This window comes from Hippocampus zosterae, chromosome 13, assembly GCF_025434085.1.
Source record: "Hippocampus zosterae strain Florida chromosome 13, ASM2543408v3, whole genome shotgun sequence".
NCBI classification, from domain to species: domain Eukaryota; kingdom Metazoa; phylum Chordata; class Actinopteri; order Syngnathiformes; family Syngnathidae; genus Hippocampus; species Hippocampus zosterae.
The window spans coordinates 2,187,066-2,256,629 of NC_067463.1; the positions used below are offsets into that span (position 1 = coordinate 2,187,066).

Genomic DNA, 69,564 nt, shown 5'->3' on the forward strand with positions numbered 1-69,564 from the left:
AGGCTGCCATACCTGTCGGCATACCTGATGATAATGGGGGATTAATAGTGATGGGTCCAGCGACACCGATGCGTTGATGCATGCGCCGGGCTCACAGAGCAAACCACGTGTCGGTGCATGTGCCACTTCATTACATCATGTGATTGACACATGAACTGCACCGGCGCAGTTTTAGACTGCATCGGCTGCGTTGACACAGTGCAGGCTGCTAATTGACACATCGGATGCGCTGACACAGTCCAGGCTGCTAATTGACACATCGGCTGCGTTGACACGGTCCAGGCTGCTAATTGACACGTGAACTGCACCGGTGCAGTTTAGACTGCATCTGCTGCTTGGCACAGTCCATGCTGCGGCACTTAGTCCAGGGGGCGTTGGCGCAGCAAAAGCCCGCACAGTGTATCCTAAGGAAGTGCGTCTGGTGACACGATGCCGATTGCCGAAACAAGCTAGACCCCACCCTCGCTCGAATAAAAATATATGTTTGGGCAATACGGAAAACACACTGATTATCAGAAAAAATGTGTCCGTCTGTCTTCTAGCGTAATGCCGGCTGTCATATAATAGGCTATTATTATATGAGAAGTGTTTTATGAACGTTTGTACTGTACGTCATACTCCAGTTGATTGAGAGGTCCTGCCTCTATGGGGGAGTTCCAGAAAGTGACTGCGAGTGAGCACACCGCATGTTTGATGATTCTGCCACGTTGCTATTAAAAGTCACATAAAACGTAAACCTTCTCTGCTGACCATCATTACATCGACTAGGCTAGTTTAGCTGTTGTCGTAGTTCAAAGCTTAATATGTGGCATGGGTTGGGTCGGCGCCGCAAGTACGTGCTCGCGCGCACAGCTGAGAGCAGCAGAATATCGACTGCTGAGTGCTGAGACACGCTTCACTCGAGTGACGTTGCTACAGTACGTGCATATTATGGAACAGCTTCCGGACAAATACAAATTGTCCGCCGCATAGAGCCATTTTGATCTCCTTTTGGAGAATAAGGTATTCATTAAAATCTCCTTGTCTCACCAAGTGCCTCTCGGATTTTTTACATGTCTTATTCCATTGTGTGTGTGTCTTCTCCACAACAGAGGAAATAGCATGCATTAAATGCAACAGACTGAAATTTAAAACACTGGAGCATCTCATTTTTCTAAATCAAAAATTGTTAAGACAAAGCCAACAAGCATCCTCATTCACATGATTTCACATTATTGAAACACATTGAATGATACAATATGAATGCATGGATGTGAATGATATTGTCAAGGGTCAATGTCATCTTTATTGTCAAATCTGCTTTATGTATGACATGCAGCATAGATGAAATTTCTTCCTCTCAATCCTCAGTGCATACATGCATGTAAACATGCTGTGCATTAAACACACGCAGCTAAGAAAGGATAGCAGCTACACTATATAAAAAAATACATGTAATCTGAACAGTATAGACAATATAAACAGCATAAACAACAACATAAACAATGGCGCTTGTGGCTACACTGAGCTTTTAACTCATTCAGTACCAGTCATTGGGTAGAGTGAGGTAGTGCATCGTATACACGTCATCATCAAATCAGTTTGTTCAGTCTGTCAAGTGGGTTGGCTGCAGGGATTTTGAAGGTCCAGCAGGTGGCAGTGGTCAGCGACACAGTATCGCTACAGTATCAACACAGTGCGTCATCGTGTCAACACACCTCATTGACCCATGACTAGGGATTAGAGCCTTGAAACCCTTGTGTAAGGATCGCAATGGACACGAAGGAAAGCAATAAATTCCATCCAAGGAAACCCATATTGAAGGACTAACTCCGGCGCTTAAAGAGGGGCGGGGCTGCCACTGACGGGCGACAGTGAGTGCAAGGTGTAAAGAGCGGCATCACAGTTAGTTTCAATCACGGTTTGTTGCGTTCACGATCGGCAGTTTAAATAGTGCGTAAAGCCTCTCTGTAACAGTGATGTCTTTTATTTAGTTATTTTTGCACAGTCGTCACGTTTGTGCGGTCGCACTTGAATGTTTGTTTGAACCAAGTGATTTGCGTTACAGCTGGAGTCAATAATGTCGGCACTTCACTTCCGGGTTTGGCCGTTGGGATTTGGAGTCCTTTTGCTCAATTCCAGTTATGTTTGCTGAATGCTTTCTCATGTTTGGAATAATGAATATTGATAATATTGGTCACTCTAAAATTGTCCCTAGGTGTGGGTGTGGGCGTGCATGGTTGTTCGTCTCTGTGTGCCCTGTGATTGGCTGGCAACCTGTTCGGGGTGTCCCCTGCCTACTGCCCGAAGACAGCTGGGATAGGCACCAGCAACCCCCGCGACCCGAGTGAGGATAAAGCGGTTCGGAAGATGAATGAAAATGAATGAATGAATATTGATAATACATAGTTTAAAATCATGGTTGATTTAATTATTTATTATTATTATTGTGAAGTTGAAGATATTAATTAATGTAGTATTAGTGGTAGTGGTAATAATGGGTAATAATAGGATCAGCCATCTCGTTACCTCTGGTTATGAAAACTTTTGCACCAAACACCATAGAAGAGTATTGGGGCAGGCGGAGGGTGAAGGTTGCTCAATATATTTGAGACTTTTGCCTCGCCGTAGTTTTATTCCCGGAAATGCTGCGAGGGCGGGTGGCGCACCGGGCGGCGCCGTTCCGTTATTCGCCATACTTACACAGTAGCGCACAACGAACGCACTTATTAAGGCACCTGGAAGCGCCTCTGATTTGGAAAAAAAGGTTTGTCTGCTCTCTTTCTATTCAGGGGGAACAGTTGTCTCGTAGGGGTTTCTAAGCCACTCATGTCTCCTCACCCACTAGCAGGTTATAACTTGCCAAGTGCAGCGTTAGCCTGCTGGCTTTGGTTAGCTTGGTTGAATTGTTCAGCCCACATTAGCAATTAGCCTCTTGTCCCTGTCATCAACCCCACCCTATCGGAAATCGACGGCGCAAAGTAAAAAGTTAAGATCATTTAGTCAAACTATTTCACCGCTAATGCAACAGCAAGGTATAACCCAAACTTGATACTTCTTTTAGTGCAGTTATCGTCGTCCTGATGTGCTATTATTCATTATGCGTTAGTGCGAGAAGGTTCTGCTCCACCGTTGCAAAACATTGCGGTGTTGGAATATAAATATATATATTGATGTGTGGTTCTTTTTGCACACATCATATTAAAATCTCACCGTTTCAGTGTCACATTCCCCAGTCATCTATCAGCGAATCATCCATTTCTTTAAGGAGAATTGCGATTCCGGTTTTTTTTTGTGTTTTTTTGGCCTGAAGTTACATAATGCATTCACACCGGGTTTGATGCCAACACCATATAGACTTAATATTGTTACAACCTTCATGTTAATAATTGGGAAATGTTGTAGCCGCAGTGTGATTTAGGCATCAGCGTGTCATTGACTTGTGCTCTGACACGCTTTGGAGTGCACACTTTGGTCGTTAGTCGTGTTTTCTCTTTGTAATTTGCAGACATTCCTCCGATGACTACTAGTTTGGGCAGGTCAGAGGAGGTATGGGGAAGGAGTATTTCTTATCCACTAATGGGAGTAAACCCGAGATAATTCTCATAAGTTATACACGGCGGTTTATCATTGAAATGTGTTAGGCGGGAAAATACACCTACACACACACAAAGTACATTGTGTTAAACATTTAAAAAACCACAATGCAATTATTTGACTATCATGTTTAACTTGTATTTAATTCAATGCACTACAAATTCAAGATATTTATGTTTACAATTATTAACTTAATTACTTTTTACCAAATGATCATTCATTTAGAATTTTATGACTGCAACACGTTCCAATAAAGCTGGGACAGGTGGTGAAAAGGACAAAGAGATTTTAGAAAGGCTCATCAAACACCGTTTGGAACATTCCATAGGTGAACAGGCTAACTGAGTATGTCAGTTAATACAGTTTGGTGCTACATCTATCAGTGCAACTTAAAACTCGGTACAATGCAAAGCAGCCGCTGTTTCTCCACCGCACCCAGAAACGCCACCTGCTTGAGCCCAAGCTCGTCTAAGATGAACTGATGCAAAGGACAAAAGGGTTTCTGGATGTTGTGTTCTCCAGGCCAAAGAGGAAAAGTACCATCCGGGCTGTTATGGGAACAAAGTTCAAAAGCCAGCATCTTTGATGGTGTGTGGCTGTGCCAATGTCATGGGTAACTTCCACATATGTGAAGGCACCATGTATGCTGAAAGGTACAGAACTGTTTTGAGATACATACGCTGCCATCCCAGCAACATCTTTTTCATGGCTTATTTCATTGAGACGATGCCAAACCACATTTTGCACATGTTACAACGGTGTGGCTTTGTTGTAAAAGAGTGTGGGTGCTAGACTGGCGGGTACTAGACCTGTGCATATGAATTGGTTGGGTTCGGTGCCTCTACCAAGGTTAAGAACCACTGCAACGAGTGTGGTTTACTACCTTGCTCAAGGATGTGCAGGAACCAGATGTGCGTTTCTTTGGCAGCCACTCCTTTCTGTCTTCTTCGTCTGTCAACGTAAATAATTATTAAATAGGAACGCAGTGCTATATATTAACAGTCGGAGTCTATTACTTCTTAAACAAAATGTCATTTTCATTAGGGCTTTCATCAAAATAATCTTCTTTAGTCGGAACAAAACTCCAGACGCTACATCAGAACTGGAGCAGCATGCCTCACAAACATACCTCTTAAAATGTAACAACTAACCTTTTTTTTTTTATAAATAAATGATGCAAAAAAATCCCAAAATACACACTACGATGAAGACAGTGCAGCTTAAGCGACACGAGAGAATGACTATCAATAAATAAAGGTTATCCCTCATGCAGTAATGATGCATATCTTTGCGATAAAATGTGGTCACTTTTCATTGTACCGCTTATAGAACACAAATGTGTAGCCCATTGTACCGCTTATAGAACACAAATGTGTAGCCCCTTATATGTATGTATGTATGCATCCATCTATACACACACACATATATATTTGTCCAATGCAAATCTGTGCAGTTGGCTAATTGTTAACCCCTCTTCATGACTCTCACACAGGGGTGATGTAATTTCAGAGAAGTGAGGTGATGTGATGTCACGTAACAGTCCACAGTTAGGTCAGCAGCATCAGGAGCAGCTTAAGGACGGGCGCTGCTGCCATTTTTTTGCGCTTAGAGTCAGACTGTTGCACGCAGTTCCTCAGCCTTCCTCTTCTTTATCGTTGTGGATTTCTTTTTCTCCAGGCAGCTGCAACCTCCTTCCTAGTATGCCAATGTCCATCTTGAGCATGGGTCCAACATTTGTTGTTGTTTTGTTTTCACCCTTTTTTCTTTATCAGTGTACTGTATATAATTTTTGTTCTCACCAGACATGGCTGAGGATGACGTTACTCCAGAGCAGCTCGCAGCCATCGCCGCAGAAAATGAGGAGCCAGAGATTGTGAACTACAAGGCACCTGCGCAAAAAACGGTGCAGGAGATCCATGAGATGGATAAGGATGACGAGAGCTTACGTAAATACAAGGAAGCCCTACTCGGCACTGGAGTGTCTGAAGCTGGTAATGCAGCTGCTTTCTTTCTGTTGTTGTTTTCTTTCCCAAAAGCATTCTAAAGGAGAGCAATGCGTCTCATTTGGCAGTTAGGCAAGTATATGGTCCAACAGTCGAGGTGCCAAGTGGAGGTGATTTAAGTCATTAGTTGCAAGTTGGAGTTGTAACTCTTGACTCAGCGAATAAGTGGAATTTAATCGTGTCCTTCCAGGCAGCATACAAAATCATATTTTTGACATTCTGTATTTGAATTCTGAACATGAGCTATCGGGGCAATGCCTCTTTGCTGGTCACAACAAGTATGCCCTTTGCCAGAGAAGCTTAATCGAGCTCACGAACTTCAATAGCATGCACAAACAACAGTTTAGTGCACTGCAATTCATTCATGTTCTATTTAGGACATTCTGAGACAAACGATGGGCTCAACAGATGACAAGAATTAGTTTTTTTAAAACGTTTTAATCTGACATTTACAATGATACTTGTACAGACTGGAGCAATGTAAAAAGTAAAGTACTCAACTATATGTTTTCTTATACGCATGGATGAGATTTTTCTGCTTTTTTCCAGTCAAAATTGACATTTTTTATTGTTCCAAATCCGTAAAAAAATCGGCGGGGTCCGGACTTGTCTTCGGTAGATTCGGGGCTCGTAATGTTTACAAGTAATGTTTACAAGTAACGTTTACAAGCATCCATTTTGAATCCTGTTTTTTATCGCGAAGCATTAGTTTGGCGTTATTTCCTATATGGGCTAAAACCAATGTCTTACTTGTTGTGATTGGTCGCTAATATCAGCAAATGCAAATCACAACCAATCCGTGTTCGCCTTCTAATCCCCTTTCTCGCGGATGCCGAACGTTATCGAGACTCGCGACGAAGCTAAAGTGCTTCAGATAGATGTGGATCTGAAAACACGTTTCGATGGGACTGGTTGGATAGAAAGCTGACGGTGTCCCCAGTAGGAAACGGTAAAGAGGAACCATTGTGCTTGTGTCGGATTTCGTGAAAAAGCTCGATGTCGCCAGCAAAGCTCTGTGTACAGTGTGTAACTATACGGATCGAGAGGACCGAAAGAGTCACGCAACCTCGGTGGAACACCGAAAACAGACATTTCTACTGAAAAGTAATTACTCGATCTCAAGCGCTTTTCGACAGACTGGAGCATGTGTAAAAACAAGAGGAAGTAGCTAAAAAGAGTGGAAAAGACGGAGAGGACCAATAAGCTTTTAGCGCTTGCTAAAAAGCTTAAAAGCAAGAAAAAATAAAGTATTCTACATCATTCATTCATTCATTCATCTTCCGACCCGCTTGATCCTCACTAGGGTCGCGGGGGGTGCTGGAGCCTGTCCCAGCTGTCTACGGGCAGTAGGCGGGGGACACCCTGAATCGGATGCCAGCCAATCGCAGGGCACACAGAAACGAACAACCACTCACACTCACACCTAGGGACAATTTAGAGTGTTCAATCAGCCTGCCATGCATGTTTTTGGAATGTGGGAGGAAACCGGAGCACCCGGAGAAAACCCACGCAGGCCCGGGGAGAACATGCAAACTCCACACAGGGAGGCCGGAGCTGGAATCGAACCCGGTACCTCTGCACTGTGAAGCCGACGTGGTAACCACAGGACTACCGGGCCGCTATATTCTACATCATGAAACTATATATTATTGGATATACTGTAAATAGACATCCACTTTATATAATAAAATACATTCAAAATCCATACATAGTAAACAGTGTATGAGGTAAGAATCAACAGCTTTTCATCACTTTTAAACAACACTTTGTGAATACAAGTAATGAACAAATCTTAAATATGGCAGGTAATGTTTCCTTTTTTAGTTTTGATTTTGAGCAGCAAATTTGAGGAAGTTGCATGTTGGTGCTCATCTTCAGCATGTTTCGTGCCACCTTTGTAAGTGGCCTCGCCCCTTCCGCTTTTTCCATCACTAGACACTCTCATCCCTGAATACGTTTGTATAAAGTGATAAAGACAGACGACTCGGTAATACTTTTAGTATATTGTTGTCAAGTGTGCATTATTTATTATTGAAAGGTTGAATTATGCGAATGGTTGTTCGTCTCTGTGTGCCCTGCGATTGGCTGGCAACCGATTCAGGGTGTCCCCCGCCTACTGCCCGGAGACGGCTGGGATGGGCTCCAGCACCCCCCGCGACCCTAGTGAGGATCAAGCGGTTAGGAAGATGAATGAATGAATGAATGAATAATAGCATGTTGTCTATACTTTGTAGTTTACACAAAAACATTGTACACATAACTGACACGATAAGCAAATGCATCTCCATAACATTAAATGTGGGTTGTGAAGACTTTTTTTTTTTGCGCAGGTCATTTAGAATGCATAATTCATGTGTAATGTCAGAAATGCAGGAGCTCATGCTTGTTCTGTTCTTGTCAGACCCCAACGTTCCCAATGTCCAGGTTACCCAAATGGCTCTGATTTGTGAAAGCGCCCCAGGTGCTCTGGTGCTGGACTTGCAAGGTGAGTCCCAGGAGGATGGTTTATGTGGCAGAATTGCCCTACTTTCTTACATGTATGTTAGCAAGACAAGGAGGAGTAAAATGCTTACTTGGCAATAATATACAGGTCGGTAGCACACCATTGCCTGTTTGGACTATTGAAACTGCCGAGCATTTTACATTGTGTAAATGCAATTATAATCCAAACAGCATTGCGAAGGCCCTTTCACACTGCACTTAGCTTAGCATATTGCGCCACTAAAGCTTCACCTGAATTAAAACATTTTCACTGTGCAGGCAGTGCACAGTGATGACATCTTGGCACATCCCAGTAGGATCATGATGGGGAAAAAATAATAATCACAATTATTTTTGATTGAGATTGAAATCATGATTATTAAAACAATTATTCATTGATTTTAGAACTTTTATTTAAGTAACTACTCAACTACCGTATTTTCCGCACGAAAAGGCGCACCTGAAAGCCTTGCATTTTCTTAAAAGCTCACAGCGCGCCTTAAAATCTGATGCGCTTTGGTGTATGATCATCATTACGGTAATATGTCAACCCCAAAATGGCTCCTTGCTGGAGACATGCTTACAACGCAGAGTTCAAATGTAAGGCGATCGGTTTTACAGTTGAACACGGAAATATAGCGGCGGCAAGAAAGTTCAACGTTAATGAGTCGATGTTATAACTTCAACGAGCAGAGCGGTAGACACAGGTTGAGCGTGTGAGGCAGATCGTGTGCAGCGTTCGTCGTTTGACAGTTGGAATAATCGCAAATGAGCTGGGCATGAACCAGGATAACGTTTGGAAGATTGTCACTGAAGATTTGGCCCTGCGAAAAGTCTGTTCAAAGATGGTGACCAAACTCCTGCACGACGACCACAAGGATCGGCGCATGCAATTCTGTCACGATGTCCTCGAGCGTCTTGAAAGTGAACCGGACTTGCTGAGGAGAGTCATCACAGGTGATGAGTCATGGATCTTCCGGCATGAGTCGGACAGCAATCGCCAGAACATTCACCCGATGCCGCCAAGGCTGAAGAAAGCAAAAGAGTCCAAAGTCAAAGTCTTGCTGATCGCATTCTTTGATGTGCGGGGCGTTGTTCATTGGGAGCTCTTTTCACAGCGCCAGACGTTCAACCAGCACGTCGACAGAAATCCTGCAACGTTTGTTGAGTTCAGTGCGCGAGAAGAGGCGAGAGTTGTGGCAGGACAATTCCTGGCTGCTACACCACGACAACACGCCTGCTCACAACACCCTGAGCGTCTGACAGTTCCTGGCTGAGAAGAACGTCGCCGTGCTGGAGCCGCCTCCCTACTCCCCTGACTTGGCTCCATGTGATTTTTTTTTCCTTTTTCCTAAACTGAAGAAAGTCATCAAAGGGTCTTGTTTTGAAGACGTGGAAAACGTCAAGTTGGCTGTGACGATGGCACTACTGAGGCTCCCAGAAGAATCTTTTCAGGATTGCGTGATGGCCTGGCAAAGATGGCTGGGAAAGTGCTCTCGACTTCAGGGGGATTACTTTAAATAGAACAGTTGTCATTTGTCGTTTGCATTTGATTCCTGACACGCCTTTATTACCGATTCGTCTTACTGTTTATTGTGTATGTTAAATCGCTCCATGTACAGCACTTTGTATGCAGCGATGGCTGTTTGAAAGTGCTCTATAAATACTGTTGACTTGACTTGACGCCTCATGGATGTTTTGTATTAATAATAAAACTTGCTAAAATAATGCTTTCGATTATATATTTTTTATTTTTACACTTCTTTTCCCGCTGTTGTGATTTTCTTGATGACGGCGATAACGTTGGTCACGATACCTGATATGGTGTATGTTGATACCTGTTTTATTTTGATTTCCACCAGGAGACTTGGAATCCTTCAAGAATGAGGCCTTTGTTCTAAAGGAAGGAGTTGAATACAAAATAAAGATCAGCTTTAAGGTGAGAGCGGCTCTTCTTCCAGCTGTGTATTTACTTACACACTCCACATTATGGCCACAAATGTGCATACCTCAGACCATCTCTGTTGACACTAGAGATTTAAACAAACAGTTGTCGTTTTGTACATATCTATTTATTTTCCTCCCTTTTTGGGGTTTTATTTATTTATTTTTACTCTGACAATTTGTTGTGGACACAATCTCATACAACCCGAGTATCTTATTTTATATAATAACAGTGACCTTGTTAGCGAACTGGTTCTCGGCCACACACACACAAAACTAAACTTACCTCAGTTGTGTTCAGTCTTAATTTAAAGCATTTTCTTCACACTGAGGTGTCTACGGCTCTCCTGAAGCCGAGTCATGACTGGTTGTTACCTGAGCCATGACGAAATGTGATGTCCTATTCGGTCAACAGCAAGTGGACAAATGCGGATTTTACTGCTTCGGTCACATTCCAACAAGCGCAATGTTAATCAGAATCCCGTGTTTAGATTAGTGGATCTACATAGATGATATTTTGAAAAAAATGTTGGGTTTGATTTGCCCATTAAGCTGTCAGATCAGTTAAACAACTTGAAAAAGCAGGACAAAGTGAAATTTCATAACTCACTTTTTGTTGAAAAAAAAAAACAATTAAACTAAAGCATGGTGGGGGGCTCTGACTATGTTGACCGAGCCATTGACACATCATATGAGTGCCCCAATAATATGCTTCAATTGTGCGGAAACAATCTTGCTCAGGAATGCATCGACACTCCTTTCCTCCCCGATCTAGTTGTATTGGCAAGGTGATGATTGGACAGCGCTCACGGACTGCTCGTAGAAGAGCAACGTTCGTGTGACCGTGATTTCACGGCATGTGTGCTCGCCTTGCATTATTTTTTGGGGGTCTTTTGGGTTTTTCTCCCGTCTCTGTTAAGCCCGTGCCAAATCAACTTTTCGATTTCTTTAAATGAGAATATGAAAATATAAAGTGAAAGTATCACAAATGCAGCTTAGAAGGAATGATTGATGTTGTCGCTTTGGCAAGCACACAGCCCCCATCCTGACCTGTGTTATCCTTTTGTTGGGCCAAATAAGTGTAAATGCAATGGTTTAAAAAATGTTGTCTTTGTCTGTTGTCAGTTGAGTAGAGAAAGCGTATGGGAAGCAACCACTGATTCCTGTGGTAACATGAGTACATTGTGTACCTTGAAAGAAATCTTTTTCCTGCAGCGTTTTCCAGCGTCCTTCTAAATTTTAAGATGTTTGTGAGAAGCCAATGCTATATTTGATGTCTTCAAAACAACAAATAACACCTACTTACTCAACTGAAGCACAATGTTATTTTTCTTGCCTCCTCAGGTAAACAGGGAGATTGTTTCAGGTCTGAAATATGTGCAGCAGACATCCAGGAAAGGAATGAAAAGTGAGTGAAGATTTTTTTTCAATACTGTTTTTAGCCAACAGAAATGTGCCAGCAGAAGGCACCCACCCAAACAGGGCATAAACCAGTACATAGTCTAGCCTGGTCCCAAATCCAGATAAATGCAAAGGGGAACCGGCTTTAAATTTTGCCGGACAATTCTGAGCAGCCATTCCAAAGAATTTCATACTGGAGCGTCCGCAGCCCCGGTTAATCTACATGCCGTCAGTGGAAGTCCAGCTGCTGTTGGTCGTAGATGGAGGAGAGGTGGAGAGTGAGTCCATGGATGCAAAGAGAAGAGGGAAGCACGCTGCCCAGACCTGAACAGTGGGACTATGACAGCAAAGGCTAGGGAGATGGTTGCCACGATGATTAGGAAATTAGATGGAGAGGCAGTAAGTCTAAAGGTAAGGGACACGTATCAACTTGTTTTACCTTGATGGAGATGGGAAGAGAAATTGAGTAAGGGTTATCTCAAAGCAAGAGTTGGTTAAGAATGTCCTGGAGGTGTAAAGAGGGTCACATCGAGTGATGAGGATAAAACTTGAAATTTTTTTAAAGTTTTATATAAGTCGTGGTTCTGCTCCACAGGGAGGATGTGAAATAGAAAATAAACTGTAGAGGCTCTCAGTGTTAGTGGTTCACCTCATCCCCATCCTCAGCTTTGGCTGCTGTGAGTGCTTAACCTTCGTAGTGCACCGCTTGCGATAAATGTAAAATGATGTCTTTGAATCAAAGGCAAAGGCATTCAGAAAAACACGAGAGAGATGAAATTTATGGAGGGGTTCTAAAATGGCCTAAATTTCATGACAATAACCTGCTCTGCCAAAACATTCAGAATTTTTTCGAAATTCGAGAAAGCAGCTACGATTTAAGAGGTACCAACTTATTCAAAAAACTCAAATCAAGAACAAACATCAAGCAAAGAAGTGTATCTATCAAAGGTGTTAATCTGTGGAATAATTTCAAAACGGACCTGAAAATGAGTAAATCGCTTGCTGATTTCAAAAACAAATTCAAAAAAATAGTACAAACAACCTACATCAATCCGAGTTAAAATGATAAATTCTAAACATTCAATATAATGATAAATCAGAACTAAGTTGATAAATAGAGAAAGGTATTGAAATTGAAATATCCATTATGAATACAAGAGAAAATTGACACAAAAGTGCCAGGGTGTGGATGTATATAATCCCGATACAAACCAAAAGTTGTAAAAATATCACTGTTAAGGGTAAAGTATGAGCCTTAATGGAGACTTATTTCTTCTTACTTTTTTTTCTTTTCTGATTGATATAAAAATGATTTATTAGATATAAACGCATAACGGGGTAGGACTAGATACGTTTTTTACTTCTTCCTACTCCCTTGAACATAACTGTGTTAAATGAATACTTATTTCTTTTTTACTATTTTATCTACCTTATTTTCTGTCAAATTATTACTGTATATGTTTTATGTTCAAACAAACCACTACATGTGTAAATGGTTGAAAATTTCATTTTACAAATCTTGTTTAATCTTAAAATACATTACTATATTTTTCAATACCAATTACTCGTTAAAGTTTTGTGCCTTTCTACAATCAGTGGGATCAGTTGCAATGCATGTATGTGAATGATAAAAATGCACATTTGTCTAAGGAAATCTTAAGTCGCTTCATTAAATGTTTTGGAAAAGATATGCTCATTAAATGTCAACATTTTTCCAATTTCCTTGTGCTTCTTTAGACCAAAACAAAGGAAAGACATATTTTGGTTATTTATAGCAGATTTAATGGTCCAGCCCACTTGACATCTCCAGAGGTCGTATGTGACCCACATGTGAAATGAGTTTGACTCCACTGGCTTAAATCCAGAAGAGGCTGAAACATCGCGCGACTACAGATGTGGTTGTTTGGACCGCAGGCGGGTGACATCTTGTGCAGACTGTCATCTGAAAGAGATTACTCACTGTAAGTTGTAGGGGAGAATGTCAAACAGTACACAGCTGTGTGTAGTATAACTTTGAGGGCGAGGAAGATAAGACAAAGACAGAGCAGAGAGCCGCTAAGAATAAGTGGAAAAATGAGGCAAGGAACAGCCAATGCCAGAACATAGTTGGAGGGGAAAAAGACCAAAATGGAAGCACATAATGACAGAGGTGGCTGTGGACTTTTTGACAGGTTGTTCAGTCGACTTCTAGAGGATGAAAAGATGCCTGAGGAATGAAGGAAAAGTGATCTTTGCCTATTTTTAGGAGATAGGGGCCATTATGGGAACGCTCGAGGTGATGAGCCACCCAATGTTGTGGGAAAGAGTAGGGGAAGCTCAACTTTAGACGCAAATGAGTAATTGTGAGCAACGGTATGGTTTCATTCTTCGGACATGATGGATTATTTGCCTTCCGGGTGTTGATGTAGAGGTAAAGGGAAGGTCAAACGGTTCTGCATTGTCTTTGTTGAGCAGGGATGGGTAACTTTGATGACGGTCTGGGTGAATATGCATTTTCCCAAAATAAACAATGGCATTACGGAAGAGCTCTTCAGATGTTCTTTGTTGTGCATTGTACATTCATTCATCTTCCAAACCGCTTCATCCTCACTAGGGTCGCGAGGGGTGCTGGAGCCCATCCCAGCTGTCTTCGGGCGGTAGGCGGGGGACACCCTGAATCGGTTGCCAGCCAATTGCAGGGCACACAGACACAAACAACCATCCACGCCCACACTCACACCCAGGGACAATTTAGAGTGATCAATCAGCCTGCCATGCATGTTTTTGGAATGTGGGAGGAAACCGGAGTACCCGAAGAAAACCCACGCAGGCCCGGGGAGAACATGCAAACTCCACACAGGGAGGCCACAGCTGGAATTGAACCTGGTACCTCACTGTGAAGTCAACGTGCTAACCACTGGACTACCGGGCCGCCTCCATTGTACACTGTTATTTTTATTTTATTTTTTCCTTGTAATGCCCACCGCTCTGTGTCCACAGTTGACAAGTCGGACTACATGGTGGGCAGCTACGGGCCGCGCCCGGCTGCATATGACTTTGTGACCACGGTGGAGGAGGCCCCCAAAGGCTTACTGGCCCGCGGCAACTACGTCATCAAATCCAAGTTTACCGATGACGACAAGTACGACCACCTGAGCTGGGAGTGGAACCTCAACATCAAGAAAGACTGGAAAGACTAAACCGAGCCTTTGAGTGTGCGGCAAGTGAAAGATGTCTACCTGCTGTCTGTCGTGAGACACCTGCCGCCCTGCCACCCAATCCTGTAGTCTCCTTCCACCATATGGGCCTTCCTGTTTTTTTTTTTTTTTAACCGATGTACATTTCATGTTGTTATGCCATGTCTGTTTACGCCTCCTTTCGTTTGTCTTAACACCCTGACATTCATTTGACTTCTCCTAGCATCGGTGGCAGCACTATTCCCTCGCCCCCGGTCCATCCAATCACATCACCTCATTAAGCTTGGATTGGTGGAACATCACTGCCCCTTTGCAACCCCGCCACCCGCTTCACTCCCCTCTCTTGCTTTTGTTGGTTGCCGCTTCAACAGAATGGTGTCTTCCTCTCAGAATGAAGTACATGGTTAAAGCAAGTATACAATCAACTTGAGTTTGCCTTTCGATCTAGTTGTATCACTGGTTGTGTACCTGTGTGACTGTATCAACTTCACCGATAATCATCCGTCTCCCCACATCCATTATTCCTTTACTGCTTGCTGTCTTTTGATAAAATGACCAATACCTGCCTTCATTCAGAGCTGCTGCGCATGTCGTCCTGCACTCCCTTTTCAAATGGGAGCGTGGCCCCAGAACCGATTGGTCATCAAAACCTGCCTTATGATTGGTTAAAGCAAGACTAGTCTCACCCTGTGCGCAGTTTTGCTGCCAGCTAGCCTGAAAGTCAAGGGCTCACTTCGCTATCAACTAACACCCACCTGTAGCCCTGTTGATGTGGAGATTGTTTCGATGGGTTACTTGTCGGCTGTGCACATGGCCAACGCTCCCCAAAATGTCCCCTTTCTTATATATTTGCAGGGTAATGAATGTTAAGAATTGGAGAAAAACAAGAAAAAGCCTGAAGCCTTATTACAAATGATTGTGTCCAAATAAAAACGGTCACAAATGTTTTGTCTTATTTGCTTTGGTGGTGTTCCTCTTTTGCCTTCATACACGTGCCCTCCTGCAACACCCCCCGAGCTGATTCCGATTGGATCATGCTTGCAGTCAGCGGGCCGCCGCTGGGCGACATTGATGGCGTCAGGATCGGCCGCGAGCCTGTTATTATTTTTTTTTAATGCATTGACAACAGTCACATAACCCTAAAAGCAGTAGGATTTCAATTAAACACTGAAACAAGTGACCGGTAACAAACCCTAAATGAACTTGGTGCTGGTCCAGCGCAGATGGATGTAATTGAGCCTTTGTTGTTCTAATGGACGCTACCGTATGTATTCCTGCGCCATACATTCCTTCACATTGTATAGTTTCTATGAAATCACTGGCATGCCGGTGGGGTTGTACATGATATCATTTGTGATTGTTCTTGGTCAATAAAGATTTTGCTCAACTTGGGCTCTGAATTGTGGTGGTTTGACTTGGAACAATTGCGCACAACTATTGTGGAACTCCACTTTGTTGTGCGGCTGATTCTAATGTAAAGTAAGACTTTTGACCATGTAACATTTTTTGGCTACTTTTTCCCAAAAGCAAATATGTACAGCAAATTACATAATGAGTCAGAATGTTATGCTTAATATTAATCTGTTATGACAAAATAGAATATTTGAAAGGCACAGCAACACAATAGTTGACATCCAATACGCTTCTTTCAAAGGCAGTACAGTAAACAGCGAACAATCCGGCCTTGTCGACTGAAAAGTAGAAATTCATTCTTGGGTCAATGGTATACTTTGCTTCCAAGATGCTGCATTCAGAAACCTCCAGTTCGAAAAGAGCAACATGAAATGCCAATAATGCCTGTATGTACACAATTTACACATCTGTACACGCACACAGAAATAAACATTACACATTTGGTCCGCCTTTGCAGCAGTCTTAAAAAAAAAAAAATCCAGATTTACCCTAACAAACAACAGGCAATACAACATTCATTCATTTGTTCAATTTGGGCCGGATTTGGCACATTTTTGTTTTCCTATTAACCAAGCGCAGTTTCTTTTTTTCCTTTCCACCGCCGGAGGTCAAAAGTATGAAAGAGCATGGCTTTTAGTCTCTTAAAGGTTTGTACAAACAAAAACAAAAAAGGGAGAGAAGCCCTGTAAAATATTCCAGTTAAAAACAACTATAAAACGGAATCTAGAAGAGGATGTGAACAGGAGCGACATGCAGCCCTGCCCCCCCACTCACAGAAGGTGCACTTCAGCTTTGTCGTCATACAGTAAATATGCAATAGCCCTGAAATTCTGTTCAGTTAAACTTTGCTGTGCATAATTGTAACTATGCTCTGTCCTATTAATACGTTAAGTTCCTCCTTTTTTTTCACTTTTCATCTGGACAGTTTACTGATGACTCGAATGAGGGCAGCATTCTCATCCTTGAGCCTCTGGTTGTCTGCTTTCAGGTCTCCCAGAACCTTTGGAAAAGAACAAGAAGCTGCTGTCAAATCTTAAGAAGAATTACATAACACACAAAACAAACAACAAAAAAACAGAAAAAACGTGGACTGGTGGCCATAGTAAACTTGATTTCCACCCCAAACGGATGTGGAAGCTCATCTCCTGAGTGAACACAACCAGGAGGATTGCGTCTGCCAAACGAATTAAAATGCTGCATTGTTTATTTTGTGCATTGTCAGAGGAGCACATGCAGTGCAGGGAGTAGGAAGAAGTAAAAAACGTATCTAGTCCTACCCCGTTATGTGTTTATATCAGAAAAGAAAAAAGTAAGAGGAAAAAAGTCTCCATTAAGGCTCATACTTTACCCTTAACGGTGATATTTTTACAACTTTTGGGTTGTATCGAGATTATATACATAACATAACACACATACCACACCCTGGCACTCTTGTGTCAATTTTCTCTTGTATTAATAATGGATATTTCAATACCTTTCTCCATTTATCAACTTAGTTCTGATTTATCATTATATTTAATGTTTAGAATTTATAATTTTAACTGATTGATGTAGGTTGTTTGTACTATTTTTTTAAATTTGTTTTTTAACTCAACAAGCGATTTACTAATTTTCAGGTCCATTTCGAAATTATTCCACAGATTAACACGTTTGATAGATACACTTCTTTGCTTGATGTTTGTTCTTGTTTTGAGTTTTTTGAATAAGTTGGTACCTCTTAAATCACAGCTGCTTTCTTAAATTTCAAAAAAATTCTGAATGTTTTGGCAGAGCAGGTTATTGTCAAGTCAAGTCAAGAGTATTCATAGAGCACTTTCAAACAGCCATCACTGCATACAAAGTGCTGTACATGGAGCAATTTAACATGCACAATAAACAGTAAGACAAATCTATATATATATTGCGCGTCGTGCCGCACGCGGTCTGTCCTTCCGTCTGTCCCTTTTCAAAACGTACCTACTTCACCGCGCCGCTGCGCGCCGCCACTGCGCCGCCACTGCGCGCCGCCACTGCGCCACTCAGGCAGTGGCTCACTACGATCGCGCGGGCATCTTAGCGAAAAAATTTTGTCTACCCACAAGCATTGCAATGAAATTGTTAGTTATTTAGTAGAGCTAAACATCTCCTTATTTTCGCGATAAGCAATGAAGATGAACAAAAAGTTGAACCAAGCAACAACACTTTTGTGGGCCGAAGGCCCACCTTACCAGCCTTCCGCAGGAACTACCTGATGAGCCGCCCGAAGGGCGGCGAACCACCACCTTACCAGCCTTCCGCAGGAACTAGCTGATGAGCCGCCCGGAGGGCGGCGAACCAGCTAGTCGATAATAAAGGCGGTAGAAAGCACCAAACAGTAAAATCAAGAACAAATCTAAATCATGCTGAGTCGAATGCCAAAGAATACAAGTGAGTTTTGAGGAGGGCTTTGAAGATGGGCAGCGAGGAGGCTTGCCGAATGTTCAGTGGGATGTCATTCCAGAGAGAGGGACCAGCAACAGAAAAGGCTCGATCCCCTCTGAGCCTCAGTTTAGTTCTTGGTACTTCTAACAAAGTCTAGTCCACAGACCTGAGGCGCCGGGCAGGTGTGTAGGGGCGGATGAGCTCAGAGAGGTAAGGTGGCGCGAGATTATTCAGAGATTTGAAAACAAAGAGGAGGATCTTGAAAATAACTCTAAAATGAATGGGGAGCCAGTGAAGGGATGCCAGAGTAGGAGTTATGTGCTCCCTCTTACGAATACCAGTCAAGAGGCGAGCAGCGGCATTCTGGACCAGCTGACTCCAAAGTAAAGGGCATTGCAGTAATCGAGCCGGGATGTGACAAAGGCATGAATGACTGTCTCAAAGTGTTCATGTGAGAGGAGAGGTTTTATTTTGGCCAGCTGTCTAAGGTGAAAGAAGCTGGATTTAACAACGGCACTAATTTGCAGATCGAGTTTGAAATCACTGTCCATTTTAAGGCCCAAGTTTGAGACCGTTCATTTCAGATAAGGACCAGGGGGCCCAGGTCTACAGGATGGAACGTACAAGGGCCACTGGGACCAAACAATATCACCTCTGTCTTCTTTTCGTTGAATTTCAAGAAATTTTGTGCCATCCAGGTTTTGATTTCTTCCAGACAGGGTAGGAGTGGCCTTAATGAGAAGGTGTCTTTCTTGGTCAGTGGGACATAGATCTGGCAGTCATCTGCATAGCAGTGGAAGGGAATACCATGTTTCCTTAAGATGGAACCCAATGGGAGCAGATACAGCAAGAACAGCAGAGGCCCCAGAATTGAGCCCTGTGGAACACCACATGACAGGGGAGCAATGCGTGACTCAGAGCAACCAAGGCTGACACAAAAGGTCCTGTCAGCTAGATAGGACCTAAACCACTCAAGAGCACTGCCGCCAATTCCCACCAAGTGCTGCAAACGAGTCAGCAGAATACTGTGATCCACTGTATCAAATGCTGCAGTTAAGTCCAATAAAACCAGACACACATGGTCTCCAGAGTCATTTTCCAGGAGGATGTCATTAGAAACGCGTAACAGGGCTAATCCCGTGCTATGCATCGTCTTGAAACCTGACTGGAAGACCTGCAAGATGTTATGTTCATCCAAGAAAAGTTTCAACTGCATGTGCACCACTTTTTCCAGAATTTTGGAAATGAAAGGCAGTTTGGAAATGGGCCTAAAACTTGACAGCACATCTGGATCAAGACCAGGTTTCTTGATCAAGGGTTGGACCACACCATGTTTAAACTGTTGGGGAACTACATCAGAAGAAAGGCTGCTGTTGATGATATCCATGACCGATGTGCCAACACTCGGGAGAACCTCCTGAAAAAAGTGTGGGGGAAGAGAGTCGCAAGGGGAGCCAGATGGCTTTGTACATTAATTGGGCGATTTGAACGTCAACCAGGTCATAAAATTTCATCGTATTTAATTTGATAAATAGTGGATTTGTGGATTCCGTATATTTTGATCGATTAATAATTTGAATTGCTTTTTTTTTTATAGTATTAGAATAAGGAGTGTGTTTGTTTTGCAGGCATTTCCCCATATTTCCACACAGTAGGTAATATATGGTAATAATAATGAAGTGTATAATGTGTACAAAGATCTCTTATTTAGCACTTCCTTGGTTTTGTAGAGGATTCCTACGGTATTGGCTATTTTTCTTTTTACGTTATCGATATGTGGCTTCCAACATAGTTTTGAGTCTATTACTCATCCGAGAAACTTGGTTTCATACGCTCTTTCTATCTCAATTGAGTTTACCATAATTTTAGCTTGGTGTTTGATTGGTCTTGTGCCAAAAACAATTAACAATTAACAATTAATCAGTTTTTTAATTTGTTTAATTCGTTTTCTAGGGTTGTCAGGAGCTGTTTTAAATATATTCCAGAACAGTAGAAAGTTGTATCATCAGCAAATAGGACACATCCAAATTGTTTTGAGACCTAGTAGATATCATTTATATTTAAGATGAATAGTTTTGGACCAAGCACTGTCCCCTGAGGAACTCCATGAGTGATTTTCAGTTGATTCGTTTTTTTATTGTTGAGCTGCACGTACTGATATTTGTTTTCTAAATAACTTTTTATCCATTTATAAGCTACACCTCTAATGCCATATCTTTCTATTTTTTTCAATAATATACTATTGTGTCAAAAGCTTTTTTTAGATCTAGGAAAACCCCAACAGTAAATTCTTTGTTGTCTATATTAGTGGCTATTGCTTCCACAAACTCCATAACTGCCATTGAGGTGGTCCGTTTTTCTCTGAAGCCATATTGATTCTCACTTAACAGCGCATGCTTTTGTATAAAGCTATCAAGTCTGTGAGAAAATTGTTTTCCTAATATTTTTTAAAATTGTGGTAGTCGTGATATTGGTCTATAATTTGTAAACAGATGTCTTTCTCCACTTTTATAGATTGGAATAACTTTAGCAATTTTCATTTTTGATGGGAAGACATGACAGGTTTGAATGACAGGTTGCATATGTGCGTGACAGGTCGCACTACATATTCTATAATCTGCTTTATTATTGTCATATCAATATTATAGCAATCAATTGACTTTTTATTTTTAAAAGTTTTTACAATATTTGACACTTCTTCTTGTTCTACAGCAGTAAGGGACATCGTGGAGGAGTTTTTTTTCTACATATCTATTTCAAACAAGTTTGTTGGATCAGGAATTTGTTTTGCTATGTTACTGCCGATGTTGACAAAAGGCTCGTTAAATTCAGTTGCTATTTCTGCAATTTTTTCCAGAATAGTATTTTTGCCTTTGATAAAATACTCTGGATAGTCCATTTTTTAGGACTATTTCTGATTACTTGATTAAGTATTTTCCATATTTCTTGTGTGTTACTTTTATTCTGCTCTAATAGTGCATGATATTGATCTCTTTTACTGGTTCTTATAATATTTACTAGTTTATTTTTATAGGTCTCATATTTCTTTTCTGCTTCTTCAGTTCTCAATTTTAAAAACAATTTATATAAATTGTTTTTCTTTTTACATGCGTTTTCTATGCCTTTTGTTATCCATGGCTTACTTGGGTCTTTATACTTTTTGGAGACTTTCGTTAATGGAAAATGTTTATCATTTAAGGAGATTATGGTAGATTGAAATACTTCAAACGCGGTATTTGGGTCTTCGTGTGAGTAGACCTCGGTCCAGTTTTGTTTTTCTAGGTCTTGCTTAAAAGCATCGATGGAGCATTGGGTTCTTAGTCTTATTTCCTGGAATGTGAGTTGTTGACTTAGCTTTTCTATCAAAATAATTATGAAAAACTGCAAAGACTGGTCGGTGGTCACTTATATAAGATAATTTATGAAGCTGCAGATAATTGCGATGGCAGACTTTGCATTTTTGACGCATGTCTGAAGGAGTAGTCATACCACATCGCCTAGGACAAAACTACATTTGATTTGCATGAGGGTTAATATCTGTGCATAGAGACCCGTGCACGCTGGCGGTTGAAGACGGTATTACCAGGGTTTGCGACGGTGTGGCGAAAGTTTCAGTTCGAAGGGCGGAGGTTATGACCCCGCCACACGTACACAAATGCACACGTGCATTGGCAAACATGCAAACACACACCCATTTCGAATTCAGGTTTCATTTTCTGTCTTCTCTGGCAAATCTTATGCACGTCACATGAAAAGCTTAATTTGAGCACTAACCCAGGATGTGTAGGCTATGCAATGACAAGTCTCAACTCGGACTGCCACAGTATTATTTTGATAGTTGACACACAAGTTATTATTTTGCTAGTTGACAAGTGGGCGGCCCGGTGGGCGACTGGTTAGCACGTTGGGCTCACAGTGCAGAGGTGCAGCGTTCGATTCCAGCTCGGGCCTTCCTGTGTGGAGTTTGCATGTTCGCCCTGTGCCTGTGTGGGGTTTTTTCCTCTCACATTCCAAAAATATGCACCATAGGTTAATTATTTACTATAAATTGTCCCTAGGTGTGAATGTGAGCGCGGATTGTTGTTTGTCAATGTGTGCCCTGCGATTGGCCGGCAACCAATTCAGGGTGTGTTCCCCTTGCTGCCGAAGATAGCTTGAATAGGCTCCAGCACGCCTTGCGACCCTTGTGAGGATAAGCGGATCAGAATATGGATGGATGGATAGCTTACAAGTCACTGATTGTAGTTGGAATGAGTCGACGAATCAGATCATATGTAAATGGAGGCAAATTGCTGCACCAAGCCGCTCCCCTTACATAATTAGCATTCCCTTACAGCCTGAATTGTTTAAGGTATGTCGAAATTCTTAATCAAGACAATGAAGTTCAACTTTGGTTAAACTTTGCAGCTTATATCAGCATTCCTGATAGTGGTCACAAGTGAATAAATAAATTGAAGGCAAGACTGTGTGGCCTTGCACGATGAATAAGTATCAACAACTGCAAAAAAACTTTTTTTTTCTGCTTGGCTCTCGATGAAGGCGGACGCTTTTTGCTCAGCTCCTGCCCTCCCCCCACCCTCTCCTTGCTCGCCACTTAGTCTTTGTGCTGCCTTTGTCAAACTTTTCCTAGCCTCATACCAAATGGCGTGCCCGTCAATACTGTCCGTTGTACATTATCGGCCTTTTGATAGCAGGTATGCTGCTGTTTGGTGTTGGCAGCTTTTTGTTCTATTGCAAAATTCAACCGACGGGAGCGGCTTTATTGGAAGGGAAGAAGCTGACGGTCATTCTGGATGGTTTGGCGCGAGTGTCCAACACTCAGACTCAAGGGGTGACTGAGCTCAACCGCAATTTGATGCGGTTTTGAGCGACTCCGTATGATCGAAAACAACATGGAGAAGTTGGAACCCAAGCTGCGGAAAGAGATTGCGGATTTGGCTGATCGGCGCCATTGGAGAGATACAGGCCACGGACTCAAGGCTGTCCTGAAATTGTTGGTGGCCGTCCCTCCAAAACAAACAACGCTATCTGGCCCTTTCCCCTGGATGGAAGTACGCATGGAATCTAAGGCCCCCACCATCACCAAACCTCCTTCTCGGCCATGGACTGATAAGCCGGGACTGTCTTCATGAGCAGACCTCGATGAAGCAGCTATGTCCACGCATACACATACAAAACTGGACAATCACACGCGCATATATATCCTCCTCAAAACTCACTTGTATTCTTTGGCGTTCGACTCAGCATGACTTAGATTTGTTCTTGATTTTACTGCTTGGTGCTTTCTACCGCCTTTATTACCGATTCGTCTTACTGTTTATTGTGTATGTTAAATCGCTCCATGTACAGCACTTTGTATGCAGCGATGGCTGTTTGAAAGTGCTCTATAAATACTGTTGACTTGACTTGACTTGACTTATTATCACCGTCTTCAACGCTCCGATTCTTTTCCCCCGTGACATAGTATTATCTGCAGAGCGCATCGGGGACCGTGCAGCTGGTCAGTTAAGCTGCGTCACGGTCGCCCCTCCCCCTTCCCATCCATCCGCCCTCTCATTACATGTTATGTCTTGTGACTTGTTGTAACTGTCATATGCTTATTTATGTGCTTGGGTCTTTTTTTATCCTGGATTTAAATTATCCTCAGAAGAGGATAGTTCGAGCGTGTTTTTTTTCCCTCTCCCTACCCAGTGTTTTCCTTTCTGAACTCTGACTGTAAATTTCCCCATTGCGGGACAAATAAAGGATATCTTAATTCTTAAAATAAATCCTTGTAAAGAATCATTTAAAACGATGACACTCATCAAGAAAAAAAAACCCAAATATGGTCTGCACCCTGAAACAAACACAAACCTGAAAGATGAGAAAGAACTTTTTTTTAAGCGCTGTTAGGATACAGCGCTTTGTAATGAAGTGGCTTATGGATGTTTTGATCTGTGTTACTGTGGGGTGGAGGGGTTGCTTTCAACATGTTACATTCTGTTACTTTGAATACTTGAATTTACGAGTCTGTCAACGCATGTGTGTCAATGAGCGCAATGTAGCCCCTTCATGGTTTTTAGACCGATTTTGCGAGGTTTTTCGTCAATTACCCTGCAAAAATGTTCAAAAATTTCATGTGGTGCCCCTGGAGGTGAGCGTGAGTAACACAGGCATTTCTGCCAAGTCGCTAGTCATCGTCTACACTCTTTCAAGTGACCCCCAGCTGCACTTTTTCATGTGAACTCTATGTATTACTGTGAGAATCGTGAAGTCAGTAAGAACCTTCAACTCGTCTTCCAGTTCCACTGCTCTCCTCTGGAGGGCCAACTTCTCCTAAAACGCAACACAAAAGTCAAGTGACTACCACAGAAGAAAAACTTTTTTTTGCCTTTCGTCATCCACAAGAGTACAAAGACGTGCTTGTGTTGTGGTGGAGCGCACTTACAAATCTCTCCAGCTCCAAAAGGGCAGGCCTCTCTGTACTGCTATCTTGACTCTGTCACAGAGAAAATTTGTCAAGTCACACTCCGTGCTTATGCTTCGAGCTTTGCGTTTAACAATTCCAGCAATTTTCATCGTTGGAAATCAACTTTCGATCATCAAATGGGAATGAACGAAAATTGAGTGGGGCCGAACCAGGAAGTGAAGGTTGCCGAGTAGAATGGTACCTGGATTTAGAAGTAACCCAATTCCACACGTGTTTTTTTTATCTAATCCACAGACACTCATGTAATATTTTTTTAGATGCACAACAAAAGGACAAATTCTTGATATTTATCCTTGAATTTGACCTTAGCATTAAATTGCCCTTTATTCCTAGGTTGGAAAGTTTCCATTGTGGAATATTTCCAAATTTCAACATATTTACCGTTTCAGGGACAGCGGTAACAGTGCTACAATGGACAGCTTATCATGTTGTTGGGTTTCAGGTTGTCATTACTGGGTGCATGAAAGCATTCATCTCCCATGGAACTCTAATGGGAGCTTTCTGGAAATTTTCCAGCCTTTTGCAACCCTCCCCTACTGTCCGGGTCCTCACGATATAGTGAGCTAAACTTAAGTTTTTCCGAATCAAACCGACAAACTCGCCCGACCTGTTTGAGTCTTTCCAGCTCCACTTTGTTTTGGCTGAGCAACGATTCCATCTCCTGCAGCTTGTCCTTCAGTGTGAGGTTCTGCTGCAGTATCTGGAAGTAGAGCTGGAGGGGAAGCACAGAAAATGTATGACCCGTCATTGATCAGAAGAGGGAGGTTCTGCTGAAGGTAGGAATGTCCACGCAAAAAGAGTCGGCTGGAAATAACTTGATGAGCATTCCAGACATCCAGCAACTCTGTTCACTTCTAGCTGAAGCCAGAAGAGCCCTGCTGTGTTTCCTATTTTAGGTATGTGCAAGCTTCTGCATTGGGAGGAGCTCAGACACGTACCATCCTGTAGTCAGCGTCCCCTAATCCACTCGCACTGCAGAGAAACATAGAACACAGATGGCAACACAGATTACAACTGCTTTACTTGTCTTAATGAATGAACACAAAAAAATGTATCTCATTGCAAGTGAAGCAGGGCGCACATTAAATATGCTCGCAGATGTCCGAGAGACCAACTGGAGCGACGAGAAGATACTTGGGGACAGATTCAAATTCCTTCAAAAGGATTTGGGGGAATGACTCAGCTTGGTACACAGAACCAACTGGATGCGCTACTGATAACACGATGGAACTGTTTTGGCACGCAAGAAGCTCACATCAGTCATGCAGTGTTCTCACTCAGAGGCGCTGAGTCCATGTGATGCAACAATCCAAAGTCCCTTATTTGCAGTACTGACTCCAAAACGTAATCAACCAACCAACCAAATTCTATAGCTTACAGTGGCTGTCGCCTTTTCACCCTGGACGGGTTTGTATGTCCCAGTGATCCTCAGAGCTAAGTTGTCTGGGGCTTTGCGGCCCTGGCAAGGTCACCCATGACAAACAGGCCCTGGGACTAAAAGCATGGCGCAAATACCTCTTAGGATGACTAAAAAACATTGGACAGCATTTTCAGGATTTCAGCTTCTATGTGTTGCCATATGAATGGAATTTCCCTGAGCCTTCAGACTCAGGATTGCTGGTAGATGCCGAATGGAATTAATTGATTAATTGATATCAGTCAGTCGATAAATAAATAAAATCAGATTGAATAGACAGAGGCGGCTCGAAGGCTGAGGGTAGCCAGCATTTGGCGGGGCTGGGTGCCGAGTCAAGGCCCGCCACTGACAACCTATCACGGCAGATTATACTTCTACGAAGACAATGAAACAATATACTGTATATAATATCAGGTTCAATAGAAAGATATAACTCACGTTGAGGCGTTCTCTGTATCATCCAAATGAGCATCCTCTTCATCATTCTGAAACACAAATTGGTTGTCAGCAACACACCAAGGACATTTTCAAATATTTGCATTTCAAACACACATTGAAATGGGTTCAAATCCCATTCAGGGAGGATTGCCCCACCGCGGGAAAACGGGTGGTATGTGTCAGGATGGAGGAGATCAGGCATGAAAAATTTGATATGCATATAATGTGAGTAGGCCCCAACTGCTATGATTTTGGGGGCTGATGCAGATTTTTGGCAGACAAAAAAAATACTGGATTACCGATTCAACCCCCAAAACCAAAAAAATTTCAAGAGGTGTCAATAATAAGCGGATTTTTGCTATTCACAGGCTGCCCTGGTCCTCATTCCACGCAGAGAATGGGGTTCACCCCCGCAAATTCATACATACATAACCTATGTTGTTTAAAAACATCTTTTGGGAGGTTTCCCGAATGCATTGTGTGGTGCCATGCTTTTAAGGAAGTCTATCCTTCTCATGTGTGTTTGTGTTACCAGTAATTGAATGTATAACACAGGTTTCATTTATGTGGAACTATGATGATTCTTTTTTAACTTTTTTTTTTAAACTAACTGTGACTTTAGGTTGTGTGTAAAACAGTGACATCCCGATCAGTTCCTTGCACAACTTGCATTGCTCAAGTAGGACTTGCTTTGTTTTGAATGGCAGATCCATGGAATGACCTTATCAACACATTTCACGATGTCTGCAACAAATAGCTGCACAGTGGATGACTGGTTAGTGTGTCAGCCTCACAGTGCAGAGTTCCATTCGGGCTCCGGCCTTCCTGTGTGGAGTTTGCATGTTCCGCCCATGAAACAAATATATGATGAATAAAATAACAGATTTTCCGGTCCGTTACTGCTGGCAGCAAAAAAGAAATGAGAACAAAAAAATACTTTTATGATTGGCTACGAAAAACAAAGACATGTAAGGGTGAATTTGCAACTGCTGGACCGCGAATGTGCGGCGAACGTCCTTCCCACCTCTCCACTCGGCTGAATGACGCCAGTGGAGCGTCTCTCTTTTCTCGCTCGCCTCCTGTCCTTCACTCCCAGACGCCTGTCTCCCTCAGGCTCCTCCTGCTTCACTGGGTCCGTATCTGGAACACATGGGGAAGGTGCTAACACTCTTGATGAATCACACCAATCACAAACTACAAAAATATCGAACTCCAATGTGAACAGCCTATAATATCTTTCTCAGGCCAATCATGGTATCATACACATGCAACTGCTCACTGCCAAATATGATTTATAGTGTGGAAATATGGAGCATTGGATATAAAAGCAACACTTATCCAATCTTCAAGTTACAAATAATGCAATCAAAATTATTAATCAAGTTGGTTACATAGAACCAACCAATGAACAACTGATCAATTTCAATATACTCAAATGTTATGGGTTACAGTAGTGAAATTCAAAACAGCACAGGAAATGTACAAAATTTACTTTGCCACAGCACTCAGAAGATGTTAGAAACTACAGAAGGTTTTTGAGGGGATGAGGGGTATTTAAAAAAAATCTAAGACCATAAAAACCGTCAGACACTTAAAGCAGTGGAATGAAACTTGTGGAATGGCCATGATTTTGAATATAAAAACATGCAGCTCCTTTTTATGTTTAAAAATATTTGTAAACACGAGTGAGAAATAAAAACATACCAATCAGGTATAAGCAAAGAAAATAAAGAATGATGAAGCAGTTGGCAACCATATCTTGAATCTCATGGTTACTTAACATGGACTTTTTATTTTTGGCTCTTGGAAGTATACCGTACATGCTTCCCATTTCATTATTATTAGTTAAGACAAGTCTATTCAGAATTAGGGATATATATACAGGTGTTTTTTCAAATAAAAAAAATTCCTACTTCTTTTTCGGGATGAGCAATTTTGCCAAAATAGAGCATCAAAATTTGTTTTTATTATAAAGTCACAATTTCATTTTCATCATTTTTTTTAATGAATCAGAAATACAAATTAAATTACACATGAAATAAGATAAGTATTGAATAAATACACTTATTGTCATGGTAGTGTTTCGCCTTAGCCATGTTGCTCTGCCTCCTTCAGCTCCTCCCCTGCCCCCTTCGCCCTCTTTTGCAGCGCAGGAGCGTGGCGAGTGGCAGGGCCGAACTCAGGGGTGTGCCTCACCCTCACCACCTGGGCCATATCTGCTGGAGTAGGTGCCAACTTTTCCCATTGTTCTGTGCCAGAAGATCCTTGACTTTCACATTGTGTCTGGCCACGTTGCTTTTTTTTTTTTTTTCCCCCCCTGGCGATGCCATTCCAGTCTCAAGAGTGACCTGATGACCTGCTTTCTCCTTGTTGTCAAAAGCATTTCCCGCAAGGTGATTTTCACTTACTACTTTATTTGCGTGAGTGCATGATATATATATTTTTTAAGTGTAGTAATTTTGTGTTGCTACGTTTGCCAAAATATTTTATCGTTGATCGGTCCTCAAAGGTAGTTCATTTTGTTCCACTCACAACTGCTTTAGACAATGCTAACCTCCTGGTCCAGCATGTTTTCAGGCTCCACGGAATCCCCATGGACATTGTGTCCAACAGGAGGCCGTACTTCATCTCATGTCTGGAAGGCCGTCTGTCGCATGCTGGAGACTTCAATCAGCCTTTTGTCCGGCGACCACCTTCAGACCAATGGGCAGGCGGCGCCAGCAAACCAGGACCCTCACCTGAGCCACATCAGCTTGGTGGCAGCTCTAATGCTTCTGTGCCATACGATCCTTGACTTCCACACTGTGTCTTGCCACATTACTGTCACGTGTTCCAACCTCAAGAGTGTCTGCTTTGGTTACATGCTTCCAAGTATTGTCTGTGTTTTTTGGCGACCCTAAGCCGCTGACTTCCTCGAAGACATTCGGGAGTCTACTCTCAGACTTCTTTCACCAACGTGCACAAAACCACAAGGTTTTTCGGAGATAATAGCCGCCCATTAAGTTCCCTACTCTTATTGAACATTTGAATCGAACAACTGAATCTTCTGCTGTCGTTCTTCTGCGTTTCTTTGCAACATCTTAACTTTTCATTCATTCATCTTCCGAACCGCTCAATCCTAATGAGGGTCGCGGGGGAGCTGGAGCCTATCCCAGCTGTCTCCGGGCAGTAGGCGGGGGACACCCCGAATTGGTTGCCAGCCAATCGCAGGACACACAGAGACGAACAACCATGCACGCCCACACTCAATCAGCCTGCCTGCATGTTTTTGGAATGTGGGAGGAAACAGGAGTACTCGGAGAAAACCCAAGCAGGCCCGGGGAGAACATGCAAACTCCACACAGGGAGGGCGGAGCTGAAATCGAACCCGGTACCTCAGCACTGTGAAGTCACCGTGCTAACCACTGGACTACTGGGTCGCCCACATCTTAACTTGTCAAAAAAAAAATTGTGAGCAAATAAGTGACGGAATGTTAGCAACGGAAGTTCATGATGTACCAAACAAAAAAAATCAGAATCAGAATCAGAATCAGAATCATCTTTATTGGCCAAGTATGTAGAACACACAAGGCATTTGTCTCCGGTATAACACGCTGCACTAGTATCATCGTAAACAACAAAATCATTGAACCATTTTAGAGTAACCAGTAGTTTTGTCGTACCATTTTGTAGTACAAGAAGAGTGACTACATCAGTGACTGTTTAAGGAGTTAATGGCTAGAGGGAAGAAGCTGTTTAAGTGTCTACTGGATTTGGTGCGCATGGATCTGTTGCGTCTGCCTGAGGGGAGTAGCTGGAAAAGGTGGTGGGCAGGGTGCGGGGGATCCAGGAGGATTTTCCGTGCCCTTGTCTTGATTCTTGCAGTGTGCAAGTCCTCAAGAGTGGGTAGGGCGGTGCAAACGATTTTCTCCGCTGTCCTAACTGTCCGTTGAAGTCGGATTTTGTCCTTTTTTGTGGCGGCCCCAAACCAAACCGTGATGGAAGAACACAGGATTGATTCGATGACTACCGTGTAGAACTGTCGTAGCACCTCCTGTGGCAGGCCATGCTTCCTCAGCAGCCTCAGGAAGTACATCCGCTGCCAGGCCCTTTTCAGGATGGAGATGGTGTTGACTTCCCACTTCATGTCCTGGGAGACTGTGATTCCCAGGAACTTGAAGGTCTCGACGGTTGACACATGGCAGTTGGATAGTGTGAGGGGCAACTGTGGAGAAGAATGTTTCCGGAAGTCCACGATCATCTCTACAGTCTTGAGCGTGTTCAGCCCGAGGTTGTGTCGGCTGCACCAGAGCTCCAGCTGCTCCACTTGTTGGCGGTACGCAGACTCGTCGCCGTCTTTGATGAGACCGATGACCGTGGTGTCATCTGCGAACTTCATGAGTTTGACAGCTGGATCTGTTGAGGTGCAATCGTTTGTGTAGAGAGAGAAGAGCAGTGGAGAGAGGACACATCCCTGTGGGGCTCCAGTGCTGGTGGTGGGTACTGATGATGTTGGTGCTCCCAGTCTCCCGTGTTGTGTCCGTCCCGTCAGGAAGCTGAGGATCCACTGGCAGATCGTAGGGGTCACACCGAGGTGGAGAAGTTTGGGGGTGAGGAGTTCCGGGATGATGGTGTTGAACGCAGAGCTGAAATCCACAAACAGAATCCTTGCGTAGGTCCCTGTGCTGTCGAGGTGCTCGAGGATGTAGTGCAGACCTATGGTGACTGCGTCTTCCACAGACCTGTTGCCCGGTGGGCAAACTGGAGAGGGTCCAGTGACGTTCTTTAGGTGGTTCAGCACAAGGCGTTCATAGGACTTCATGACCACAGACGTCAGGGCGACAGGCCTATAGTCGTTCAGTTCCGATGTTGCCGATTTCTTGGGAACTGGGATGATGGTAGACTGTTTGAAGCAGGATGGGACCTCACACAGCTCCAGGAGTCTGTTGAAGATTTGTGTGAAGATCGGAGCGAGCTGGTCAGCGCATACTTTCAGGCAGGAGGGGTACACTTTGTCGGGCCCCGCAGCTTTCTTGATCTTTTGCTGCTTAAAGAGCCGTCTCACGTCCTGTTCGTGGATCTGTAGTGGAGAAAAAGAGGGTGGGAGGGTAGGTAGAGAGGTTTCTGGTAGAGGTGGGTGTGTGTGGGAAATGGGGGTGTCCTTTTCAAATCGGCAGAAAAACATGTTTAGTTCATTAGCAACACCCTTATTGTTCACTGTTTGGGGGGATGGCATTCTATAGTTAGTGATTGCTTTCAGGCCATTCCATACAGATGCAGTCGTTAGCAGAGAACCGTTTTTTCAGCCTCTCTGCATAGCTTCTCTTAGCGATGTTAATTTTGTCAATTGGTTTTCGGGCGCATTTGTACAGTGCCCGATCTCCACTTCTAAATGCGGCCTCTTTCTCTTTCCTGAGTTGCCCGAGTTTGGGAGTAAACCATGGCTTGTTATTGTTGAAGGAGCGGAAGGACTTCGTTGGTACACACATGTCCTCACAGAAACTGATGGATGATGTTACAGTGTCTGTGTAATAATCCAGTGTGCCCGTTGAAGTTTCAAAGACGCCCCAATCACTGCAGTCTAAGCATTCTTGTAGAGCTAGCTTTGATTCATCTGTCCATTTTTTCACAGTCTTAACAACCGGTTTAACACATTTGAGTTTCTGTCTGTATGTAGGTATTAAGTGGATTAAATTGTGGTCAGAAAGACCCAACGATGCACGGGTGACCGATCGGTATGCATTTTTGATTGTTGTATAGCAGTGGTCTAGAATGTTGCCTTCTCTGGTGAAACAGTCGATGTGCTGCTAATATCTGGGAAGTTCACGGTTAAGATGTGCTCTATTAAAATCGCCCAAAATGATCAGGGGTGACTCTGGGTATTTTAGTTTGAGTTTGTTTACTTGTTCGGCTAGTGTTTATATCGCCGTGTTAGCGTTAGCTTGTGGCGCAATGTAAACACCGACTAGTAAAAAGGAGGTGAACTCACGAATGGCTTGCAGTTTAAAGACAGCGACTCCAGGTCCGGGCTTCGTGACATCAGTGCACCATTCTTCGTTGATATAGAACCAAATCCCACCACCGTTCGATTTCCCCGATAGCTCCGTGTCGCGGTCGGCTCGGAGAAGGCGGAAGCCGGGTAGATGTAGCGCGGAATCCGGGTGGCGGTCACTGAGCCAGGTTTCAGTGAAGCAGAGCGCAGCAGAACGTGCAAAGGTTTTGTTGGTCTTTGTGAAGAGAAAAAGTCCATCCATCTTGTTTGGCAGAGATCGTAGATTAGCAAGATGGATCGATGGGAGCGGGGTTCGAAATCCGCGCTGCCGGAGCTTGACGAGCACGCCGGCTCGCTTCCCCATCCTCCGGCGGGGTTTCCATGCTCCGTACAGCGCAGCCGCTCCGCTCGCGATTAGCTCCGAAAAACCTTGTGGATTTTCGTGTGCTGCTGAAAAAAGACCGAGCGTAGACTCCCCAATGCGCAGCAACTTTTCCCTCGTGTAAGTAAGCCGCTCAGGGTCGCCAAAAACAAATGAAAATGACAAAAACAGGGATAATACTAGGGAGCGTGTGACAGAGGCTGCCATACCTGTCGGCGCCTCGGTACGAAGTATGATTTTTTTTTAAAAAAACATTTTTAAAATCATACTTCATTCTTACTAGAGTACAAGAGTAGAAATGTTAAGATGAACAGACAACAGGGAGTAACTATGGAATGTCGACAGAACATTTGTATCGAAGAACGAAATCTTTTGCTGCCTCTTTTCTTTTAACCTTTCATTTAATAATTGGATTTTTTTATGTGTTCAATCATGGCACATGGCAACATCTTGACTTGACTTGTCAGGTTACAAAACATTGTGAGCTCTGATGAGCAATGTTAGCCTGTTTATATTTAAGTGAATGAATGTTAGCAATGGGAAAAAATTCGTACTTCATTCTTACTAGGGTACAAGAGTTAAGATGTTAAGATGAATAGAAAACAGATTAGCTATGGAATGTCTACAGAACCAAACTCACCCCTCTCAGCAGGGGTGATGATGGGGCTGACGGGCTGAATGTTACGAGGCAGGGGATCCGCAGCTTTAGACACAGTCTTCTCAGCTTCCTTTAGGTCTGTTAAGGTCACACCCTGAAATAGCCAAAGCACAATTCCCAAAGATTTTTCAGTCGTCTTCTTGAAGAAGTGGCGTTCACAAGCTTGAGCAAGACTATAGTTTGGGATTAAGCACCCATGTTAATGAGGTCTGTCGGCACCAAGGTTAATTCAAATTTTGCTTTTACCAAGGAGATGAATAAATGTCTTCAGCTGAATATTCACAGCAGGCGATGCTTCACCACTGTAGCATTAACTTATCGACATGAACTGAAGCGGTCGCTTCTAATTTCATTAATCAGGTCAGACTTCTGTTATTGGGGAGTCAAATTGTTGGCATGCCCTAATGTCATTGTTGAAAGTAGTCAAATAATAAAGCTTCAATCCAATACAAAGCAGAAAAAGGACAGTGGTCAACAGAAAATAATTGGGCCAGCAATTACAGTGGATTGTAATTGTCATTGATAAACATGAAACGCGAAGACATGAGAAAACATCAGTTAGGCAAAGCTACATTTTGTTCTTGGGAAAATCAATGTGTGCTGACTTTGTGATATTTCGTTTTAAATCAAAAAATTATGTATCCAGGACGCGGGACACAGAGGTAACGAGATGGCTGAATGCTGAATAAAAACAAGTTACAAGCAGTTAAAAAGAAACTCGACCCTCGGAGACTGGCTCTGGTTGTAATCCGCCACACTTTCAAGTGCATCACCACGTTTATTTACATCAAGACGGAGCATGTGCAGACAGTGTATACATGACTTCTGATCGGATTGGCAAAAATATACCACCCCTGTCAATCGGAATCACATTCCGTTCAGACTCAGTCTCTTCATTCTGACTGAGATGGAGCGCTTTCATTCGGTTTGGAAATTCAATTTCATTCTAATCGGATGAGCTATGGATGATCAAATCCATGACCAAATTTGACACCATTTATCTTTGTTGACATAGGTGTGTGTAAACACTTTATGTGAAATATTTGCTGCATCTGCTTATTACAGTCGATCACGTTCCAAACATTATCACAACTTTGAAAGAAAAGATGTAGACCGAAATGCAATCCACTTCTGCATACCTGAGTGGAGCGACGGGACTGGCGCAAGAGTCGAGAGCGAGCCTTCCTCTGAGACTCAGATTCCTCATCTCTTACTGGAGCCTGAAACCTGAACAAACGCAAAGAAAGGACAATTCAAGGAAGAGCCACACATGCGTTTAGTGCACCTTTTGAAAAATTCCTTTAAGAATTCACTCGATAATCAGTATGTGGTTGTGCATTTCATACTTGCGGCGCTCAGTAGTTGGTGTGTTGGGACTTTCAGATGTACTGTCCCTCGTATGAGGGGTGGGCTGGACTCTTGCAGTGCGAACCGCCTTGTCATGCTCCTTGTCTTCCTCGCCGCCTCTCTCGTCTGATGTCTACAATGCGAAAATACAAACACTACAAATTCCAATGGCCATCCATTTACACAACACTTTGTACAGATTTTATCAATTAAGATATCCTTTGTTTGTCCCACACTGGGGAAATTTACAAGCATCCTCCCCACTTAATAAGCAAATGCAAAATGTTGAACAAGACTAATGTGGTTAGAGTGAGGGAAATAACTTTTTGATCCCCTGCAGAATTTGCAAACGTGTTCACTTTCAATGAAATAAACGTCTCGTTTTTGGGTGGTTTATTGATTATGATAATGTTCAAAATGTCTGTGAAAAACTCATGGGGAAAAGAGTGATCCATTTTATTGTATGAACGGAAAAAAAAACACATTTTGTCTTCACTAGGGTTGTGGATGTGTTGGAGCCTATTCTTGCTGACTGTGTGGTCTGAGGCGGGGTACACGCTCGAAACTGCTCGCCGGTCAAGAGTATACATTACAAGATGTAAAATGTTGTGCATTTTATTGGATAAAATTATTATTTGATCCTGAAAAACTCCAGCAAGTCTTGCTCCCACAGATTGGCATGTGTCCATGTGTCAGACAATCAACAACCGGTACTTACCAAGGCATCTGATTCCAACCCGTTACAAGTACACATAAAGCTCAACCGTTCCAATTCCATGCGGGTAGATTTTACACAGAATACAGACACGCGGCAAAGCCAGGGAGAGGGCAGGCAGCTAGTGTTTTCTTTTCAAATCTTGCCAACATCTGTCACGCACTACAGGGTAGAGAAGTTCAATCACACACATCTGTTTCGACAAGCCTATTCACTCAGACCATAAAGCCATCATTTTATTTATTCATTCATTCATTCATCTTCCGTACCGCTTGATCCTCACTAGGGTCGCGGGGGGTGCTGGAGCCTATCCCAGCTGTCTCCGGGCAGTAGGCGGGGGACACCCCGAATTGGTTGCCAACCAATCGCAGGGCACACAGAGACGAACAACCATTCGCACTCACACTCACACCTAGGGACAATTTAGAGTGTTCAATCAGCCTGCCACGCATGTTTTTGGAATGTGGGAGGAAACCGGAGCACCCGGAGAAAACCCACGCAGGCCCGGGGAGAACATGCAAACTCCACACAGGGAGGCCGGAGCTGGAATCGAACCCGGTACCTCTGCACTGCGAAGCCGACGTGCTAACCACTGGACTACCGGGCCGCCCTTCATTTTATTTATTTATTTATTTATTTATTTTTGTTGTATTTATTTTTTCTTATTTGATGTTGTTTTTAACATTGTACTCGTGATTTTAACTGCTTGTTGTAAGGTGTCCTTGAGTTTCTAGAAAGGCGGCCACAAATAAAATGTATTATTATTATTATTATTATTATTAATCAAAACAGCAACAATGTGCCAATGAAGTAATCAGGAACTAAGACGCATTGTTTTGGAAAATGTGTGTAAATACGGTTTAAGTTGAGTACATTTTACAATGCCCTGTCACCTGGATGCTTCATATGTGAGCAATAACCAAACCATAGATTCTTGAACAACTGCCGTGACATATGAGTTGGCTTTTTGATATACAGTGGTACCTCTACTTATGACATTAATTGGTACTGGAAGAAATTTCTTAACTAAAACATTTTGTAGAGACGCGTTTTCCATGTATATGCCCTAATTCATTCCAAGCCCCCCCCAAAATTCAGACAAAAATGCTTGCTAAAGCATAAAAATGCATCATGGTATGTAACAAATGCATGTTACAATTAGATCATCGCACAATAAATTAGAGTTGTGCATAATGTAAAAAACGAAGAATCAAGAATAAAAATGATGTTCATTTAACTTTTAACAGCATCCTCATCTTTTTTGCCTTCTTTAGTTCATTTTCTCACGTCAAAGTGGTTTTTGTTTGGTGATTTGTAAAGAACTGATCCAAGGATGTTTGCTTTTGTCGGCTTTTAACAATCCTTCGAAAACGTCCAAGGCAAAGATCAGCATTGTGAGCGATCGTCCGACCGGTGAACACTTTTTCTGGGTGATTCACATTTACGTAAAACCATCGGAACACCTCCTGGGCGAATGACGAGGACAATGCATCGACACCTAACTATCTCCACACACAGACACAAACGGCAGAAGTCCCTTTTAGACATTGGGACGCCAGGATGATAATCCGGAATAGCCAATGGCAGAGCAGCTATAAGTATGTTGTGTTTAAGAAAGTCTGAGCTGCGTGTAGCGGGCCATACTGTATTTTTACCTTCCATATCTTGAAATTTCCTTTGTAAGAAGAGACAATATTTTCCTGAAGAGACGTTTCGTAATTGAAAATATCGTATGAAGAGACGTTCGTAGTAGAGGTACCACTGTACCAGAGGCGATTGCTGTAAGACTGCAAGGGAAGCTCAGCATACCCTAAAATGTCAAAAAATAAGTGATCAAATATATGTGTGTACATACAATTGTGTGTATGTGTCATTGACTAAATATGCGCTACAACGTGCTTGACTTTTGTTCAGAATCAGCTTCTTATTACTGGTTACGACACGACTCTTCTCATTCATTCCCACAGCTTCACTGTGCTTTAAACTGTGTGTAAACGCTGAGCGTCAACAGCGCGGACGCTGGGGGTCGAGAGTAGTCCCAATACATTGAAACGAGACGAGTCATTGGATAAATGCTTGTTTTGTCCCGCCCATTGGACACTCAGCGTCTCTGGGAGTCTATGGACAGTGGACGTTAATGGGCGGGCCCTGACGCTCAGCTTTTCTGCATCATGATTGGATGATCTGTCTGAGGCTGAATGTCTTTTTGATTGACAGGGAAATGAGCCAATCACCGATCTTTTGGTGTAAGCATCCGTGGGGTGCATTTTTCAATTCTCATTCTGTTCTGAGTTGAACTGGAGACTTCTTCAATCGTTTTAGTGAAACGCTCTTTGTTGAAAATGACTAGCGACAAATTAATCTCTTATTTCTGGTGGGTTTTATTGTAGTTGCTCGTCTTCGCAGACTGACCACAGTTTCCGAGAGTATAATTCACGTATAAATAAATGGACACATTTTATGATGTAGGCCGAAATTGAGCTTCCCCTCCTTGACAGACCAGCATCAAGCCACTGCACTGTACAGTGAATGAACCCACAAATGTAAATCTCACCTTGTCAACTTGACTGACTGCCGTTGTGGTCCCACTTTCAGTGTCTGGACTGGACACAGTGGAGCTCTCTGGAGAGACAACAACAAACTGTTGGTTGAGCCTGAACGCTGACAAGAATGGAAAACAAATTAACTTTTATAAGCCAGTCATAACAGCCGTTTTACCGGGACTGTTCTCCTTATCCTCACTTAGTTCCAGGCCTGCCGAGACACCCCTTTCTTTTGATTGGTCCTGCAGGTTCAACTTTTCTTTACTGCTCATCCTGCACACTGAGCTCCTAATGACATCAAAGTAGAGGAAGAAATTAGCATGCAGAGTGTTTCGCTGGGTGCCACTGAATTTTGTGAACACCATGAAAATATACAATTACAACAAAATAAACCCCTCAAGAGTGTGCTGACTTATTTCAGTCCAACAAATGTCATTTTGCTATGAAAGGACACCAAATGAAGATTCAATAATATAACACATCAAAATAAGTTGGTTGCCATGAGAGGACACTTAAAACATTCAAGGTGTATTTAAAGAGGTCTAATACGTTTTAGAACTTTGATCATAATCAAATCCGATAATAAATTTGAGAAACGGCTTATTGCTTTTCAAGCATAAACCGTAAGCATAACATAAACTTTAGCCAATGCCAGCTTGGCTGAGAGGAATGGCCACCAGTCAATTATCAGCCTGACAGTGACAGACATCCATTTATAAACAATTCTAATTAAAATTTAAAAGAACCAAATGTTTGCAAGGCTTAACAAGCATTTGGGTGAATACTAACCTCCGCTTTTTATTTTGCGCATTTACAGCTGTGGCACCTTGTTGGTTTTGCCGTTCTCGTATTGACTGCTCATTGCGCCACTGTGAAAACACCCAGATGTTAGTGATTTGGGTTTCTGACGGGATTAATTCAAGAAAAATGTCTCACATTGGCCTGTTTCTGAGCTAAATCCTCCAGGAGCTCCTCCACACTTTCATCTGCTACATCCAAAGGTGTCTGACCCTGCAGAATATACAGTACGTTGCAATGATGAAGTATAAATAGTCCAAAATACAATTCATTGTGAATGAAAAGTGAAAAAGGGAAGCCTCACTGAGCTGCTGCGGGCTTCCATATTGCACATCTGTTCAGCTAAAATGTGACAGGCCTCGCCCTGACCCCAGTGTGCAGCAGCGTGAAGAGGAGTCCACCCATCAAAGTCCATCGCTGACACATCGAGCCCACACTGACACAGTAGCCTGGACAGCATGAAGTGACAAGATAGGATAAGCAGGGATGTTCTCATGACAACGTACCGAGGGAGGGTCACTGTTCTCGAGGCAGACACAAAATGAACTCAAAGGTGTCCTCTCTGAAAAATTGCAAAAAGATGCTTACTTAAGAGCTTCCACGTAGCCTTTGGCTGCGGCCACATGTAGCGGAGTGGCTCCAGTCCTGGGATGTCGTACGTCAGCAGGCGGTCCCTCAGTCAGCCAGGTCCGAGCATCTCTTGTGATCTGCTCCTCCTCAACCCGCTTTACTGCCTCCAAGTCCACACCTAAAACACAAGCAAGATACAAATGCTTTGAAATTCGTTTATAATCAATTGTGACTTATACCGAGACAACGCAAAGGCTCTATTAATTAATTTAAATGAGATTTCCTGCCTGTATCCAATTTCTTTTGTCGCTCTATTTACAATTACCGGTACTTTCATCCGATATTACATCAAGTAAACGCCTGAAAACCTACATGCATGTGTGTTTAAAATGCACATAAAACCCTTCATGACTGACAGTAACAGGCAACAAACACTGATCTAAATAATAAACTGTGTAAACAATAATAAACAAAACTCAAGTCAACTGAATTTTAAGCATGTTAACAACAGCTGCAGCTATAAGAACATAGATCAACATAAAACAATCCAACAAAAAGATTGAGAATACCAATAAATATAATAATATACAGGGTGTGCACAAAGTCTCGGTCTGCAGATTTCACGTTCAGATATTTCTCCCCTTCCTGTCTTCTGGAGTATATTAAAAGAGAAAGTGTACTTGATAAAGATGACAGTTTTTAACCACATGAGACAGTGTGCTGAAATCAACAGCAATGCACACCTATTCCATCAAGCTCACCTGAATTTAGCAAAGCGCATCAAATTATCCATTGAAAATTATGGAAATTCTGTTGAAAATAGTATTTATCAAGATTACAATAGAATTACATTGTTTTAAGAATGATGCAGGATTTTTTTTCTTTACCATGTACCCACATTTGATGGTCAACCTGTACAATTACAATATTCGTACACATTTTACCATTTATTTGCCATAGACTGACTCTTTATCGCATCGGGATATTTATTTAAATTGCAAAACTGAGAATCACACTTTTTTTTTTTTTCCGATAACTGAACCGCGAAGACCAACCCAAAAAGCTTTGCTGGGCTGGATGCATGTACAGTATTCAGTGGAGGGCCGTGCATTTCAACCTTAGGCCTTCATTGACGTCACATACATTAAGATATCCTTTATTTCTCCCACACTGGGGAAATTTACAGAATACAGTATAGACTCGTCAAGCAGCACTTAATTTCAGGAGCATTTAAAACCATCAAGTATGCATTCACAATTAAGAGCAGGAAACAAAATATATAGATATTGTCAAAAATAAAAAGATGATTTAAAAATACTAAATAAAATGCCACCGAAATTACGCTGTTTAATCTTAAACAAGTCTGTCCATTAAATTGCGCAGTTTCATATTGTCATGATTCGGTTTAGGGACCAACAGGTGGCACTGTAGGGCTCCCCTGGCAGCTGCACACCTGTTGGTCATAACTAATTAGTGCTTTAAAAGGACTCCCAGCCCTAACACTCAGTGCCGGGTCATTGTTGCTTCTCACTACTGCCATGTGTGTTGCTGTTTGCTCCTGTTTTCTGTCATGTTTAGTTCATTGTTATGTTTTAGATTTAGTCATGGTTTTTGTTTGATACTTTGGACTTTGTGTGTTTTGGATTTAGTTTTCTTTGTTTTAAATACAATTCTTCAAATACACCCCGCTCCTCCCTCCTGCCTGCTTTTTGGGGTCCACCACCACCTTGCTACGTGACACATATAAGACACCAACCAAACAATAGCAAAACAAACTATTCGTTGAAAATAAAGTAAAGAGATCATTTGCATTTTGAGAATCGGCTACACAACAGCAAATAACTGATGATGTTGAGCAGCTGAGATTGAACAAACTTTAGTGCACGAAGGTGCCTACAATGCGCCTTTATATATTGCAGGTGAGCAGATTTGATACATTTTTGTAGCTTTGTCATTTTATTTCGTTACCATTAATTTAATACTAACGAAATAAAATGACAAGAAGAAATGTAAAATAAAATTCATTTACTCACCAATGTGCCTGTTCACTGAGCGGCACATCTACACGAGTGTCCCCAAACGTTTTTAAAAACACCATAGTTTGTAAGTGCCTAGCCGTGCGCTGATGTTTCCTTGCTGCCTTGGTAAAACAACTTAAATGGGTAAATCCAGCGTGGCTCCAAACACCAAATCGGTCCGTTGCAAGCAATAGGCATTTCCAGCAGTACAATTTGCAGCGTTTCTCAGAGGCTGTGAGCCACGGGTACCGTTCATAATGACGGACAAACCCTTTTCCTTGCTGGGACAGGCTAGTTAGAGCAGGAGTTGGGTGACCTCTTCGCACAATGTCCAGCTTTTCGTGGAAGGTCCGTCTTGAAAATTGTGTGGAAAGTAGTTCAGCAACCAGTTCAACATCTTCTTCTTCGGACGTTTTGGGTGAAAATGCAGCGATAGCTCCCTCTAGCAGGCGCTAATCCAATCACCGAACGCACACGTCCAGTCTCGACGTAAGGCATTCTAGCTGGCCCCAGTGCGCACACTCGTGATCTGATTGGCTATTGCAACTTGACTGTGCCCGTTCATTTACAGCCCACAGGGGCCTGCTCCATTTAATCTGAAGGCCCCGAGAAAATGTAATTTACCTGGCAACACAAGCTAGCTGAAATATGATTGGTTAAAAACTCTACCATAATAAGTTATTTATCGAGTGGCTTTCAATGTTATTTAAAATAACATTGAAAGCCACTCGACTAAGTGGAAATAATATGACGTAAAGAATACAGGGAATAATTTTGTTTACATATTTATGATAATAAAATAACATGAATTAAATTTATGTTATCTCATTTATCTCATTTTTTTCTGCTTGGCTCTCGACGAAGGCGGACGCTTTTTGCACAGCTCCCCTGCCCTCCCACCTTTTTTTTCCCTGCTCGCCACTTAGTCTTTTGTGCTGTCTTTGTCCAACTTTTTTTCCCTAGCCTCCTACCGTGTTTTCATCCGAAGAACTAACCATGGAATTAGTTGGCTGGTCTCTCGATGTAATCGACAAATTTTTTTCGACGAAAAGAGCGGGCAGTGGGGAGCCTGCTTGCCCTCCGGGGACACTTGCTGCCGGATACGCCCTGGATCCATGGAGAAAGTGGAGACCGGTGTGCCTGACAGTACTGTCCGTGGAGGATGTGGAAGACATCAACATCATTGGCCTTTTGATAACAGGTATGCTGCTGTTTGGTGTTGGCAGCTTGCTGTTCTATCGCAAAATTCAACCGACGGAAGCGGCTCTATTGGAAGTGAAGAAGCTGCCGGTCACTCTGGATGGCTTGGCGCGAATGTCCAACAGACTCAGACTCAAGCGGTGACTGAGCTCAACCGCAATATTGTTGCGACTTTGCGGTTTTAGAGCGATTCCGCACGATTGAAAATACCATGGAGACGTTGGAATCCACGCTGCGGAAAGAATTTTTCGGATCTGAATGATTGGCGCCAGTGAAGAGATACAGGCCAAGGAATCAAGGCTGTTTGGAATTGTTGGCGGCCGTCTCTCCAAAACAAACAACGCTATCTGGCCTTTCCCCTGGATGGAAATACGCATGGAGTGTAGAGCCCCCACCACCACCCCCCTCCTTCTCGGCCATGGACTGATAAGCAGGGGCTGTCTTCATGATGAGCAGACCTCGACGAAGCAGCTATGACCTGTACACGCATACACATACACGACTAGACAAGCACACGTGCATACACATCCTTGTTATCACCGTCTTCATCGTTCCGATTCTTTTTCCCCCGTGACGTGGTTCGATAATGCGGAGCGCAACGGTGACCGTGCAGCTGGTCATTTTCGGTCGCATCGCGGTTACCCCCCTCCCCTTCCCATTCATCCTCCCCCTTATACATGTTATGTCTTGTGACTTGTTGTAACTGTCATATGCTTATTCATGTGCTAGGGTCTTTTTTTATCCTGGACTTAAATTATCCTCGGAAGAGGATAGTTCGAGCGTGTTTTTTTTTCCCTCTCCCTACCCAGCGTTTTTCTTTTCTGAATTCTGATTGTAATTTCCCCATTGCGGGACAAATAAAGGATATCTTAAGTTATTGTATGAATGTTTAGGCCAGCAGAGAAGGCCTTGCTGGCCCTGAGGGTCTGCCACTGACAGTATTTTAACATTCTGAGGTGCTACTTACGCTGAAAGCAGGTAGCTAGCAGCGAGCCTCAGCTGGCTAACTAGTGCAGCTAAAAACGTTGCACAGTTGCACCTCAGTCTGTAATCATTGCCTTCATGGCGGCGAATAACCTACATGTCTTGCAAGTATCGTTCTGGCAAAGGGACGGCGAGTCATAATGAACAGAAGATGGAGGAGCCGTGATAATTGCTAAAATAACTTAAAGCCGTCGTCAAACACCGGAAGTTAAGTGCTTGGGTGATTGAATACACTTTTCACAGAAGCCCGGCTAGAACCGTGTTAATGCTGTTGTTCACAAAGTGAATCCGAGAAAATGGAAAACAATTGATAATTTGTTATACTGTCGCATTGTTGTTGTTGAATAAATCCTTTGCTTCAAGGCCTTGGGATTAACCTGCAAAATGATTTCTCCTCAGAATTAGAAAGTTGCTCATCAAATGAAGTCACTGATTGGTGTCCACATTTGTAAAAGGTCTCATTCTAATCTGACATGATCAGATTCCATTTGCTCTTTATGTTTTGATGACCTGGATCCATAATTGTGTCACTTTAACCATGTACCATGTACTGTAAACTGAGCTTGCGTGTTGTTTTGTCGCCAAAGAATGTTGACCTTGTCTCAGAGTGTATTCCTGGAGAAGGGATTCAGTGGTTTCATCCAGAGCGATGTCCATGGGGACGTCACCATCACAGTTGACAGCACAGAGAGCAGCACCACGTCGCAAAAGGAACCTGCCAAATCAATCACAGAGAGAGAAACCATTTAAAAATTAATAAACCAGCCATTACTGGTAATAGGAAACATCAAAGCTGACATCAATTTTCATTGTTGAGCTATAAAATTCGACCATGTGTTTTCAGTTTTCACCTACACGGTTTCAAATTCAACACGGTTGTAGCCAGCCTAGCGTGTTCATTGTTTCGCTGAGATGCTGTCCTACCAAACACTGCAACAATAATAGCATTGTTGAATGCAGAAATAGCCTGGCACCCACAGAACACTCTGGCATTGAAATATGCCGTTATAAAGTGCATCACAGAAGTATTTACAGCGCTTCGCTTTTTCCCTTACGTTGTTCAAGTCGTCTTACAAAATTTGACAATAACATTGTTTTTAAATCAATTGTAATCCCAATAATCACAATGCTTCTTTTTCTGGTTTAGATTTTTGCAAGACGATTGAAAATAAAACATTAAGGAATCACAATGTACATCAGTATGCAGTATTAGCCATGAAGCTAAATATTGAGTTGAGATGATCCTTGAGCTGTCTCTACAACTCAAATGAAGCCCCACGCCCCAAAAAAAACAGCCTCCTCCCAATGGTAAATTCATTTGATGAGACACAATTAGGACAGGCACACACCAGCTATATGTAAAGTCCCCCAGTTTACTGTGCATGTCAGAGCACAACTCAAGCATGAAATCCAAGTAACTTCCTTTTAGACAGGATTGTTTCGAGCTGGGGGGGTCGGTGTCAAACTCGGGCCATACTGTGATGGTTTCCCCTCAGAGGGCCATTATGAGTGTGAAGCCATATACATGTGCTGTATGCCATCCATCCATCATCTACCGCTTATTCGGGGCCGGGTCGCGGGGGCAACAGCTTTAGCAGGGAAGCCCAGACTTCCCTCTCCCTAGCTACTTCTTCCAGTTCTCCCCGGGGGATCCCAAGACGTTCCCAGGCCAGCTGGGTGACATAGTCTCTCCAGCGTGTCCTGGGTCTTCCTCGGGGTCTCCTCCCGGTGAGACATGCCCGGAAAACTCTGAGCACCTCCCGGATGACCAAGCTTCTCACCTTATCTCTAAGGGAGAGCCCGGACACCCTGCGGATATTTCGGCCGCTTGTATCCGGGATCTTCTCCCTCCTGAGACGTCGGATGGTGGACCAGAATTTCCTCGAAGCCGTCCGGGAGTCGGCTTCCATGGCCTCACCGAACTCTTCCCACGCTCGGGTTTTTGCCTCGGCGACTGCCGAGGCTGCGTTCCGCTTGGCCAATCGATACCCGTCAGCTCCCTCTGGGGTCCCACAGGCCATAAAGGCTCGATAGGACTCCTTCAGCTTGACGGCATCCCTTACTGCTGGTGTCCACCAGCGAGTACAGGGGTTGCCGCCTTACGGCCACAATTCAGATTGGCCGCCTCAACAATAGAGGCACGGAACATGGTCCACTCTGACTCAATGTCCCCCGCCTCCCCCGGAACATGGGAAAAGCTCTGTCGGAGGTGGGAGTTGAAACTCCTTCTGACAGGGGATTCCGCCAGACGCTCCCAACAAACCCTCACAATACGTTTGGGTCTGCCAGGACGGACTGGCATCTTCCCCCACTATCGGAGCCTACTCACCACCAGGTGGTGATCAGTTGACAGCTCCGCCCCTCTCTTCACCCGAGTGTCCAGAACACGCGGCCGCAAATCCGATGATACAACCACAAAATCGATCATCGAACAGTGGCCTTGGGTGTCCTGGTGCCAAGTGCACATATGGACACCCTTATGTTTGAACAAGGTGTTCGTTATGGACAATCCGTGACGAGCACATAAGTCCAATAAAAAAACACCACTCGAGTTCTGATCGGGCGGGCCGTTCCTCCCAATCACGCCCCTCCAGGGCTCACTGTCATTGCCCACGTGAGCATTGAAGTCCCCCAGCAGAACAAGAGAGTCCCCAGCAGGAGTACTCTCCAGCACACCCTCCAAGAACTCCAAAATGGGTGGGTATGCTGGGCTGCTGTTTGGTGCATATGCACAAACAACAGTCAGGACCCGTCCACCCACCCGAAGGCGGAGGGAGGCAGCCCTCTCGTCTACCGGTGTGAACCCCAATGTACAGGCACTGAGCCGGGGGACAATGAGTATGCCCACACCAGCTCTGCGCCTCTCACCGTGAGCAACTCCAGAGTGGAAGAGAGTCCAACCCCTCTCGAGAGAACTGGTACCAGAACCCAGGCTGTGTGTGGAGGCAAGTCCGACTATACAATACAATACAATACAATACAATACAATACAATACATGCTGTATGGTTGCCTCATATTATCTCATATACATAACAATTTGATGGATGACGAGTTTTGAAATCAGAAGCCCGTTAAAATTTGTTTAACTTTTTTTCCCAATGCCTTTTAAAAGGGGGATTGGTGAGAAAGTTTCTTGCAATCTCAACATTATTGAAAGTTACAAATTTGGTATGTGAGCAAGAATCATGAAGTCGACACCTGATTTGCCTTTGTAGGGCACATAAAATGTTGTGGCGGGCCGAGGGTCTTTAGTTTGACACGTGTGATTCAGAGGAATGGTTTATGGATAAGGGTCTGGTGGTCACAATCATTCACAAATGGGAAGCGTTCAGACGCATCAGGACTCTTCCTGCAGTTGGCCTGCAATCGAAACTGAGCAATCAGTGGAGAAGAACCAGAGTCAAGGTGGTGACAAAGAACCCAAAAGTCACTCTGTCAGTGGCCCAGCATTCCTCTGTGGAAAGAATATACCCTTCTAGGAGGAGATCCGACCCTGCAGCAATCCACAAGTCAGGCCAAAATGGAAGAGCAGTCAGAGAGAAGCCACTTCTTTGTATAGGGGGCATGCCCGCCCGCCTGAGTTTGCCCAAAGGCAATTAAAGGACTCTCAAACCATGAAAAAAAAATCTCTGGTCTAATGAGACAGAGATTGAATTATTTGGCACGGATCCCAGGCGTCATGTATGGAGGAAACCAGACACTGCAGATTAGCTATTATGTTGTGGGGATGTTTTTTTCAGTGGTACGACCTGGAGACTCCAAAGGGTTGAGAGGAAACTGCAAAAAAAAAAAAAAGTGCTCTTGACCTCAGACTGGGGTGACTGTTCATCGACGACGACCATGAGCACAGAGCCGAGGTGTCAAAAACTGCGGTTTCCAGGCAACTCTGGATTTGGGTAGGCCAGCCAGAGCCGAGATTTTAAACGCCGATCAAGCATCTCCGGAGAGATTTGAAAATGACTGTGCACCAACATGACTCATCAAACCAGATGGTGATTGAGAGGTGTTCCAAAGAGGACTGGGCCCAAAGATAGGTGTGCAAAGCTTGTGGCATTAAACTCAAAAACCATTAAACTCAAAAACACTTGAGGCTGTAATTCCTGCCAAAGGTGTGTCAAACAGACAAGCTTAGCTGTTGTCGTTTGTTCATAGCTTCTTTGATCTGTGACGTGGTTGCGTTGGTGCTGATTGGTTGAACCACGTGCGTACGTGCTCGCGCTCACATGCGCACAGCTGAGGGCAGTGGACTGCTGAGGTGGCTTAGCTCGAGTGGCGTTGCTACAGTTCTGTTGGTATTTCCTTGACACCCATGAATGACAGGCTTCTCTGCAGCACTGGAGCGCCGGAGGGGACTGTTCCGGCTCCATTCCTGTTCATCCTCTACACGTCGGACTTCAGACACGCCACTCCAAACTGACACCTTCAGAAGTTCTCCGATGACTCTGTGATTGTTGGCCTCATTACAGAGGGGGACGATCGGGAATACAGGGAACTGACAAAGGATTTTGTGGACTGGTGCCAGCAGAATCTCCTCCAGATCAACCCTAGGAAAACTAAGGAGTTGGTCGTGGATTTCTGCAGGAAACAGTCCTCATCAGCACCGATGAACATCCACGGTATGGACATAGAGAGGGTGATCTCCTACAAGTACCTTGGTGTTCTTCTGAACAACAAACTGGACTGGTCTACAAACACGGACACCCTGATTAGGAAAGGACTCTTCCTACTCAGGAAACTGAGGTCTTTTGGAGTTCAGGGGTCGCTCCTTAAGACTTTCTATAACTCGGTGGTCGCCTCGGCCATCCATTATGGAATTGTCTGCTGGTCAGGCAGCATCTCAGCACGGGACAGAAAGAGACTGGAGCGACTGGTCAGGAAGGCCAGTTCTGTCCTGGGTTGCTCCCTTGACACTCTGGAGGAGGTGGGCAACAGAGGGATGCTAACTAAGCTAAAAGCTATGATGGCCAGTCCCTCCCACCCCCTCCAGCCCGCCCTGACAGCACTTGGTAGCTTCTTCAGCCAGAGACTGTTACACCCGCGCTACAAGAAGGAGAGATACCGACGCTCGTTCCTACCGACTGCTGTATAAAAATAACAACAACAATAATAATAATAATAATAATAACAATAATAATAATTAAATGATGTGAAAGATAATTGTAAATAGCAATGCGACTTATCCATTTTGTGTTTATATTGCACTTAATTGAACGGTGTCGTGTTTTTTTTTTTCCTTCTTTCTACCTACATTCTTGCTGCTGGAGGCTGTAAATTTCCCCACTGTAGGACAAATGCAGGATATCTTATCTTATGTATTCAGTTTTGCAATAAGGCTGTAAAATGCCGATATGTGGTGGGGGGAAAAAGGCAGGCACTGTGACAACTATCCAGACTAGGATCTACATCTAGGACAAAATCGCTGACTTTGAACAGTGTTGAAAAGCGCCGACCAGAGCGACATACTCTGCTATATCACGGTAGCCGCAGGAGGCAGCAACATGCAAGGGTGTCCAGCCCTCACTGTCAACCTGGTTTACGTTGGCACCATGCTCCAAAAGAAAAGACACCATCTCCATGCTGCCATCGATGCAGGCCTGGCAGGATTAGATTTACAAAGTAAGTTTTGTTCTCATCAAACAGAAAGGGAGCAACTCCGGTGGTAAAAGCAGCTTCACCTGATGCAACGCAGTTATCCCATCAGCATTGGAGCAATTAATAATTTCCCCATCCTCCTTGTTGCTGCTCATCATCTCCTTGGCCTCTTGCAGCATCACTTGGGCCTCCTCTGTGTCCCCGGTGGCACACGCAGCCAGGAACTCTGCAGCTCTGTCAAACCTCACCCTTTTTCTAAATAGAATGACAGACAGAATATCGGTTTAAGACACATTTATCATTTTCAGATTTTATCATTTCTGTCATTCATCCTTTTTTGATAACATTTTTCCTCATTAGCGTAATGGAGCCGTGGAGCTGGTACCCCCTTTCAAAGAAAAAAACCACAGTGGTCGTAGGAATAACTGTGGAGTCTGACAAAATAGTCCTGTAGACAATCCATTCATTATCTGTTGTGCTTATCCTCATGAAGATTGCGGGCCGTGCTGGAGCTTATCCTGGCTGACTTAGGGCAGTGGCTGGGGGACACCCTGAACAAGTTGCCCGCCAATCGTAGAGCACATATACATGAAGAACAATCTGCAATCACACTCACACCTGGGGACAATTGAGAGTGTTTAATCAGCCTGCCACGCATGCTTTTGGAATGTGGGGGGGAAACCGGAGTACCTGGAGAAAACCCACGCAGGCACGAGGAGAACATGCAAACTCCAAACAGAAAGGCCGGAACCGAACCCTGCACCGCTGCACTGTGAGGCCGACACGCGAGCCAGTCAACCACCGGGCCGTCCTGTACTATATTTTAAATGTTCAAAATCACTTGTTTTTTTTTATTGGTCTCAGACAAACATTTGTATAACTTGATAAACTGTGACATTATCTTATTTGTCTGGGTTTTGTAAAAACGAATTAAGTTAGACGTTTTTCTTGTTGTGTCTACATTCCGTGAGGTCCAAACCATGTGTTTTGCCATCCTATTTTTGCCATCTTAATAATTGATAATAATAATAATAAAGCCACATAAGGGGGATGGGGATAGGAGTAAACAAAACCTCGGATGAATATTTTTCTATAAGCAAGAGGGGGGGATTAAAAAAATATGTGTTTAGGGAATAGGCACTTTATTGTATTGCCCAGACCGAAAAAGCATGTTATGGCATGGTGTATTTCTTATCTTTATATTTGTATTGGACCCCCCCCCCTCTCTCTCTCTTTGAATCTCATTTGTTTCGGGGAATGTCTTGCTCGAGACTGCTCAAAAACACAAGCGGACTACATATTGTGCGGGAATGGGGAAGCATAATGATAGTTGTCAAGAGCAAATTCTCAGAAAAGTATTAGATAGTAGGTAGCTTAGAGTGATGGATTCGCAACATTGATGCATCAGCGTATGTGGAAGAGTGAAGCCTTGCGTTGGTGCGTATATACTGTATATCGCTTGGAAGAAAAATGAATAAATATAATCACTTCACCGATTCAGCAGCTGTATCGCTCACTGTCACTGAGGTGTAGAACTTTAAAAGGAAGCACATCTGTCAACGGGTTGAGTCTCTGCCACAAGAATTGCATCTCTTTTCAATTCTTCCCTTGAAGCCACTCTGATAAAGAGCCCCCCAAAAAGTAGGGATTCCACTGTGTGGGATCATTTTGAGCTCATATCAACAAGTAACACTTTTGTTTTCAATTCCTTAATACAAAAATACATCTGGGACAGGGGTGTCAACTAATTTTGTCAAAGATCGCATTGTAATTACGGTTTCCTTCAGAGGGCCGTTATGACTGCAAAACCAAATAAATGTTCATCACCTCCTCATATCAAAAAAAAGAGCATAAAAAATGGATGGATAACTAGTTTTGAAATCAGACGTTTGGAATAACTGTTAAACTATTTTTCAAGTTATTGTAATAATGTCTTAAGAGAATGTTTGCACATGTCAACCTTATTATTTATTACATACGACAATTAGAAACTTTTGTAGATTCAATTTTAGCAAGCATCATGGAATTTGAGAGGCGAGATTTGCTTTTGCATGTCACATAATAAAATTATATGGCAGGCCAGATCTGGTCCCAGGGCCTCGATTTTGACACCAGTGATCAAGTATCAACACTGGTGTAGAGACATTTTACAACTTTCTCGTGGTTGTTATAATAATGCTAAATACATATCCGCCATCTCGTTACCTCTGCGTCCAGCGTCCAAGACGCACAATTCTCTCGCGGGACTCACAGTTCCAAATAATGTGCATTTTTGGGACACAAGGAAATTTCTTAGTCAAAACAAACAAACAAAAAAAGACTACGACACACACACGCTAGCGATCCTGCGGCCTTGCAGCAGAAGTATTTAGGATTCGTCAATTAAGGATGATTATACAATTAAGGATGGAAGAGACCTGCTTTTGTTCTCATAAGCTCTCTCTCTCTCTCTCTCTCTCTCTCTCTCTCTCTCTCTCTCTCTCTCTCTCTCTCTCTCTCTCTCTCTCTCTCTCTCTCTCTCTCTCTCTCTCTCTCTCTCTCTCTCTCTCTCTCTCTCTCTCTCTCTCTCTCTCTCTCTCTCTCTCTCTCTCTCTCTCTCTCTCTCTCTCTCTCTCTCTCTCTCTCTCTCTCTCTCTCTCTCTCTCTCTCTCTCTCTCTCTCTCTCTCTCTCTCTCTCTCTCTCTCTCTCTCTCTCTCTCTCTCTCTCTCTCTCTCTCTCTCTCTCTCTCTCTCTCTCTCTCTCTCTCTCTCCCTCCCTCCCTCCTCCCCCCCCCCCACGCACACACTCATCGTTAACAACACTTAGACACCGATTAAAGATCAAAGAGTAACCCACGTGATAAAACAAAGATGCGCAGCCAATCGTGGCATTGCTGCATCTTCTCATCCAACACTACTGTATGTGTTGCTCTCTGTGACTCACTGTTGTTTTGCTGACTTTCGCTGCTCCTCACGTTTTTTTTAAAGAATATGTTTGAAAAAATCTGCGATGCACTGAAGCCACGATAAACGGAACGCGAAATAGAGATGGATCACTGTATAGGCTCGTCGTTATGAAAAAGATTAAGATTAAGATATCCTTTATTTGTCCCGGAATGGGGAAATGTACAGTCAGAGTTCAGAAAGGAAAACACTGGGTAGGGGTTGGGGGGGGGGGGGGGGGGGGACACGCTCGAACTATCCTCTTCTGAGGATATGAAACAGTATTGGTTATTCTATAATTTACTGGTTGTAGCATGGTAACTTTCGGAATTAAACATTCGTCACAAGGTGTAGTAATGCTAATGTTAACTTTTGGTCGAACTAATGATGACGTGTGTTAGATTCTTTCGTCAAGTTGATAGTAGATTACACATGCATCGTTTTGGGAAGAGGATGTCAAGCCACAGCAATACTTACCTGTATGAATGATTACCAGTAAATTAATCCTTGCAGTGTGAGATTGGAAAAAATACACTGATTTTGTGGTATGTTGTATTCATGATGCCATACGAGTACAACATATTTTGATCCATTTATTTTATTGAATGAACCTGGAGTACACAGCTACTGATGGAATATTCATTGTTAATGCATCGTTTTCAAACATTTACCCTTGAAACATTATACTTTTGAGTTTCAAAATTCTTGATTATGAATAGCAGTCAAAATAGAAAAATGGGTTCCAATGATGAACGTTTACGGAATCCAAAATTAGTTACTGTGGTTTTCCATTGGATAATCCGACGGAACCGAATATTGGTTACCGTGAATTTCAGAAATCCTCAGGCCTGCTACTGAATGATTAAAATTTTTGCAGCATTTGTTTATAATTGTATGAATATGTTGTTGTTTGTGTGATTATCATATGCAATTGAATAAGTAGACGATTTCAGAATTCAAAATTTGGGACTCTCGAAATGCAAAATGGGACTCTTACTTTTCTGATCAGCGAGTCCTTAGGACTCGCTGGTGGTAAAACTGTAAAATTATCATTGACCATGATGCATTTTTATGCTTTAGGAAACATTTTTGTCTGAATTTTGGGGGGGCTTGGAATTAATTAGGGCATTTACATGGAAAACGTGTCTCTACAAAATGTTTTCATTACGAAATGAAACCAATTAATGTCATAAGTAGAGGTACCACTGTATATCAAAAAGCCCCCTCATATGTCACGGCCGTTGTTCAAGAATCTATGGTTTGGTTATTGCTCATATAGCATTCAGGTGAAAGGGTATTGTAAAATGTATTCAACTTAAACCGTATTTACACACATTTTCCAAAACAATGCATCTTAGTTCCTGATTACTTCATTGGCACATTGTTGCTGTTTTGATTGAACTTCTCTACCCTGTAATGCGTGACAGATGTTGGCAAGATTTGAAAAGAAAACACTAGCTGCCTGCCCTCTCCCTGGCTTTGACATGCGTCTGTATTCTGTGTAAAATCTACCCGCATGGAATTGGAACGGTTGAGCTTTATGTGTACTTGTAAAGGGTTGGAATCAGATGTCTTGGTAAGTACCGGTAGTTGATTGTCTAACACAGGGGTGCCCAAACTTTTTGGATCGAAGATCTACTTTTTGATCAACTAACCTCACGGGATCTACCCTTACCGGCGCGCGCACGCACACACACACAAATTTAAGATTTACCTGCTTTATTTTATTTTTTAAACTTTTTTTTTTGTGAAAATGAGACTGATTAGTGTGCAGTTTATATTAACACAAAAATATATTACTAACATGCACAAAGACACACAAATGGTTGTTTGTTTTTTTTCTTCTCGACACTCCTCGGATCTACCGTATTTTCACGACTATAAGGCGCCATTAAAAGTCTTAAATTTTCTCCAAAATGGACAGGACGCCTTATGGTGCGGAGCGTCCTTTATATGCGCTGAGTTCCAAAATCTGACTGACAGCCGACACGCTGTTTATATAGAGAAAAGGCGGAAGTGACTGTGAAAGAAGTCGGCCAATCAGGGAAGGGTGGGCGTGTATATATACATATATGGAGAGGGAGAGAGAGAGAGAGAGAGGGAGAGAGAGGACATACAAGCTAGTCCGCCAATGGTGAAGGGTGGGCGTGTAAGTGGACGCCTCAAGCCAGTACCAACACTTGTATAGCGTGTGGCAATGTGCATTGTTGCAAAACAACTCCGGTTTTGGTTTCTAAGAACCCCTGAAAATAAATTCGACAAAGAGACATGCCTACGAAGCTCAGTTAAAACTTAAAGCCACCGGTTATGCTTTTGGCATGCGTGACCATCTCACAGCAGCGGTGAAAAATCAAGTCAAGCAAATGAACTCTGAGCTTGCCGTTATTCCCGGAGGCTTGACTAAAGAACTCCAACCGCTGGACATTGGCATCAACCGGGCGTTCAAAGTAAAGTTGCGAACAGCATGGGAACAATGATCGATGGCAAACACAACTTTACAAAGAGTGAGAGGCAGCGCTGGGCGAGTTACGCCACAATACGCAACAACGAGAGGGAACGCGGCGTTTTTGATGGATTACGGTACTTGCACAATTGTTCAATTCTTTCTACACACACACGCGCTGCCACCATGTTTCGCTCTGTTCTTTACTTTCAAATGTGGGAAAGCTTCACACGAGAGAAATGTTGACTTTGCTGTTGCTACTCCTTCTTTCCGCTCGGCAATGCGTAGCAACTCACACTAGCATGTGATGCATTCAATGACAACTGAGATGTGCAGTCCTCTGCTTCTGATACAGAGGATGAGGACTTTGATGGATTTCTGGGTGATGATTGATCGAAAACATGAGAACATTGTACGATGGCTAAATAAAATACACCCGAACTCAGTTCTGCTTTCGTTGCCTTTTTAAAAACGTGTTTTTATCTTATCTGTATGTCTTGGCATGCTACCGCATGCTTCAAGCTAACGTGTTTGAGTGCGCGCATGCATGCCGTATGTTTAAGCTGGCGTATGTTTTACCACTGTAAAACTGCGGCTATTCGTACGATGCGTCCTGTGTATGTGTAAAATACAGAAATGTCACGCATTAATGAGACTGCGGCCATTAGTACGATGCGTCGAATAGTCGTGAAAATACGGTACTTGGGACCTGTCTTAGATCTACCAGTAGATCAGGATCTACCTAATGGGCACCCCTGGTCTAACACATGGACAAATGCCAGAGTTTTTCAGGATCAAATAATTATTTTATCCAATAAAATGCACAACATTTTACATCTTGTATACTCTTGACCGGCGAGTAATTCTGATTGTAATTTCCCCATTGCGGGACAAATAAAGGATATCTTAATCTTAGTTTAGATTGTGTACCCCGCCTACGACCACACAGTCAGCAGGGATAGGCTCGAACACATCCGCAACCCTAGTGAAGATAAAATGTGGGTTTTTTCTGTTCATACAATAAAATGGATCACTTTTTTCCCATGCATTTTTCACAGACATTTTGTACATTATCATAATCAATTAACCACCCAAAAACGAGACGTTTATTTAATTGAAAGTGAACACGTTTGCAAATTCTGCAGGGGATCAAAAAGTTATTTCCCTCACTCTCACCACATTAGTCTTGTTCAACATTTTGCATTTGCTTATTTAGTGGGGAGGAGGGGTTAAATGATGCTTGTAAATTTCCCCAGTGTGGGACAAATAAAGGATATTTTAATTGATAAAATCTGTGCAAAGTGCTGTGTAGATGGATGGCCATTGAAATTTGTGGTTTTGTATTTTCGCATTGTAGACATCAGACGAGAGAGGCGGTGAGGAAGACAAGGAGCAGGACAAGACGGTTAGCAGTGCAAGAGTCCAGCCCACCCCTCATACGAGGGACAGTACATCTGAAAGTCTGGTTGTAGCATGGTAACTTTAGGAATAAAACATTCGTCACAAGGTGTAGTAATGCTAATGTTAACTGTTGGTAGAACTAATGATGTGTGTTAAGATTCTTTGGTCAAATTGATAGTAGATTACACATGCATTGTCTTGGGAAGAGGATGTCAAGCCACATCAATACTGACCAGTAAATTAATCTTTGCAGTGTGAGATTGGAAAAAATAATCTGATTTACGTGTTTCTAATGACATCCTCCTGGCAAATGACTCTGGAGACCACGTGTGTCTGGTTTTATTTGATTTAACTGCAGCATTTGATACAGTGGATCACAGTATTCTACTGACTCGTTTGCAGCACTTGGTGGGCATTGGCGGCAGTACTCTTGAGTGGTTTAGGTCCTATCTAGCTCACAGGACCTTTTGTGTCAGCCTTGGCTGCTCTGAGTCACGCACTGCTCCCCTGTCATGTGGTGTTCCACAGGGCTCAATTCTGGGGCCTCTGCTGTTCTCGCTGTATCTGCTCCCATTGGGTTCCATCTTAAGGAAAAATGGTATTCCCTTCCACTGCTATGCAGATGACTGCCAGATCTATGTCCCACTGAGCAAGAAAGACAACTTCTCATTGAGGCCACTCCTATCCTGTCTGGAAGAAATCAAAACCTGGATGGCACTAAATTTCTTGAAATTCAACGAAAAGAAGACAGACATTGTTTGGTCCCAGTGGCGCTTGTACATTCCATCCTGTAGACTTGGGCCCCCTGTCTCCTTATCTGAAATCAACGGTCTCAAACTTGGGCCTTAAACTGGACAGTGATTTCAAACTCGATCGGCAAATTGGTGCCGTTGTTAAATCCAGCTTCTTTCACCTTAGACAGCTGGCCAAAATAAAACCTCTCCTCTCACATGAACACTTTGAGACAGTAATTCATGCCTTTGTCTCATCCCAGCTCGATTACTGCAATGCCCTGTACTTTGGAGTCAGCTAGTCCTCCATTAAGCGCCTTCAGCTGGTCCAGAATGCCGCTGCTGACCTCTTGACTGGTACTCGTAAGAGGGAGCATATAACTCCTACTCTGGCATCCCTTCACTGGCTCCCCATTCATTTTAGAGTTATTTTCAAGATCCTCCTCTTTGTTTTCAAATCTCTGAATAATCCCGCGCCACCTTACCTCTCTGAGCTCATCCGCCCCTACACACCGGCACCTCAGGTCTGTGGACTAGACTTTGTTAGAAGTACCAAGAACTAAACTGAGGCTCAGAGGGGATCGAGCCTTTTCTGTTGCTGGTCCCTCTCTCTGGAATGACCTCCCACTGAACATTCGGCAAGCCTCCTCGCTGCCCATCTTTAAAGCCCTCCTCAAAACTCACTTGTATTCTTTGGCGTTCGACTCAGCATGACTTAAGATTTGTTCTTGATTTTACTGCTTGGTGCTTTCTACCGCCTTTATTACCGATTCGTCTTACTGTCTATTGTGTATGTTACATCGCTCCATGGACAGCACTTTGTATGCAGCGATGGCTGTTTGAAAGTGCTCTATAAATACTGTTGACTTGACTTGACCACATTGTGATCCATTTCTTTTTTTGAATTAACCTGGAGTACACGGCTGCTGATGTAATGTTCATTGTTCATGGATAGTTTTCAAATATTTACCCTTGAAACATTATACTTTTGAGCATAATCAGAATTCTTTATTATGAATATCAGTGAACATAAAAAAATGAGTTCGGGAAAAAATAAAAACGTTTACGGAACCCAAAATCAGTTACCATGGTTTCCCATTTGGGTAATCTGACGGAACCGAAAAACGGTTACCGTGAATTTCCGAAATCCTCAGGCCTGCGATTGAATGAATTAAAAATTTGCAGCATTTGTTTATAATTGTATGTATATGTTGTTGTCATATGCAATTAAATAAGTAGGCCATTTCAGAATTCAAAATTTAGGACTCTCTAAATGCATAATGGGACTCATACTTTTCTGATCAGCGAGTCCCTGAGCCCTGGGACTCGCTGGGGGTAAACTGTAAAATTAGGCCAAACAAAAAAAGATAGTGTGTTTCCGGTAACATGACATTTCAGCATAGGGTCGGTAGGTCGGACAATTTAAATTTTTTTTTTTTTTTTCCATCAAAAATTTAAACAAAATAACCATAAAACATAAAACAAGAAGACATTGAACCCGCCGCTCCGTGGCTGGCGCTGCCGACACTTCTTTAGTTTTCTCCCCGCTCCGGACTTGGGGGCGCACCGCCGCCTCCGCCGATGTCGTCCTCCGCCCTCGGTGTTTATTCGGCCGTGGTGTTCATCAAATAGTTTGCTGATTTTTTCGATACATCAATGGATGCTATTTTCTTAACATTACGGTGCGAGCATGCAACTGTAACACAGAAAATGCGGTTTAAACGACAAACGACAGGGCAAACGACGCACGCGCTCAACTTGAATATCGCGAGAGTTTGCACCGATGTAAACCCTCTACACAAACATGTAGAGGGTTGTTTGAAAAAAAAATGCTGACCATAGTTTTTTTTCGACATAGAAATCCTCGGTCGGTCGGTTCCCGGAAACACTACCATTTTTCTACACCTTATTACTGCATATATTAATATTGTTTTTATGAGCCTATTTCGGTTTTGAACATCAGACAATTCTGAATTCTATGAGTCATTCCATGTTTTGCTGAACAGTCAGGTTTGCATAGAAAATGTAAAGTATATTTGATTCATGAATCCATTCATCCATTTCCCAATCCGCTTATCCTCACAAGGGTCGGAGGGGACGGGGTGCTGGAGCCTACCCTAGTTGTCTTCGGGCAGTAGGCGGGGGAAACCCTGGTTGCCAGCCAATCCCAGGGCACACAGAGACAAACAAGCATCCGCACTCACACCTAGGGACAATTTAGAGTGATCAAACAGCCTCCCATGCATGTTTTAGGAATGTGGGCGGAAACCGGAGTACTCGGAGAAAACCCACGCAGGCCCGGGGAGAACATACAAACTCCACACAGGGAGGCCGGAGCTGGAAATGAACACGGTACCTCAACACTGTGAGGTTGACGTGTTAACCACTGGATTACCGGGCCACCCTATACGTATATTTAATTCCTTAATATTTAATGTAAATATATGAACCACCTTTGTTTTCTCCACTGTTTTTAGGCACACCCGACTCTTCAATTAAGATATCCTTTATTTGTCCCGCAATGGGGAAATTACAATCAGAATTCAGAAAGGAAAAACGCTGGGTAGGGAGGGGGGGAAACACGCTCAAACTATCCTCTTCCGAGGATAATTTAAGTCCAGGATTAAAAAAAGACCCTAGCACATGAATAAGCATATGACAGTTACAACAAGTCACAAGACATAACATGTATAAGGGGGAGGATGAATGGGAAGGGGGGAGGGGGCAATTATTGTGGAAAAGTCTTTTCCAAAGCTAGAGAAATTGGTTTTGAAAAAAAGGAATTCAGACTTCCAAAACACTGAAATGTTTTTGTTTTTATAAAAACGCGTCAGTAAAAATAAATGTTTTAAAACTATGAGCAACACTTTCACTGTGATTTTCACATTATGACACGTAACTATCAATTGCATATTTCAAAGACATTTTAAAACTGGATTAAGGAAACATACAATAGAAACATAAATAATCAATAATGTTGTACGTGAGTTGGCTGCAACGCAATGATGTGTAAATTCCAGCAGGTGTCCGGTGAGCAACAGCAACACAATACAACACAGTTTCTATTCAGCTTGCCAAATGTGGAGCAAGGCTTCAATGTGCCCATCACCAACAGCTCGGACAAATATCAAGGGCCTTCCGAATTCGCACACCCGTCACTTTGACCGTAAATGGCTTTAATGCACGGGGTACTGTACAGTAATAAAGCTAAAAGGGAACTTGATGTAGTGCATTTGTAGTCCACCCACCCACACAGGTCCTCTTCCCATTCACTTAGAGATCTTGGAGCGAAGCTAGCAAGCAGAGCAGCTAGCTGTGAAGTTGTGTTCAATTGTTCTCCAAAGAGGTTTTACTCACCGTCTCTTGAGAAGTGGGCTGCTTTCATCGCCTCTTAAAATGGGCTGCCCGGTCGGCGGGTCCTGCAGGTCGGCCTCCGGCTCCTCGCTTCCTCTTTCCAAGGCATCGCCTCGCCATCTCCGCCGGGGCAAGGCCGACGCTTTGTCGGTACAGGAACCGGCCCAGCGCTTTAGCTGCTCCCACCGCTTGGTCCTCGCCGAGTCGCCCATTCGATTAGCCAAGCAGGACTGTGTTATTGAAAATAAAACATAGCCAGGAAGCGAAAGACACACCCTCACGCGTATACTTTCACTTCCTGGTCTCTGGCAGTGTTACAGCACAGAGAAAGCCTCAGCTCGTGCTCGTGCTCGTGTTCGTGCTCGCGCTCGCGCAGTGCCGGTGAGCGAGTCGCACGCCTCGCGCTCGCGCAGTGCTGGTGAGCCAGTCGCACGCCACACTTCACAGATTAGATATCTCCATTTAAAGACGTCACAAGGGTAGTGCAGTACAGTTTGTAAAAATAGGTGTTGAAAAACAAAAACAGTTCATTACAGCCAGGAAAATAGTCATCATCAGACTGTCATTGTGTCTTTACGTTCAAATATATAAACTAAACGTTTGAGTGTTACAAGAGTAGAGTCTTGGAATTCCACTATGGAAACCCATTTTAGCATGTATTCGCTATCTCCCTATACTGCCCTATATTGTCCATATGGTGCAATCTTTGTCGTCACCAACTAACAGACAACGCCGAGGGCGCACTAGTCAAGGATGGCGCTACAATTTGGCGAGGCGGTGCTTTGTCCCCGTCAGACATTTCTGTAGACTCAATAAATGGCCTCCTGCATTTTATTTGATACTGTATTTCCAAGTATTTTTCATAAATTATTCATACATTATTTTCCTCACAAAATGGTGCAGTAGTTGACCTTGTGCACCACTCTCTCAGTGGAACGTGATACATGTTCACTAGTCGAATTTCAAGTATCTAGTCGTAGTGCACAGTCGAAGTCGGCATTTTGACAAAAAATGTCACTGGTATTGTTATTCATTGTAGTGTGGTGAGGACAAAGGGCATACTACTGTCGTGCGTCAATTTAGTTTTAGTTGAGTATCAAATGTAAAACTTCAAGCGGTTTGCCAGAATGTTTAATGTGCTCATTGGGTCATACTGTATACGTTGAATAATTTAAAAATAATTTTTTCAGAAAACTGCAAAAATAATTTCAACATTTAGCTATCATTACTTATCGTTTTATTCAACTGTGTTTTTTCTGGCGACCACTGTGGGGTGCACAAAGCACCCAAACGGAGCTGAGATAGGGTCCAGTTTACCATTGATTTATATATAAAATATCTGCTTGTTACTATTCATCTTTCACCCGTGCCACAGCAGTATCAAAAGATAAGAGTCACACTTGGCATCCCAGCTATCAGGGTGTAACAAAAACAATTAAAATCAGAAAATAATTTTTGATTTAAAAGACATAAGTACGGTACATCAAATCGAACTAATTCAAATTACTACAATTTGAAATCCAGCAAAATACATATCGAATTGTTTTTTTGATTGCAGAGATATCTGAGAAATAAATGGTTCATTTACATTCCTGTACTGACAAATTCAGAAAAATGTAAATAAAACGACACTTAAAACGTCATTGCATCATACCCTCTCGAATTGAGCAGGACCATATTGAAACGAATTGTAATCCCACTGAGTCGAACCTAATTAAATTTTTTTCCACTTTCAAATGAAATTGTGCTTGAATCGTTTTTGCACCCCACACATCAAAAATTGTATCAAATCATCTTTTTTTGAGAGATGTACAACCCTAACATTTGCTTTCAGCTTCCGTCCTCCCAGGCTCTGGAACTCACTACCACCTCAAATCAGAAGCAAAGACTCAAAACTGACTCTACTCAACATAATGTCTTTTTGCCCTTCCCAATTCTGCTGTTTATTTAAATTAAATATGAAATTATTCTTTCTTTCTTTCATTTCCACTTTTTAATGTTTTATTGAAGGTAAAATAAAACATTTTATAGTTGAGTACCAAGAAAAACTCCTTTAAAAAATGCATTATGCTTGACGAGCAATAGATGAGCAACATTGATTCTCTAGCACATTGCCCTGAATAGTTCATTCATTATCATGCCTGTAGAGAATAACAATCAATATGTCTACAGTGCTAACACTAGCTCTTTGTTGCTCATAAACATTCCAACGTGCACTGAGGGTCAAATTCCATATCACGTTTTCTGTGGTAGAAACAGTCAGTAAGAGGAAGGGAAAGCTGAATCACACAAAAAGGTAAGTAAGCACCTCAATGCCATTTATTTGTGTTGCATAGAGTTGTATTATAACCTCGCAAGCATTCAGGTGAGTATATGATCATTTAATGAGGTTCATTTCTATATCTGTATGCAGTGTCATCATATCTTATACAAATGCACACAGTTGGGTACATAGCAAATGACTCTAACACTTGCCAACAGTTTGAAACCAACAAAGGGAAGACATACACTTGTTTTAACAATAGTGGCCAAAAAAAGGAAAGTGAGTACAGAACAGTCTGTAAAAATTGTTGGTTACAATTATAGAAGTAACCAACAAACTGAGACAAAAAAAAGCATGGTAGATGGAGTTGTGCTGATCGATATTTGGACAGGCATATAGGGTGTGGAATTAGTTTTGGAGAGATAATGATAAAGATTTTTTAAGGATGAACACTCCTCTTGACAACAGTAATGCATGAACATTGAACCCGTTGATATCATGGGTGATATTATCTTTTATTATAAATAAACATTTATTCTAATTTGCGTGTTCAGCTAACAGGTTGTAGCAATGTTTTAGTGATACTTTTATTAAGTCTTTCCAATTCAGCAAAATTATTATTTGGGTGTGGGGGTAGAGGGGCACATTTGTAGAGATAAGATCATGAGGATTACATTTTTGAAAATATTTTGGGGCTGAGAAAGAGAAGTCATCAAGCAGGGCTGTGGTACGAGAAGAGTGGAAGTCCAGTTTGAGGATCTTGGACAGCAGGTCCAGGGAGTCTGACCTAAACATTCAAACTGTGGTGCAATACTGGAATGTATGAGGTTCATATCTCTTGCGGTTGGAAAGTGTGGGCAGGTAGCATCAATGAGGCCGTAGCGGGGGAAATGACCTAATTTTTCCAAAGTCTTTTGACAATGCTTTATCAATTACAAATACTGTATGTCTCCTGTATGTCTCCTACTATACCTGGAATGTATAGTAAGAGGGAAAACAGTCAAATGGTCTTCCATGAGATAGAATAAACCTGTGTAGGCTGTTGCCTTTCAGCAAACAGAATAGAAAAACACAATTCCAATCAGGAATCAATAAAAACAGAGTACAATGATTTCCCAACCATGTCTAACCTTCAAACTGATGAACTCTATTGTTTTCACTAATTCATCATTAATTTGGAATTTTATGGCTGCAACACACTCTAAAAATGCTGGAACGGGGTCATGTTTACCACCGTGTTACATTGCATTTTCTTTTAACAACATTAGGAATTGAGGACAGCAATTGTTGAAGCTTTATAGGTGTGATTCTGTCCCATTCTCGCTTGATGTACTTGATCTTCACGTAATTCGTTCGATCTTTTAGACATCTCACACTCCGACTGTGTTCACGCGAGCTAGTTAAAATTGAAATGTAGTCACGCGAGTTGTTGGCCACAGAGTGCCACCATGTAGCTGTGCACCTGGCCACACATGAAAATCCGGGTCGGAGATGTAAAATAATAATACATTTCATTTAAAAGCGCCTTTCATGCCACCCAAGGACACTGTACAGACAATACAAATTAAAAATAAATAAAAGAGGTATTGTATAAAAAAAGGACATAAAATAACAAAACAGAGGAAATGGAAAAGTTATGTATTGTAGGCAGTCCTGACCAAGTGTGTTTTTAGACCGGACTTGAAAGTGGAGAGAGCTGTACAGTTTTGGAGGCCCGGGGGTAGATTGTTCCAGAGCTTTGGAGCAGCGCGACTGAAGGCTCTGGCTCCCATGGTGCTGAGGCGGGCAGGCGGCACTGACAGGCGGAGGGAGGACGAGGATCTGAGGGAGCGAGTGGGGATCAAAATAGGTCGGACAGGTAGGGGGGGGCCAGATTGAGGATTGCCATATACTGTATGTATAAATATATATATGTATAAAATAGGGGATTGTACTGTTCATGTTGCATGAAAAAAATTCTGATCCACCTATATATATATTGCGCGTCGTCCCGCACGCGGTCTGTCCTTCCGTCTGTCCCTTTTCAAAACGTACCTACTTCACCGCGTCGCTGCGCGCCGCCACTGTGCCACTCAGGCAGTGGCTCACTACGATCGCGCGGGCATCTTAGCGAAAAAATGTTGTCTACCCACAAGCATTGCAATAAAATTGTTAGTTATTTAGTAGAGCTAAACATCTCTTTATTTTCGCAATAAGCAATGAAGATGAACAAAAAGTTGAACCAAGCAACAACACTTTTGTGGGCCGAAGGCCCACCTTACCAGCCTTCCGCAGGAACTAGATGATGAGCCGCCCGGAGGGCGGCGAACCACCACCTTACCAGCCTTCCGCAGGAACTGGCTGATGAGCCGCCCGGAGGGCGGCGAACCAGCTAGTGTGACATATGGGCAGAACAAATCTGAATTATCTTATGCCGTGAACATAGCCTTCGTGTATTTCTTGTTGATATCTATACAGTTTTCTGAGGAAAAAAAGGCAAAAACAAAGAACGTACAAATGTACTGTACTTTACAATACAATACAATATATGCTGATTTATATAGCACTTTCACAACAGCGGGAGCTGTAACAAAGCGCTTAACCTCTAAAATGTCCGGTCCAAATCAGTTTCTTCACAGATTGTGTGACACAGTAAAATCAAACATCAAAGATATTTAAATTATTTTTCCGCTTCAATTTCTGCTTCAGTGTCAATGGGCCAACCTCTCATTTAATTTGTTTCATGAATCATTACAGAATGTCACCCGCCAAACACACGCCCGCCCACTCGATCCCACCTCATGCTGTGATGCAACTGGCAAAGGCATGGCTTGCCGAGGACACGCCAAACTTTGATCCTGCAGGAGTGTGTGTGGGGTCAGAGGAGGTGGAGGCAAGGTTGTTGTGTAAAAGCCCACACAGTATCTTGGCAGGAAGTCCCTTCTTTACAGCGGTATTCACTGAGGTCGGCTGTAACGTGGATTGGATTTACCAGGATGGAGACGAAATTGGTCAGTATTGAATCTTATCAGATTATCGAAAAAAATAAAATCAAAAGTCGATTCACTTTGAGCTCCAAATGGGTATAAAGTGAAGTCTTTTCATACAAACAAACCTTGAAGAAAAGAAGAGACATGCAGAACAACTGTGAGCATGCAATGGATTCCAAAGTCAACGGCAGTCTGTTCTGAGAAGCTGATCGACCTCTGACTTGTTATTATTTAGAAAACATATAACAGTGATTCTCAATTGGGGGTGCCTGTACCCCTGGGACACTCTAAATTGTGCCTCGGAGTGAATGGTTGTTTGTGTGCCCTGCGATTGGCTGACAACCAGTGCATGGTGTCTCCTTCCTGCTGCCCGAAGACAGCTGGATCTTTATTTGATGTAAATAAAATGGTTTTCTCACTTATTGCCAGTTCCCCAATTAAAAAAACGACACAAACATCATTAGTTTGTGTTATAATGGATGAGGGGGATATGGCAAAACTTTGGCCTCCCAGCCCAAAGGCTTTCCACTCACATGAGGATAAACGTCTGTAGTTGTTTGACATTGGAGCTTGGTACTCACTGCCGTTCATTTGCAATTGAAAGAGGAGATTTGGTTCGGAGAACAATGGTTGAATACAACTCAAGTAAAAATAGAGGCCGATCCCATGTTTGACTTATTGTGGGAAGGCCAATATGCTCTCCCTAGACCAGTGTTTCTCAAATAGGGGGGCACGCCCCGCTGGGGGGGGCGCGAGGCTCCGTCAAGCAGGGCGTGTTTGACCTCGGGGAACATGCTTTTTAATTTTTTTACTGTCTTAAAACGTGCAGTTGCACCTCCACTATGTTAGGGGGCAGTGGTGCTCTCATTGGCAGCGTTTGCGCAGGGAGCATTCTCAGGGAGGAAATATGATGAGGCATATGTAGCGCTTGGCTTCAAGGTGACTACGGTGGCAGACGAGGAAAGATCGATGTGCTTACTGTGTCTAAAAAATTTGGTAGCGGACAGCATGAAGCCAAATAGTTTAAGGCGTCACTTAAAGACATTACACCCCAATCACACTGATAAACTGCTTGAGTTTTTTTTCAGCGAAAATGTGCCGAATATTGCCAACAATCATGCCGCTTTGTGACTGCTACTTCAGTAAACTAAAATACGGGTCCCGGCTACACATTGAGCAGGAGCCGAGAGTTGCTGTGCCCTGCTTCAAACCTCGCTTCGAAAAGCTGTGCATTGCAAAACGTGCTCATTGTAGCCATTAATTGAGACATCATATTTGATTTAAAAAAAAAAAAGCACAAATTATTTTATATATTTTTGTTTTGCTGGTTAAAGTTTTTTTTTAAATATTGTGCTCCTGAGATAATGTTGGTGATTAGTTTGAATGAATTATTAGTTATTGTTTTTATATAATTTTATTTTTCAGTATTGGATGGTTTGACATGGTCAGTCAAAAATATTTATTGTTAAATTTTGGATTTAATGTTCTTTTTGAATTTCAGAAGCACTTTAAATCTTTTTCTGTTCCAGTTACGAAAGCTACCGGTATTCTTTGTTTTAAGTTGGTCCATATTTCTTTCTTTTCTTATTCTCTTATACGTTAAAAAGGATACAGGCTTACGCAAAGGTGTACTTATAACAAGTTTATAGACAAATGATACTATTTATAGTCGTGGGGGGGCGCAAGATGTTTTCCTCTTCCTTGGGGGGGCATGACAATTGAGAACCACTGCCTAGACTGTTATATAATTACATACATTCTGTGCATCACATATATGGATGCTTACATGTAATGACAAGAAAACATTGTTGCATTATCATAAAAATCCTTGTAGACCTAACTGTATAATACTGATTGTGCCATAGGTGCAGATCCTGTCACACTTATTGCTGTGGTGCGAGGCCCGGCCAGATGCCTTCTCCTGGGTGAAAGGCCAGCTCTAAATTGTCTTTCCCGGGCCTCAGGGATCGCCACTCAATGTTTTCAACTCCGGAAAATGGCAAAAGCAGGAGGATGGCATGGAGAAGTAGCAGGCACACGTAAAACAACACCGGGGTTCCGCCTAGTGGAGAAGTATGCTATGCTGGTGGGTGATGTGTCCATGCACAGGCAGGACTTGAGTGGAATGGTAATGCTGAAGGACAACCATGTCTGGGCTTCAGGGAACATCACAGAGGTGCGCATGCTACATTCGTGACGACTCCATAATGGTGCCCCTTTGCCCCTAAAATTTCAGACAGTGCAAGTAAAATTTTCACCCCCCCCACCCCCCAACCCCCCACCCCCCGTCTGGCCCCTGACTCTATTCAGGGTCATGGGGGGATGGAGCCTATCTCAGCTGACTTTGGGTGTGAAAGGCACACTGTCCCTGACACTGTTCGCCTGACCAATTAATGAATTTCTTCTGAGAAGACATTGACCTGATGTTTGACAGTCTTCACTGTTCTTGACTGGAATTGAAGGATGTAGCTGATAGCCAGCATCATGAAATGTTTAGAATTTTAAAACATTTGTTGTCAAAATTTGACGTTGACCATTATTTCAAGAAGGTGACAATTTTTGAGATTATCCAATTGAAATCCATTTTAATTAACGTTATTTATTTTTCTATGCTTACTATTATGTAAGAAAGTGTATTGACTCAATGATTTGTATTTGCTTACATTTGCTTTGAATAAAAGGGCAGAGGCTTGATAAGCTGCAACTTGACCCTACGTCTTTTCAGTTGGCTTTGTTTTTCTGTAAAATTCTGTACTGACTTTTTTTTTTTGACTGAAGGTAATTGACTAAAAATCAATCAATCAATCAATCAATCAATCAATCAATCAATCAATCAATCAATCAATCAATCAGTGTTGTTCTGCTCTTTAGGCTGTGAAAGCTGCCAGGTCAGTATGTGGATTCAGCAGTAAGATTGAAGTGGAGTGTGGCTCCTCAGAAGAAGCCGTGGAAGCAGCCACGGCAGGGGCAGATATTGTTATGCTTGATAATTTCCAGCCACAGGTATACAAAATGTCATTACATAACTTGCAATATTTTCCTTGCAAAGATCAACTTCAAACAATGTAATATACTACAGGCGCTCCATGTTGCAGCTGGTGCTCTGAAGCAAGAATTCCAAGCTCTGCTGATAGAAGCCAGTGGAGGAGTGACACCAGAAAACCTAGCAGAGTATTTCTCTCCATGTGTGGACATCATCTCCCTGGGCTGTATTACTCAAGGGTGCCCGGTTGTGGATTTCTCATTAAAGGTTCAAAAGCCTGTTTCTTAGTCAGACCTCTGTGAAGGATCGGCACCAATATGTATTGTACATTCACAAAAATTGAATTTTAAACTACATTCAGTAAAGACTGGTCACAGATACGAAATTATAGGAGACGTATTATGCCAGGAAAAACAAAAGCCTACTTAGAAGAGCCAACATTTTTTTCAGAGTTAATCCGAGAAGCTTTAACTGGTAACAGATGTGTGCTGATATTCAACAAACAATCCTGGTTTTATTGTTTGAATCACATTTGGTTTTGTTTCATGTTTTATCGTGTTTCTTTGTGTGCCATTTTTTATGCCTTCCTCTGTTTTCTTTCCACCTGTTCTGGTCATCTCTCCAAACAAACAACGCTATCTGGCCTTTCCCCTGGATGGAAATACGCATGGAGTCTAGGGCCCCCACCACCACCCCCCTCCTTCTCGGCCATGGACTGATAAGCCGGGACTGTCTTCATGATGAGCAGACCTCAACGAAGCAGCTATGACCTGTACACGCATACACGTACATGACTGGACAAGCACACGCACAGTCTTCATCGCTCCGATTCTTTTTCCCCCCGTGACGGGGTTCGATAATGCGGAGCGCAACGGGGACCGTGCAGCTGGTCGGAAGAGGATAGTTCGAGCGTGTTTTTTTTCCCCTCTCCCTACCCAGCGTTTTTCCTTTCTGAATTCTGATTGTAATTTCCCCATTGCGGGACAAATAAAGGATGTATT

At 42.9% G+C, this 69,564-nt stretch overlaps 3 protein-coding genes across 8 annotated transcripts in view; 2 read left to right on the forward strand and 1 right to left on the reverse strand.

Annotated features, from left to right (window-relative positions):
- Nucleotides 1-2,591: 2,591 nt before the first annotated feature.
- On the forward strand, nt 2,592-15,973 carry LOC127613025 (rho GDP-dissociation inhibitor 1-like). Its single transcript, XM_052083913.1, has 6 exons — nt 2,592-2,746; nt 5,379-5,567; nt 7,981-8,064; nt 9,923-9,999; nt 11,349-11,412; nt 14,385-15,973. The coding sequence occupies exons 2-6, from the start codon at nt 5,381-5,383 to the stop codon at nt 14,582-14,584; spliced, it is 612 nt and encodes a 203-aa protein (XP_051939873.1). The 5' UTR covers nt 2,592-2,746; nt 5,379-5,380; the 3' UTR covers nt 14,585-15,973.
- On the reverse strand, nt 15,680-60,716 carry ppp1r12c (protein phosphatase 1, regulatory subunit 12C). 5 transcript variants are annotated; one of them, XM_052083862.1, is made up of 20 exons: nt 60,352-60,716; nt 49,581-49,752; nt 49,369-49,499; nt 44,501-44,619; nt 39,721-39,880; nt 39,437-39,581; nt 39,271-39,345; nt 39,124-39,203; nt 38,534-38,622; nt 38,346-38,413; nt 35,076-35,209; nt 34,869-34,956; nt 33,724-33,823; nt 27,743-27,876; nt 26,719-26,765; nt 25,802-25,835; nt 25,471-25,575; nt 24,822-24,872; nt 24,659-24,709; nt 15,680-16,994 (listed from the first exon to the last, which is right to left on the reverse strand). In XM_052083862.1, exons 1-20 carry the CDS (start codon nt 60,558-60,560, stop codon nt 16,908-16,910), a joined length of 2,079 nt encoding a protein of 692 aa, XP_051939822.1. In that variant the 5' UTR covers nt 60,561-60,716; the 3' UTR covers nt 15,680-16,907. The 5 variants fall into 5 exon arrangements, with proteins under 5 accessions (XP_051939822.1, XP_051939818.1, XP_051939819.1 ...); XM_052083858.1 differs by having other exon boundaries at nt 38,346-38,452; XM_052083859.1 differs by having other exon boundaries at nt 27,743-27,858; nt 33,712-33,823; nt 38,346-38,452.
- Nucleotides 60,717-62,532: 1,816 nt separating this feature from the next.
- LOC127613017 (nicotinate-nucleotide pyrophosphorylase [carboxylating]-like) overlaps nt 62,533-69,564 on the forward strand; it is a 7,040-nt gene continuing 8 nt past the window's right edge. The window contains exons 1-5 of one of the 2 annotated variants that reach the window (XM_052083902.1): nt 62,533-62,644; nt 65,348-65,601; nt 67,545-67,756; nt 68,452-68,583; nt 68,660-69,564. The exon at nt 68,660-69,564 is cut by the window's right edge and continues 8 nt beyond it. In XM_052083902.1, coding sequence (XP_051939862.1) covers nt 65,349-65,601; nt 67,545-67,756; nt 68,452-68,583; nt 68,660-68,851 — 789 coding nt within the window. In that variant the 5' untranslated portion in view covers nt 62,533-62,644; nt 65,348 and the 3' untranslated portion in view covers nt 68,852-69,564. Of the gene's footprint in view, nt 62,645-65,347; nt 65,602-67,445; nt 67,757-68,451; nt 68,584-68,659 lie in introns of both variants that reach the window. The other variant, XM_052083901.1, reaches the window with a different exon arrangement.

Bases quoted from the DNA above. Each gene is read 5' to 3' on its own strand.
- LOC127613025 (XM_052083913.1), top strand. From the start codon at position 5,381: ATGGCTGAGGATGACGTTACTCCAGAGCAGCTCGCAGCCATCGCCGCA. The intron at 5,568-7,980 runs GTAATGCAGCTG...TGTTCTTGTCAG, and splicing joins CACTGGAGTGTCTGAAGCTG to ACCCCAACGTTCCCAATGTC. The intron at 11,413-14,384 runs GTGAGTGAAGAT...CTGTGTCCACAG, and splicing joins ATCCAGGAAAGGAATGAAAA to TTGACAAGTCGGACTACATG.
- ppp1r12c (XM_052083858.1), bottom strand. From the start codon at position 60,560: ATGGGCGACTCGGCGAGGACCAAGCGGTGGGAGCAGCTAAAGCGCTGG. The intron at 38,623-39,123 runs GTTAGTATTCAC...TGATGTCATTAG, and splicing joins GCGCAAAATAAAAAGCGGAG to GAGCTCAGTGTGCAGGATGA. The intron at 26,766-27,742 runs GTGGGAAGGACG...TTTGTGTTTCAG, and splicing joins TCATTCAGCCGAGTGGAGAG to AATGATGAAGAGGATGCTCA.